Source organism: Microcaecilia unicolor, chromosome 14 (genome assembly GCF_901765095.1).
Source record: "Microcaecilia unicolor chromosome 14, aMicUni1.1, whole genome shotgun sequence".
Classification (NCBI taxonomy): Eukaryota; Metazoa; Chordata; class Amphibia; order Gymnophiona; family Siphonopidae; genus Microcaecilia; species Microcaecilia unicolor.
In genome coordinates this window covers 20,495,522-20,563,965 of record NC_044044.1, presented here as the reverse complement: position 1 = coordinate 20,563,965, position 68,444 = coordinate 20,495,522, and the positions used below count along the sequence as shown (strand labels likewise).

Genomic DNA, 68,444 nt, shown 5'->3' with positions numbered 1-68,444 from the left:
GACAGCACTTCACAGAACCAGGACACTGTATCAGTGATTTCACAGTGAGAATACTGAAAGGTAACTTTAAAACCATACAAGAACGTAAGACCTTTGAAGTCAGAATGATTGAATATTTTAACACCCAACAGAAAGGACTTAACAAGGACCTGGGGTTCCTAGCCCATTATAAACCATAAAACTGTATGTCTCTGTTGATCACCCTCCTCTCACCTACCCACACCCATCCTGTTAGAATATCAATGATATGCTTTGATGTCCCCATGCATACCTCCGACCCACCCCCATCCTCCCACCCTGTCAGACTGTCATAGTAATGCTTGAATGTTTTCACTTATATACACTGTCATCTTCCACATTTGCTTATTTCCGATCTGACGAAGAAGGGCAACCTTCGAAAGCTAATCAAGAAATGTATTAAGTTATGTCCAATAAAAAAGGTATCATCTTATTTTCTTTTCCATGTTTTATTTTGTTTGATTTCTATTGATAACCTTAAGAGTGGATTAACACGGCTACCACACTCCTCTACTTAAAATATTTTTCTAAATTGCTTTTCATATGAAAAATCAAAAAAAGTCCATAAAACATTGAATGTACTTAGAACAATGTCAACGTGGTTAATTGAAGTGCACCAAAACACTTAGCTTTCTGGCATCTGCCACTGTGAACTCCAGAGTGCGTGTAGATTCCGACGGTCCCGTTTCAAAATTCTTCCTCAGGAATACTATAGAATACTAGCGTAAGTCGACATTTACGGGTCAACGTTTAGTCCACACCCGCTTCCGCCGTGTCAATAGCAGACGTAAGTGGGCGCACGTAACGTGCAGCGCTGTAGCAAGTGACTTACAGTATTCTGCTAGTTCCATGAGGAAATGCGGAATCTGCCCATGCTCCTCCCCCTGTGAGCGCCCTCTGGCTTTTACAGAGAGAGAGTGACTGCTTGTAAGTCCTAAGAAGTTTTTGAGAATAGTTGTTTTGAATGTGAGATCGGTTTAAAACTTTTTATTTTTTTAGTTGTCCTCTGAAGAAGCCACTATATAATGGTGAAACTCGGATCCAAGTTGGGTATTTGTGCATTTATTTTATGGTGAATGTGGTCCTGCATCTATCGGTCAGAATACGCTGTGAAGTAAACTATTGTGCAACAGTAATTCAACAGCAGTGGCGAACCAAGAGCGGCACCAGGGGCGTATCTGAGGTTCGGCGGTAGGGGGGGCAGGGGCTAGAGTGAGGGGGCACATTATAGCCCCCCCCTACCGCCGTCACCTACCCCGAGGTCCGCTTCCTCCGGCTTTTTAAAATATTGCTTCAGCTGGCGGGGGACCCCAACCCCCCGCCAGCCTAGCCGCGATCTTTAACTTTTTCATCCTCGTCGTGCAGCGCGCTGTGAAAGCTGCATGCATCTTTAGTTCCAGTTGGATGGAGTCTGACGTCGCCTGGAATCTTGTTACTCTTTAGGATTCCAGAATCTTGCTATTCTTTGGGGTTCTACATGGAATGTTGACGTTACAACGTGCTGCGACGTCAGACTCCATCCAACTGGAACTAAAGATGCATGCAGCTTTCACAGCGCGCTGCACGACGAGGATGAAAAAGTTAAAGATCGTGGCTGGGCTGGCGGGGGGTTGGGGTCCCCCGCCAGCTGAAGCAATATTTTAAAAAGCCGGAGGAAGCGGACCTCGGGGTAGGTGACGGCAGTAGGCGAGGGAGGGAGGGTTAACGGCGGTAGGGGGGTCCGGGGCAAAATCTGCGGGGGCCCAGGCTTCTGTGGCCCCACGCAGATACGCCCCTGGGATGTACACTGCAAGAGGGGGCAGGGAGCAGCCGCGCGGCTGTCGGCTCCGCCAGTTCCCTACACCCTCTGACATTACTTCCTGTTCCAGGGCCGGGTCGCCAAGAGACTGAGTTGGGCCTGGGGCAGGGCCGCCGCTAATGCCGCCTCCCCCCCCCCAGGATCATTGCCGCGACCAGCCCCCCAGGATCACCACCACCGCTGCTCCCCCAGGATTGCCGCTGCCGTCCCCCCTTGTCGCAATTCCACATACCATTTTTGATACAGACGTTCAAATATTTGAAAGGTATTAATCCGCAAACGAACCTTTTCCGGAGACGGGAAGGCGGTAGAACTAGAGGACATGAATTGAGGTTGAAGGGGGGCAGACTCAGGAGTAATGTCAGAAAGTATTTTTTTTTCGCGGAGAGGGTGGTGGATGCTTGGAATGCCCTCCCGTGGGAGGTGGTGGAGATGAAAACGGTAACGGAATTCAAACATGCGTGGGATAAACACAAAGGAATCCAGTTTAGAAGGAATGGTTCCACGGAATCTTAGCGGAGATTGGGTGGCGATGCTGGTAATTGGGAAACAAAACGGGAGCTGGGTAGACTTCTACGGTCTACGCCCTGGTCATGATTGAATAGATAAGGGATGAGCTGGAGTGTAAATTTTAAGGGGCTTTGACGTTAGCTTCATAACTTTAGTACAAGAACAGCGCTGGGCAGACTTCTGTAGTCTGTGCCCTGAGAATGACAAGGACAAATCAAACTTGGGTATAAAGTATCACATACCATGTAAATGAGTTTATCTTGCTGGGCAGACTGGATGGACCGTTCAGGTCTTTACCTACCGTCATTTACTATGTTACTATCCTGCTTATTTTCGAAGGAGAAGGGCGCCCATCTTCCGACACAAATCGGGAGATGGGCGCCCTTCTCCTAAGGGCGGCCAAATCGGCATAATCAAAAGCTGATTTTGGCCGGCTTCAACTGCTTTCCGTCGCAGGGACAGCCAAAGTTCAAGGGAGCATATCGGTTGTGTACCGAAGGAGGGACGGGGGCGTGGTTAAGAGATGGCTGTCCTCGGCCGATAATGGAAAAAAGAAGGGCGTCCCTGTGAGCATTTGGCCGACTTTACTTGGTCCCTTTTTGTTCACGACCAAGCCTTGAAAAGGTGCCCAAACTGACCAGATAACCACCGGATGGAATCGGGGACCACCTCCCCTTACTCCCCCAGTGGTCACCAACCCTCTCCCACCCAAAAAAAAAATTAGAAACATTTTTTGCCAGCCTCTATGCCAGCCTCAAATGTCATCACAGCAGTATGCAGGTCCCTGGAGCAGTTTTTAGTGGGGGGGATGGGCCTGGGTCTGCCTGCCTGAAGTGCACTGCAGTACCCACTAAAAACTGCAGGAGAGATGATGGATTGGGGGAGGAGGAGGAGACATGGGGAAGATAGAAGGAGATATGCTGGACCCCAGGTGAAGAATATAAGGGGAAGATGTAGAGAGGGGAGAAGCTGGACACAGGGAGGGACAAGACACAGAGAAGAGATGCTGGGCAGGGAGGGTGCATAGGAACAGAACACTGAGGGGCAACAATGCTGGATGGGGAGGGAATAGGGATGCAGAGAGGTATTGCTGGAAAAGTGGGGGAAAGGACACAGAAGGGAGATGCTGAATATAGGGTGGGGAGGGGAAGGTCAGGAATGCAGAAGGGAGATGCTGGACAGGATGGATAAAGACACCAAAAGAATATGGATGGTAAAAATGGAGAGAGAAAAAATATCAAATGGACAGGAAACCCTGGAAAGAGAGTTATTTTACCAGCCCCTGAAACAACAATACACTATTTTATGAGAAAACAGAACAAATGAGACCCTGCTACAGATCTGTACACAAAAACGAGGTACTTGCAGAATCCTGCACCATGGTCATGCATGCAAAATACAGACAGACCCTCAATAAATATTGAAACAAGGGACCACAGATCAGTAATAGAGATATGAAGGCACAAAAAACACGAACGGGAAACCTCAAAAAGTTATACTTTGCATGTACAGCAATACTAGAGAAATAGAAACTGATATACAAGATATCAGAGATGCATATTTGCCAAAGCTAACATATTCCAGTTAATAAGATATTTACTTCTATCTTTGTTGCCTGACCGTTTTGATTTTTCCATTCACTTTAGTCCCAGTGTATTTTTTCTACTTTTTTTTTTGTAGTTTTTTCCTAACTCTCTTTCCAGGGTTTCCTTTCCATTTGATATTTTTTCTCTCTCCATTTTTACCATCCATATTCCTTCGGTATCTTTATCCATCCTGTCCAGCATCTCCCTTCTGCATTCCTGACCTTCCCCTCCCCACCCTATATTCAGCATCTCCCTTCTGTGTACTTTCTCCCCCCTTTCCAGCAATACCTCTCTGCATCCCTATTCCCTCCCCATCCAGCATTGTTGACCCTCAGTGTTCTGTTCCTATACACCCTCCCTGCCCAGCATCTCTTCTCTGTGTCTTGTCCCTCCCTGTGTCCAGCTTCTTCCCCCTACATTTTTCACCTGGGGTCCAGCATATCTCCTTCTATCTTCCCCATGTCTCCTCCTCTTCCCCCCAATCCATCATCTCTCCTTTCCTCCCTCTGTGGGCACATTGTCTTTCCCCCTGTCTTCACTTTGATCCAGTATCTTTCTCTCTTTCCTTCTGCCCCCCCCCCCCCCGACTCCAACATTTCTCCCTCTATCCCCCCTTTCTATTCTGCTCTCTCTCTCTCTCTCTCTTACTTTCTTTTTCTCTCTCCGCCTCTCTCTTTCCCTTCCTCCTCCTCTCCCCCATCCCCATGGCCCTCCAAAAGCTTTTGGTTGCCAGGAGTGGCAGCAATGAAGACAGGTAGTCTTAGTTTTGTTTTTTTTTATTTGTACCCCGCACTTTTTCCCACTCATGGCAGGCTCAATGCAGCAGGCAATGGAGGGTTAAGTGACTTGCCCAAAGTCACAAGCAGCTGCCTGGGCCGGGAATCAAACTCAGTTGCTCAGGACCAAAGTCCACCACCCTAACCACTAGGCCACTCCTCCACTCCTAGTTCAGCCCTAGGACCTTCCCTCTGCCCCTCTTGCCCATATGTAAAAAGAAACTTGCATGGGATGAGGTGGAACAAGGCAGAGGAAAGACCCCGGGACTGACTGGAGGCAGGGAGAGGAATGCCTTAGGGAGGGTGTATGTTTACTAGATCTGTACCGAATACAAATTTTACTATTTGGCCAAATACGAATAATGAAAAATATGATTGAGCTTTAACATAAAAAATAATAAAAGAAGCAATGTGAAATCAGAGACCAAGCGTTTATTTCAGTCGGATTTAGCACAGAAGAGCCCTGGATTATTTGTATTTGAATTTAATTCAGTATTCGGCTGAATACGAATAATGTATTTGAGGTCCTATCGAATCAATGGAACGCATTACTGAAAAGCCATAAAGACAACGCAGGGTCACCTCAATTTCCGGAAATCACTAAAGACCGATCTGTTCGAAAAGGCTAACCCTACTGATCCAGCTCAAGCAACTGAACTCAGCAGCATAACGAAGCCATAACCTGCAATGAACAATGTATCACTCTTCTGGTCTTGATCCTCTAATGTTCTGTAACAACATCACTCTGTATTTGTTTCATCAGCGGAAGTGGCTAACACCTCACGGTATTATGTAAGCCACATTGAGCCTGCAAAGAGGTGGGAAAATGTGGGGTACAAATGCAACAAATAAATAAATAAATACGGATATTTAGTACAGCCCCCAGTGATTACCAAGACAGAAAGATTGCTCAAAAGCTCGCGGCTCAGTTGTGTCCATTTGTCTCTGGACGCCACTGAGGTGAAAACCCACACTTCAAGATTCCCAGGTTTCAATTTTACAATCTACTAGTGTCAGGGGCGTAGCCAGAAAACAAATTTTGGGTGGGCCTAGGCAAGAAGTGGGTGGGCACCAAGTGTTCTCCCTCTTCCCAACCACCACCAAAAAAAAATATTTCAGCTGGCGGGAAAATGCTTCTTTCCACCTTGGCAGTATGCAGCAGGCATGCGCTGGAAACTGAGCGTGCGCAGGTGCCAGCATTGTGGAGAGTAGCGTTCTTGTTACCATCAGGGGGATGTCTTCAGCTGGCCGAGCTTGAGATCCCCATCAGCTACCACTAAATGTGTGCTACTGTTGGGTGGGCCTGAGCACTAAATGGGTGGGCCCCGGCCCACCCAGGCCCACCTGTGGCTACGCCACTGAGTCTAGTGTATCAAGCATCAAAGATCATCTGGTCTTGTCCCGGAGGATCGAGGCTATGGGGGACCAGGAACCTGTGTTAGTTTCTTTTTTTTGTAAATGTATGTCTATTCCTATCATGAATGGCTTTTGGGATATTTTGTCTTTTTCTAATGTGAATATTGCCTTAATTAACTGCCATGTCCTACCTGTATCTGTTGCTAGAGAGAATGAACGAGGAAGAGGGTGATGAAAACACTGCCTGGTCTGATCGTACTACATTTCTTGAGACATCACAGGATGTTATTAACACTACAGCTACCCTCCTCGACTCGCTTATCTCTGAACAGGACGAAATGCTTATATTGAAATCTTTTTGTAGGCAGAGAATACAGGTTTTTCTTTATGTCTCAAACCTTATGCTGTCAGGTTGGGCTCGTTGTGGGGCTAACGCAGAAAACCTTGATAACAGCGATCAGATTTTTTTTGTTTTTTTTTTGTTACATTTGTACCCCGCACTTTCCCACTCATGGCAGGCTCAATGCGGCTTACATGGGGCAATGGAGGGTTAAGTGACTTGCCCAGAGTCACAAGGAGCTGCCTGTGCCTGAAGTGGGAATCGAACTCAGTTCCTCAGTTCCCCAGGACCAAAGTCTACCACCCTAACCACTAGGCCACTCCTCCACTGTTGCTACTATTTGAGATTCTACATGGAATGTTGCTATTCCAACATTCCATGTAGAAGTCGGCCCTTGCAGATCACCAATGTGGCCGCGCAGGCTTCTGCTTCTGTGAGTCTGACGTCCTGCACATACGTGCAGGACGTCAGACTCACAGAAGCAGAAGCCTGCGCAGCCTTCTACATGGAATGTTGCTAGTGGAATAGCAACATTCCATGTAGAATCTCCAATAGTAGCAACATTCCATGTAGAATCTCCAATAGTATCTATTTTATTTTTGTTACATTTGTACCCTGTGCTTTCCCACTCATGGCAGGCTCAGTGCGGCTTACATGGGGCAATGGAGGGTTAAGTGACTTGCCCAGAGTCACAAGGAGCTGCCTGTGCCTGAAGTGGGAATCAAACTCAGTTCCTCAGTTCCTCAGGACCAGAGTCCACCACCCTAACCACTAGGCCACTCCTCCACTCCTATATAAGCTATGGAGTAAATACACACAGGAAAGCCAATACATTAGCAATTAACTTTCAAAAAAAAGGAGACTATGATAAAATGAGAAGAACAAAAAAAAAAACTTAGAGAAGCAGCAGCAAAGGTCAAAAATGGATGCTATTCAGAAATACTGTTCTGGAAGTCCATACCAGATATATTCTATGAATTAAAAGAGGAGGAAGGAAGGCCAAATGACCGCCGGCATGGTTTAAAAGTGAGGTGAGAGAAGCTATTAGAGCTAAAAGAAAATCCTTCAGAGAATAAAACAAGGATCCAACCGAAAATAATAGGAAACAGCATAAGGAATGGCGAATCGACACCACCCCCCCCCCCCCCCCACCAGCTCCCGCACCCTACCTTTAAAAAGAATATCGGGAGGCGCAAGTAAAAGAAATGTGGACCGTCGGGTCTTCCCTCGCTCTATCTGTCCCGCCCTCCGCTGATGCAACTTCCTATTTCCGCAAGGGCGGGACAGACAGAGTGAGAGACGGCCCGACGGTCCACATTACTTTTACGTGCAGGGCAGGCGCGAGGCGCTGCGCCTCGCCTCCGAGTCCCGATATTCTTTTTAAAGGTAGGGTGCGGGAGCTGGTCGGGGGGGAGGGGGGTGTCATCGTGCTGCACCTGGGGGGGGGGGGGTGCAACAGCGAACTGCCCCGCCCCGGGTGGCAGCAAAAACATATAGTAAAAAGTCTTTTAGGTATATTAGAAGTCGGTAAAAGACTCAGTTGGACCACTAAATGACCAAGGGGTAAAAGGGGCATTCAGTGAAAACAAGTCCACGGCAGAGAGATTAAATGAATTCTTTGCTTCGGTTTTCACCGAGGAAGAATAAGATGTGAGAGAGATACCAGTGCCAGAAATGGAATTCAATGCTGATGAGCGGGCCGTCCGCCAGCCTGCCCGTTTGTCCAGAAATCTGGACAAACGGGCAGATTGCTAGCCTCCCCTCCCCTTAGTTACTACTGCCCTGGTGGTCTAGTGACCTCTTCCGCCTTCAGGGCAGGAAACAGCCCCCTCTTTCCTGCCCGGAGCGCTGTCCTGCATGCATCCTTCCTGTTTGTGATCTCGGCGCCGATTCAAAATGGCCGCCAAGAGTTGAAGTGACCTCGCGAGACTTCAACTCTCGGCGGCCATTTTGAATCGGCACTGAGATTAGCAACAGGAAGGATGCATGCAGGACAGCGCTCCGGGCAGGAAAGAGGGGGCTCTTTCCTGCCCCGAAGAGGTCACTAGACCACCAGGGCAGTAGTAAGGTAAGGGGAGGGGGGTGACAGGGAGGGGGAGTGACAGGGTATGTGACAGGAGAGAGGGGAAAATGTGACAGGAAACAGAGCGAGGGCGTGAAAGGGGGCGGGGCATGTGTCCTCCTTTTTGGGAGGACAAAATATGGTAACCCTAGTTCTTCTGCCCACCCATCTTGGGTCCAGGCCCACTCAAAGTTGGGTGTCTGGCTACGCCCCTGGAATCAGGGCCTACAAATCCCACACATCTTTTCTATTTTTGTATGTAGCAGAATACAGGAGAAAATGCAGTTCTGTTTCTCTTTACCAGTATTTGCCCTGCTCAATGGCGTAGGAAGGGGGGCGGTCCGCCCCGGGTGCACGCCGCTGGGGGGTGTCGGCTCCGCGCTGGTGCACTGCCCTCTCTGCCCCGGAACAGGTTACTTCCTGTTCCGGGACAGAGAGAGCAGTGAATCAGCGCGGAGCCGACACACCCCAGGCCCTCCCACCCGTCCCTCACCGCAGGTATGCGCTCCAGGGGGGGGGAGGTATGCGCTCCGGGGGGGGGGTGCGCTCCAGCAGGAGGAGGGTGCGCCGTGCTGCACCCGGGGGGGGGGTGCGCAGCGGCGACCCGCCCCCCGGGTGTCAGCTCCCCTCGCTACCGCTCTGGCCCTGCTAATAGAGTCTTGCTTTCTTGGGTGGAGGGGAGGGAGGGTCTCCATTTCAATTTTTGTCTGCACATTATTGTGGTCCCCTATTTTGTATCAAGTGTATGACTGAAGTGAAGGATTCTGCTAGCATGTAGCGTCTGTCCAGCTGGTTCCATTTTCCCAGTAGTAGGTAATCGATAGAAATAAAACACGGGAAAGAAAATAAGATGATCCCTTTTTTTATTGGACTTAACTTAATCCATTTCTTGATTAGCTTTCGAAGGTTGCCCTTCTTCGTCGGATCGGAAATAAGCAAAGGTTGGTAGATGACAGTATATCTGAGTGAAACATCAAAGCATCACCTTCCCCCCTCCCCCCCCCCCATCCTGTTAGACTGTCACTGAAATCCCCAAACCCACCCGGGCCCACCCGTGGCTATGCCACCGGTTTCCTATACAGGTTTTGAGTGTCTTTTTGCAGGTCCTGGGTGCCCAAAATAAAAAAAAGCTCAAGACTAACGGTCTACACATCCTGTAGAGTTACCACACCAACAAAAACCTACCTGCTTTAAAGAAGGCGTCTGGCAGTGGAAGGAGCAGGTGCTATTCCTGAGGTGGTAACCACAATTTGAATGTTGGTTTTGTGTGGTGAGTTGTAAGGAGGGATCACACTGGAGATGCAGGGTTTATGTTGAGATTCTAATCAATCCTGTAGGGAATCCAGAGTCCACTTCCACATAGAAGGATTTGTTGCATGAGGATATCATTTATAACAGTGGTTTTACCTGGAAATTAGCTGGGGAGGGTTTCTTTATGCATAGAAGGCCCTGGTGTCATATTCGTAATTTAAACATGGGAGAAAGATGGGGTATGATGTGCAGAAATGTCAATTTGATCCACCCCCCCCCCCCCCCTCCGATATCTAGCTTGCCCCTCCTCCGTTGCCACCCACAGGTTCTACTAGTGAAGCAGAACAGACAAATGCAAATCTTTCAAAAAAAAGTACAGAGATAAGGGGAAACTCCATGAAGTTACTATGTAGAACATTTAAAATAAATCAGAGAAAATCTTTATTTTTGTTTTTTGGCACTCAAAACATAATTAAGCTCTGTAGCTTTTCGCAGGAGCACGTGGCAAAAGCAATTAATGTAGCTGGGCTTTAAAAAAAAAAGATTTGGATCAATTCCTGGAAGAAAAGTCCACAACCCGCTATGAAGGTAGCGCTGGGGAAAGTCACTGCTTGTTCCTGGAGGTAAGTCTGGGATCCTGCTATCTACTGTGAGCCAGGGGCGTAGCTAGGTGGGGGCCACGGGGGCGTGGGCCCCCTACAGATTTAGTCCTGGCCCCCTCTACTTTCGATCCGCCGCCACTGCAAGGTACCTTTCGTGCAGGACGTCAGGACTCGCAGCACAGATCAGCGAACACGCCGGAGACCGGCACTGAAGAAGACTAAGGCTGGCGGGGGTTGGGGACCCCCCGCCAGCAAAGGTACCTTGCGGCGGCGGCGGCAGGGGAGGGGTCAAAAGTGGCGGGTGGGGGTCGGTGGCTGGGGGAGGTGGACTAAAATATGCCCCCTTCCCCCACGCCTTGGGCTCTGGATCCCCCTCCCGCCGAGGTCTGGCTACGCCCCTGCTGTGAGCTGGATCGGCCGGTGTTGGAAACAGCACAGTGGGCTGTCTGGACCTTAGGTCTGATGCAGTCTGGCAGTTCTTTTGTTCTAGACCAGATCGAAAGGAATTGATCAGATTCAGCGTACACTGCTGCAGCTTGAAGACGGAGCTTGTGAGACCAGCAGGAGATACTTTTTTTAAACACTCCTCTGGGTATTTTAAATATAAGCCCCCCTGACACAGCCCTTGTTAAGGGCCAAACGTGGCCGTGTCAAGCTTTTCAGTATTTTTCTATTTATTGTTTTATTGTGGTGAATAAATTGGACTTTTTTGATCTTCAATTCCCTGTGATCTGCTGGTGGGGGGAGGGGAGATTGCCATCTAGTCTGAATCTTATAGATTGACTGCCTACCTTTTGTTCTTAAATGAGGGACAAAGCCAGAGAGCAGACCAGATGGGTCTTAGCCAGTGGCTTAGCAAGGGCGGGGCGGTGGGGGCGGTCCGCCCCGGGTGTCAACGGGTGGGGGGGGGGGGTGCTCTGCTAGCGAGTCCCTACCAGCTCGATCCACCCGGCAGCTGTGTGGTGCAGCGCCTCGCGTCTGCACTGCTGTAAGAGAAGAAAATCACCTCGTCGGCCCTTCCCTCACTCTGTCCCGCCCTCGAGGAAATAGGATGTTACATCACAGGGCGGGACACAGTGGGGGAAGGACCGACGAGGCGATTTTCTTCTTTTACAATAGCGCAGAGTCCCGGGTGGACAGAGCTGGTAGATAGGTGGGGGCTGGGTCGGGGGGGTGTGTCGTGTTGCCGTGTTACGCTGGGGGGGGGGGGTGCGCACAGCAGCGCTCCACCCTGGGTGGCAGTGAACCACAGAACGCCACTGGTCTTAGCAAATCCCCAGAATTTTTTGCTGTATTCTCAAATTGTACAATTTTATTTGTTGTTACTCTCTACGTTGATGTGCTGAGTGGAATGAGATTATCTTTAAACATGGCAAAGTTACAGACGTTTTAGCGTGACCAGCCAGCAATTTCCGTGCATTCAAAAACGTTTGCGCTGTAAAACTACCATTATATGAGAAAAAAAAAACCCTGAGGTATCAGCTGACTGTTAATGATGTAGACTTTTGTCTGGGGACCAATGTTGGAGGCCGATCACAAGCTCCACCCACAGCCGCAAACAATCGCCAAACTCCAGGAAGCGCTGCAGGCGATCTGCGACAACCTGCCACAGAGAGCAATCGACAAGGTTGGAGACCCCTGCCAGCCAAGATACCTTCGCAGTGGGGGAGGAGAAGCGGCGGTGGGGGGGGGCGGAAGTGGTGGCAGGACAGCGGCAGCGGGGGGGCAGAAGTGGCAGTGGGAGGGCGGCGGTGGGGAGGCGGGCCAAAATATGCCCCCCACCTTGGGCTCTGGCCCCCCTCCCGTCGAGGTCTGGCTATGCCCCTGCCTTGAGTGAATTCCTTCAAAAAGGCGGTAAATAAATCCTAAGAAGAAAGAAAGGATGAAGGTAAACTCGGGGAAGGGTGTTGAGGAAGGAAGGGGGGAGATGCCAGACCGTCACCGGGGGTGGAGGGGAGAGAGTTGGGAGAGAGAGAGAGGGTGTGTGAAGGGAGGGATGTTGGGCTCAGGGAGGGGTGCCCTCTCATCCCTGCCTCAGGCGGCAGATTGCCTTGGGCTGACCCTACTGCGGCGCTATCGGGCAATCCGGGGGTAGAGTCAGACAGGGCCTTTGCAGCTGCCGCAAGACAGGTGAGGTGCGCAAACTGTTCCCCATCCTTTGCCTCCTCTTAGCTGCGGTGCAATGGATGGGGCGGAGGCTGGGGAAGGTTGCACAGGGTGTGATTCTGGCTTCATATGGTCCTGGGCACCTCCACCTATCCAGTTAAGACAGCAGAACGACTATCCAAAATTAACCAGTCCAACCCTGGATACTGGTTGGTACCTGGGTAACTCCTGGCAGACCACTGACTGTCTGAATATTCCATGCTGGTACTGGGATAAGTGCCAAAACTGAATGCCCTGGTAGCATTTAGCCGGCAGGAGCCAGCATTTAAATAAAAACACTAAATATCCCCCCCCAGTGTTTATCTGTCACATCTGCACGAGGCTCTGATGGAGATCTTCTTTTCAGCTATATGTGCTGTATTCATGCATAGCTGAACGATAAAAATCAGCAAAGCTTCACCCCCCCCCCCCTGCTTTACCGGGCTACGAGATGACAAGGGAAGCTGCACCTCGCAGTTTGTATACATTAATATCACCTCATACTCATACTGAGAAATGCGTATGTGTGTGGAGATGGAGGGGGGGGGGGGCAGGCGGCGTGGGGGATACAGCCTTACTAACTGTGTCTTACCCAAAGAATGCACACTGGTTTTTGCGGTCACCTGGGGATGGAACAGCGTGCAAGGTGCCCAGCGTCTGTTACTAATGTTGTGGCTGACCTGTTAACACAACATCTGCCACTTCTGTGAAACAGAAATTGTGTACAAACAGATCAGTATCTTTCCCCCCCCAAGCTCCGTCCCAGGCAGAGCTGCATTTCACAGTTCACCCGCGAGCTGGATGCGCAGTCGGTCAGGTTATGCTGCAAGGAGCACTTTTGGATTCGTCGCGAGCATTGCGGCCGGCGTGTTAGTCCGCTGGATGGTGCAGAAGGGTGCGTGCTCAAGCTACAGGAGAGAGGAGCTCAATATGTGATGGCGGGAATGACAGTCGCAACCACGAATCGCAGAAGCACGGAGCTGGTCAGGTAAAAAGCCTTTTCAGTTTGCCCTTATTTCAACAAGATTCGAGTAGCAAATGTTTGGTAAATTAAATGTCACAGCGAGATTACACGCTACAAATCCACTCGGTGAAAAAAGTAACCGGTATAAATGAAGGAAGGAAGGAAGGAAGGAAGGAAGGGAAAGCCTCAAAGAGCTCAAAATCTCAAAAAGATTTAAAGAGTGGAAAAGATCTCTTACTCTTTCATCACTGGCAAATTGTGTTGCTTCTCAATATTTGCTTTATATGTTATTTCTCATTGTATTGATTTTTAATAGTTTATGTCCACTGGTAAGTAAAGCACCAAAAGAAAAAAAAAACAGCACAGATCTTTAAAGAGCCAATTAGAAACAGAGCCCAGCCGTCACTTTTCAGGCAATGAACACTCCCTCGGGCCAACGATGGTCAGCGTTTCGCTTAACTGCTTCAGGGTCACTGGTTATTTTTCACTGAGTGGGTTTCTAGCGTGTGATTTCGTTGAATCAGTTTTGCTAATCCACACCCGTCTGTTTATTGTTGCAGTAAATTAAATGTCTCTATTCTTCCAGGACATCAGAGCCTGTGTTTCCCTGAGGCTGAATGTAGATAAATGTTTCTGTTTTTAAATTTGACAGCATTTTACTTATAGTTCCTGACACTTAATCTATTATCCTCCAGATGCTGTAAATGGAATGCAAATTTACATGCCCAAAATTGTATACTGTTCTGAAATGCCCACACAACTAAATTGGCAACAATTTGGATTTGCCCATGCATCTTGTTAAGCGCTATTCGATAACGATCCGTGCGCAAATCTTTATTGCATGCAACTCAAAAGGGGAAGTGAACATGGGACGGGCATAGGTAGGTCAGGGATGTTTACTCAAGATTCAGCATAACTGGACACCGGGGATCCACCCCTAACTTGCATGCCGGGATTTACATCAGCTTTCAGTTGGTATAAATCCTCACGCCTAGGGTTACCACGTGTCCGGATTTACCCGGACATGTCCTCTTTTTGAGGGCATGTCCGGGCAACCGGGCGGGTTTGGCCAATCTGCCCGTTTGTCCAGAAATCCGGACAACTACTACTACTACTACTATTTAGTATTTCTATAGCGCTACAAGGCATACGCAGCGCTGCACAAACATAGAAGAAAGACAGTCCCTGCTCAAAGAGCTATGTAATAAAAGTGAGCCAAGTATAGGACAATCAAGCCATTGTGACATCACTGATGAGGTTGGCTCTTATTGGTGGCCTGAGGCATTATGACATCACAATATCACCTCTGATTACAAGAGACTACTACTACTACTACTATTTAGCATTTCTATAGCGCTACAAGGCATACGCAGCGCTGCACAAACATAGAAGAAAGACAGCGGCCATTTTGAATTGGCGCCGAGGATCAGTAACAGGAAGGATGCATGCAGAGCAGCGCTCCGGGCAGGAAAGAGGGGGCTCTTTCCTGCCCCGAAGAGGTCACTAGACCACCAGGGCAATAGTAAGGTAAGGGGAGGGGGGTGACGGGGAGAGGGGGGCGACGGGGTATGTGACAGGGGGCAGGGGAAATGTGACAAGGGACGGACCGAGGGTGTGACAGGGGGCGGAGCGAGGGTGTGAAAGGGGGCGGGGCATGTGTCCTTCTTTTGGGGGGGGGGGACAAAATATGGTAACCCTACTCACGCCCAAAGTTTGGCACAGAAACCGACTCTAAACGCAATTATGCACAACTCAGAGCACCGTTTATAGAACAGCGCTCAACACGGATTTCTCAGCACCCAAATTAGTGCGGCATTTACTGAATTTAGTCCTACATGTCTGGAATTGTATGTAGCAAAAGGAAGGATTATTTGGGCATTTCAGGGACAGTCTGGCCTATATATGTAAACTATATAGATAAGCGAAATTCAGTTGTGACACCTATAGATTTAAATGCCTGACTATGCCTCCTGAAAAGCAGGTATCACTGGACAGCATGGCTAGCTGTGTAATCTATACGTATAGTGAATTATACATAGAGGGGTCGATATCCCTTCTCTCCAGATAACTGACTAGGTCCATACCCAAATTTTCAGTGGTTAGCGTATCTGGGTTTAAAAAAAATGGTTTGGACAAGTTCCTGGAGGAAAAGTCCATAATCTACTATTGAGATAGATATGAGGAAACCACTGCTTGCCCTGGAATTGGTAGCATGGAATGTTGCTACTCTTTGGGATTTCGGAATGTTGCTACTAATTGGGTTTCTGCCAGGTACTTGTGACCTGGACTGGCCACTGCTGGAAGCAAGACACTGGGCTAGATGCACCATTGGTATGACCCAGAATGGCTATTCTTATGTTCTTTACTGAATATCCAGATATACTGCCATGGCACTATCTGAATAGAGCGCAGATAACCCGGGGGCAGAGCCGGGATTTACCACAACAAAACCTGTCCTAACTTCATCCAGAACAAAGAAAACGGATCTGCACCAGCTGAAGCACAAAAGTACAGCAGATCAACAGAGCCACAAAGTTCAGTTTATTAAGTTAGTGTGAGAAATCTAAACAACCGCAGGCTGTACGGCCATGTTTCGCCCATCACACTGCACCAGGGTTAAAAGTACCACAAGGGGATGAGAACCTACAAACTTCTCACACCCATTTGTAATGATCGACTTTGCACTAGCCAGATCAATATGATACCTTTGACTCACGCCCAGATCTCTCCCGGTTTCTTGTTTTGTTGATCTGCTATACCCTTGTGTTAACTTTATCCGGGTAGTTATCTGGGTTCCGGTCTGAAGATCGCTGGTACCTGGTATTCAGATTCGGCTGGTATCCAGAACATAAGAATATCCATACTGGATCAGATCAATGGTCCACTAGCTCAGTATCCTGCTTTCAGCAGTGGCCAATACAGGTCACAAGTACTTGATAGAAACCCAATTTAGTAGCAACATTCCAGAACCCCAAAGAGTAGCAAGATTCCCGAATCCCAAAAAGTAGCAATATTCCAGAACCCCAAAGAGTAACAAGATTCCAGAATTCCACAGAGTAACAAAATTCCAGAACGCCAAAGAGTAACAAGATTCTGGAATCCCAAAGAATAGCAACATTCCATGCTACCAATCCCAGGGCAAGCAGGCTTCCTCATATCTATCTCAATAGTACATTATGGACTTTACCTCCAGGAACTTGTCCAAACCATTTTTTTAAACCTAGATATAGTAACCTCCATTACCACATCCTCCGGCAGCGAGTTCTTTGAGTGAACAAATATTTCCTTCTCTTTGCTTTAAAAGTATTTCCATGTAACTTCATCGAGTGTCCCCTGCTCTTTGCATTGAATATCTGGGTTTCAAAAAAAAAAAAATGCTGAGCGCTGTGGGCCGAATATGAAGGGTGGATTCTATGTATAGGTGGGATGCCGAGAGGGGGGGACAGAGGGGACAAAATTCCCCGGGTCAGGGCCTCCGGGGGGGGGGGGGGGGCCAGCACCGCCGCCGCAGTCCGGCCCGCCCGCCCTCTGTTGTACCCGGAACTGACCTTAAGCACCTCCCTCACCTTCGCAGCAAGTAGTGGCAGGCCACTCCTTCCTTCCGTGTCCCGCCCTCGCCTGACGTAACTTCCACGAGGGCGGGACACGGAAGGAAGGAGAGGACTGCCGGCGCTTGCTGCGAAGGTGAGGGAGGCGCTTAAGGTTAGTGCAGAGGGCCCGGGGGTGGAGAGAGGGCCCGGCCCGGTGGCAGGTGGAGGGGGGGCCCGGCAACCTCAGGTGGGGGGGGCCTTGTCCCGGGCCTGGCCCAGTCTCTCAGCAGCCCTGGTACCAATATCTTCAGTGGCACTAGCCCCCTAATTCCATGGGTTTGCGTGCACAGTACACCATGTTGCACGTCCAAGTTGCAGAATAGAGTCAGTTAGACAGGTAAGTTAATATAATTAGCTGCTGACTGGCATTAACAACCAATTATTGGCCATAATTGTTGTTAATTGGGGCTAATTGGCATTAATTAGTAGTTATAAGCATAACTGTCCTTTGTTGAAATTCTACAAATTGCATGAACAAAATTCAGAGAATGCAACTGCAAGGGGGGGAGGGGGGGAGGAATGGACCTGGGAGGGGCATGGGCGGGTCTAGCTCATATGTGCACAGATTATGCACCTATCTTTGAGCTAGTGTAGGTATTTGCGCCAGGAGTGGACTGATCATTTGGGCAACCGGGCAGTGCGTGAGGGCCCAGAGGCTCTGCCCGCACATTACAGCCCCCCCCCCTCAGACTCAGTGGGCCCTCCCCAGTCCTACCTTGAAGGTTTCCTGGTGGTCTAGTGGCCTCTACAGGGGCAGGAAAGAATCCCACGCTTTCCTGCCCGCTGCCACTACGCTGCCTGGTGGCACCATCATGTTTTCAAAAAGGCTGCCGAGACTGACGAGCTCTGCGAGACTACTGCAGGAAGTCGTGGCAGCCATTTTGAAATCACGGCAATGCCAGGCACAGTAGCAATAGCGGGCAGGAAAAAAAGCCACTAGCACGGGCGTAGCCAGACACCCAATTTTGGGTGGGCCTGGGCCCAAGATAGGTGGGCAGAAGAACTCTGCCTTGTCCCACAAGTGATTTGGTCTCTCCCTCTCTCGCCTGCATGTTATATGGTCTCTCAAACATCCCTCCTCCCCTGCATACCTTTTAAGTAGCAGATTTTCACCGGCAGCGAGCAGCAACTAATACACACGTCTCATGTTGGCCCCACGGCATGTATCAGTCGCTGCTCACTGCAGGCAAAGATCTGCTGTTTACAAGGTATGCAGGAGGGACAGTTGTTGGGAGTTTTTGGCTGGTGGGGCTTGGGGATCTCTGCCAGCTACATCATAGGTGTGCTGCTACTGGGTGGGCCTGGGCCCACCCGGGCCCACCCTTGGTTACGCCACTGGCCACTACCAGGACCCATCAAGGTAGGAGCGAGGAGTGTCCACTTTGGCTCAGGGGTCTGTAGTGTGAGGGAGGGGGCGGCAACTGCGGCGGTGGGGTGGCGGGCAGTGGCTGGGGGGCCCTGAATGCTCGGTGCATAACTGCAGGCTTACGCTGTATTCTATTATACCAATTACACATGTAATTGTTGTGACAGAATTTGCACTTCAGCACGCATTATCCTGTGCTGACTTTAGCTGACATTTTGAGAATTACCCATGACTAGAATCTGTAAATGGCAACCAAATTTGGGCGCCAAAAAATGAATGCGGATCACAATTCTATAAACAGCGTACTGAGTTGGGCGCTGTTTATAGAATAGCGCATAACACTGGGATCCATGCCCAACTTTAGGCATGAAGATTTACAGCAACTGAAACCTGGGGGGAAATTCAATATATGGCGTCTTAAAACCACGCGGTTAGCGTGATTCTATAAACTATGCCTAAAGTTAAGCATAGTTTATAGAATACGTTCACGCACTGTTCTTGTGACTAAAATTTAGGCGCACCCGTTTAGACCACCTAAAACCAGCCTAAATAGCTGCGCCTCAATTAGGCGCAGATCGGATGTATTCTATAATAGTGCGCATTGATTTTGAAAACGCCAACAAACCCACCCATTCCACATCCGTGGGTAACCCCCTTTTCAGCTGGCAATTAGCATTTACACGCACCATTTTATAGAACACGCCTAGAAAGTTGTGCACGCTAATTCTAATTTGAGCCAATTAGCACTGCTAATTGGTTCTTAAGTACCAATTATCGGCGCTGATTGGCTTGTTAATCAATTAAGTTGTGTGCGCAACTTGGCCGTGCGGCCAAGTTAGCGTGTAAACCTTAAGGCGCCATATATAGAATTTGGAGGCTGTTGTAAATTTTTGTATGTAAATTATGCACAAATCCCACAAATTCTACAATACTTGACGCATCTTTAGTGAACGCCCTTGACTCGCCCATGTTCCTCCCATGGCCACGCCCTCTTTTCAGTTTCATGCTAAAAGATTTGTGCACACATATTTACATAATAGTGCTTAGCAAGATGCGTGCGTAAATCCAAATTGTTGCCAATTAACACCAATAATTAATTGTTCACACCCAATTATTAACACTAATTGGCTTGTTACCCCATTAAATGGCATGCCTGCCCAAGTTTGCACACATAATGTTTGAGCACCATACGTAGAATCTTCACGTTTGTGTTTTCTCATCTCTCTTTCCAGGGTCTCCACATTCATGCCATGATGTCTTGTAACGCAAGCACCAGCAGCCCCAATGGTAGCACCTTGGTCCGAGACAGTGTTTTCATCGGCCTGTACTCCCTGATTTTCACTTTGGGCCTCGCCCTGAACCTGGCAGCCCTCTTTGTCTTCTTCCGCTGCCTCCTGATCCGCTCTATCACCATGGTTTACATGAAGAACCTAGCTTTTTCGGATCTTCTGCTGGTGGCCTCGCTGCCTGTCCGAATTTACTACTACAGCAAAAAGACCCAGCTGCACAGCTTGGCCTGTGAACTGGTGGGGCTAGTATTGCTGGTAAACATGTATACCAGCATTTTCCTGTTGACGTGCATTAGCTGGGACCGGTGCATGGCCGTGTGCTTTCCGATGAGGCCATGGATCAAGCGTGTGCGGAAGAAAGCCGGGTTCATCTGCCTGGGAGTCTGGATCCTCAGTATTACCGCCAGTATCCCCGCTTATCTCGTCAAGAAGTTCACCCGCTTCGACAACTGCACCCAGTGCTTTGACTGTACTCCGGAATACGCCACCAGTCCAGTCCCTATCGCAGCCTCCTTAAGTATCGGTTTCACCTTCCCTTTAGTCATCATGGCAGCTTGCTCCTGGGCCCTCGTACGTGCTATTCGGAAAAGTATGGCCGCCCAGATGGAGCTGGTTAACAGCGAAAAAATCCGCCACATGATCTTGGCCAACTTGGCCATCTTCTTGCTGTGTTTCCTGCCCTACCATGCCGTGCTGGCGCTGTACCTCACTGGCACTCTTGAAGTTCGCCTTACACATGACATCTACTACTGCACGCTGCTGGCCACCTGCTTCAATACCGTATTGGACCCGTTGGCATATTACTTTGCCACAGAGACCTTCCAGAAAATGGTAGTGGCAGACAACCTGCGCAAGATCCTGCGATCCAGGACCGACAGCTGCGAGGCCCAGAATCAATCCTAATTACCTTTAAACGATAAGCGACCATTGTGTCCTTCGCTACTCCTGCTTGGCAATCCCTAAATGGAAACGGAAGTCAAACCGAGCTCTGTGGGTTCCGCAGGATTCCGCAGGTCACACCTGTGCACTTTTCCTAATCACAATTCACTTTTTTGCCTCTGTCGATATTCTGGTGCTGGACGCTGGCTGTTGCCTTGAAGTTAAGAGGTCTGCCCATCCCAAAGGTCTCTCTAAAGAACCGCGATTCCATAAACTATGGCATTAAGGCAGGGGCCAGTAATGGCTGTATAACCTGTACCGTGGGAAAGAAATTGTCCTAGGCCTGCCAGAGAGTGGAAAATGACCGTCAGCCCTGAGAACATAAATATCTATATCTAATTTGCTACGTTTCTCATATGAACTTATGCCTGATTGGCTGATAAACAGGAAGAGAAACCTAAATTATAAAAGTATTTGACATTGAAGAGGAAAGGGGGGACATGCACCTAGACCAGGCAGAAACTGGCTCTCTTACTCTGAAAAAAATATTAAATTCCTGATAAGAATATGCACAATTTCACCTCAAGAAAAGGAACGCCAGGCCACTGCTCAGGAAATGTGGCTGCTGAAGCTAAGGCTGTGTTTTCTCTCTGCTCATCACCTCAGCTCACAATGACGTACCTGTGCTGCTTCAGTGAGACACTCCGCATTGAATAAACTCATTAACTTTGCATTTGGGAGGACCTGTCTGAGGGGACACAGTGGTCACTGGATGTAGGGTCATGTTCTCTTGCAGGAATTTGCTATCAGAGGCAGCTTGGTGATGTTGGGTAGTGACAATCCTGCCTCTAAGCTGTGTCAGCACACAGAAAGCTATGAACAGCAAAGCTTGGGTATCTTACACAGTTGCTTGGAGCTCCCCTGAAATGTTGCTTGAGCGCCACCTGGTGGCTAGTGGTACTGTGACGGTCCTGGAGTAAATACTTTCTCGGGGTTGATCCCAGGCTCTCCCTCTCCTGGATATACAAATGTCCTGTCTTTTGTCCGTAAAGCAGAGATGCCAAGTCACCCATTCCAGGAGGGAGATTTTTTGGCCAGTCCTGGATTTCTGCCAACCTCATCATGGTGCATTATGGGACCTGCAGCACTGGTTCCAAGGGATAGAATTATGGACCCTACAAAAGCTACACTGCTTTGAGATGTAAGTTTAAATTAAACCAGGACCAGCCAAAAAGTCTCCCTCACTTTGACAGCTCCCCTGTGTTGGGACTTTTTGGTCAAGTGCATCCTGTTTACTACACGCAAAGATTGTATTGAGAATACCTCCACTGACTTTAAGGAATAAAAAGCCTTTTTAACTTTGGACTTTTTCTTGGTGCCTTCCACTTTTTGATTTGAACTGGGGAGATGCTGGGGAGGGAAAGGAAGATTCAGGAAATAGTTTGTGGGGAGGGTGAGGGGGAAAGAGGTAAGGAAGTGCAGGTGCTGGGAACAGGGCAAAGAGGCAGGGGAAGAAGCTAAGAAGGGATGAAAGAGCTGGTGGCTTGACAAGGGAGGAAGAAGCAGGGGGCAGGAACAGAGGAAGAGACTGAGTGACAGATGGGGTGGAGAGGGATAAAAAGGCGAGTGTAAGAAAAGTGGAGGGATGGGTAGAAAGGCATTACAGGGCTGAGAAAAAGGAAGACAGTGGAAAGGAATGGAAGTGCAAGACAGAGGAAACAGGAGTGAGGGAGAGAAAGGAATGCTGAAAGACATGAGAACAGCTAGGGGAGACGCGAAGGCAGGGCACTGAGGAGATGAGAGATGGATATGGAGAAGAGAAAGATGGAGAGAGCAAGGGGAAAGGAAGGAGAAAGCCAAAGCTCAGTCTACCAGTGATAGCCGTGGTAGGTGGTAGAAAGAGCACTTGCAAACTCCCCTCTCCCACCTCTCATAGCCAAAGTCATGTGGCCAGCCACAAAGTATTAGAGGAAACACTGAGTCAGGGGGAAGGTGCTGCAGGGGTTAGTCTCAGGGATGTGATGTGATGTGATGTGATGTGATGTGGTGTGGTGTGGTGTGGTGTGGTGTGTGTGTGTGTGTGTGTGTGTTGCTTCCCCATAATTGACGAACAGCTTGCATTTTATACATTTAAATGTTTTAATTTCATTTTGCACACAAAAAAAAGAACAGAGATGGCGTCTGGCACAAGAAAATAGGGAACTGCTGATATGAATTTCACACTGCACTTCATTACACGTTAGAATACCGAGACCCTGCCGTTCCTGCTTCCGATTTCTAACTCTTGTGGTGTCGCTCCAGTTTCACAAAGTGAAAGCCCGAGACCCCAGGAACTTGACCTCGGTGCTTCTAAAGGATTGTTTGGGACATAGGGGGTAATTCTGTAACTTGGTGCCCATGTCATGTACCAATGCTAGAACACTGGCATGAGTCGGAATTGGCACATCTGTGTTTGGGCGTGACCATTTATGCCAAGCAATGCACATAACTATTAGTACTCTATAAATTGCGCACGCCACAGGGAGACACGCCCACGGCCTGCCCAGGCTCCAGCACATAGTCACCGCCTTGCAGCGACGTGCTAAAGAACTTGGCTGCCACCTAGTGCACATGCGGTGTAACTACGATGAGCTGAAGCGGCTTGTGAGCCTGGGCACCAATTTACAGAACCGCCTCCAATGTGCTTCCTCTCCTGTCAGGGTGAGGGGATTTCAGATAGACAGATGTGACCTGAAATGGACCACCATAGGCCAGCCAGCAGCACTGGGACAGGACCTCAGGAACTGCAAGTCTGGCTTGGCACAGCACTGCAGGTTTCCCAGAACCAAGGGCTGCCCTGATCTGCTGGAGCCTCCAGCCCACAGGAAGGGGTCCGCAGGCTGCGGGGCCTCCACTTTGATGAACTGGGGTGACATTGGTAGATGATCCTCATGCTCCAGCTCCTCCTCCTCCTCCTCCTCATGGTCTCTGGCTGTGAAAAATGAATCTTGTGGGTTCTGGGGGAGCTCATCTGGATCGGACTTTCTGGTTCTTGGTAGGTGTCTGGCTCTGCGGTTCTGGAACCAAACCTATTCAAAGAGAACAAATGGATTTTAACTGCTCAGATGGACAGATAGAGGATGAATAAATGCAAGGCTGGTCCTAGTATTAGCTGGACTAGGCATCGGCCTAGGGTGTCAGAATTCAGGGTAAGGGGTGGTGGTACCAACAAACCCAGAAGTGGGAAACGAAGGAGGGTCGGAAAAAGGATCAACAGATAAAATGTATTGCTGTGATGTATATGAAACAATGCATGAAAACGAAGCTCAAAACTGTGTCAGCAGCCCCTGAATATCCCCATATGAAGCTTGCATTGGAGAGGGCAGGACCCACTGACCTTTCAGTAGAGGCCTGCGCTCAAGCACTGCCAGATATCTGATATACCGCCTTTCTGTGGTTACAATCAAAGCAGTTTACATATTATATACAAGTACTTATTTTGTACCTGGGGCAACGGAGGGTTAAGTGACTTGCTCAGAGAGTCACAAGGAAATGCAGTGGGAATTGAATCCAGGCCAATGCACTAACCATTAAACCACTCCTCCCTGCCAAGAAATGCATTCGGGGAATGACAGACATGGCGGTACTTGAGTGTGGGCCTCTACTGAAAGGTCCTGCACAGGTGCTGATTACTTTTTAGAGGGATGGCATGGGGAAGGGAAGGGAGAAGTTGGACATGGAGCCGGTGTAGGAAAGGAGAGATAAGGTGCAGCACCAGGGAGGGGGGATATGGAGGGAAATGAGAGATGCTGGACTTAGGGGGTGATTAGGAAAGATGCTGGCCCACCTGGGGTCAGGCAGAGAAGGGAAAGGGGGTTGCTGGCCACCTGGAGGGAAAGGTTAGAAGCTGGATCCTGTGAAGGAAATGGGGAAGGAGGGAGGGAAAGGGGATATGATGTCCATCTGGGCAGTTATAGAGGGGAAGGGGGAGCTGGCCATCTGGGGGAGGGGGAATGCTGGACTACAAGGGGTGGGGAAGGGACTTGAGCTACCCCGGGAGTGGGGCACATAGCTAAAGGTTTGAATATACTTCTGGGGCCACATGGCAGCAGGGGAAGGGAAGAGGGAGAATGCTGGGCAGGAAAGAAGGTATGCTGGATACATGGAGGAGGGAAAGAAAGGGAAAGGAATTGAAGGGGCGATGCTGGACATTTGGGAGGGCAGAGAATAGAAAGAGAGATGCTGGACACTTAGGGGGAAGGGAAAGGGAAATATTGGGCACCCCAGAGGCTAAGAAGTGGAAGGGAAGATGCTGGACATGGGAGGGGGAGCTGTACATAGAGGGTAGAAAAGGGGAAGGGGATATGTGGGGCATGGTAGAGGGTAGGGGATGTAAGGGGAGATGCTTAACTATGGTGGGGGGTGGGTATAGGGATGGAGAGGTGCTGGATAATGGGGGTAGGAAAGGTGAGACCCTGGACAGGGGGTAAACAAAGGGAGATGCTGGATTGGAGGGGGTAGGCAAAATAAGGAAAGATACTAGATAAGGAGGTAGGGAAAGGGAGATGCTGGACCTGGGGGGGGGGGGGGTTAGCACCTTGAGCCATCCCTGGGTTTGGCTAGGCTAGGATATCAGATACCCTAGGGCCAACCCTGAATAAATGGACAGATCTGACAGATAAATCAGTCTTTCCTCTCCTTCTCTTCCCCAAGCTCCCATCTCAATTGTTTCATCCTGGACTGGGATGCACCCCCTGGTCCACAAAGAGGGGTCACAGAGATGAACTTTCCTCTTCTGGTGATGAAAAACTCCGTTCAGGGTGGAATGAAACTGGTTAAAACCTTGAAACGATCATCTGTTGAGACACTTGAGTCCTTGCCTGCAGGGGGGAAAGGGAAAGGGAATGGGACTTGATATACTGCCTTTCTGTGGCTTTTGAAATTACATTCAATGCGGTTTACATAATACATGCAGGTACTTATTTGTACCTAGGGCAAAGGAGGGTTGGGTGACTTTGCCCAGGGTCGCAGGGAGCTGCAGTGGGAATCGAACCCTTGGTTGAAAATTACTAAACACCATATTTATCTCACTGAGCCTTTGGTCGACCTCCCTGCCCCCCTCCCCACACAAATGCAGTCCATAATAATAGGAACCACAAAGAATGCAAACTGTGGGCATCATGCCAGGGACAAAATGGTCGGTAGCCAAGCCTACCTGTACCCTGGATTCGGGGATTCCAGTGAGCTGAGAAATGCAGGCTCTCCCCAGGTAGTCCGGGTAGGGGTTCAGCTCAAAACTTCTCAGCAGAAAGCGGATCTGCTCCCGAGAGAAGCTACTTCTCTTCCTGGTTCGACCACCAGCTCGAAATTCTGCAAGGTCCGAGCTGCTCTGGGCTCCTGCGGCGGTGTCCGGCTCTGATGCATCCCCTACAAAGAAGATAGGTAGGTGGTACCTGTTAGAAAGCCAGCTTCTTAGATCTTTCATCCCTGGGGTGGAAGCCAGAAAAAAAATGTGAACACTTGCCTTTAAGTCTTTCTGCTCGGTCTGGCTTGTTTGGATGGACCTGTCCAGGACTTTGCAAGTCGAGATCTTCGTCTTTCTTTAAAGTTTCCTGCAAGTCGAGATCTTCGTCTTTCTTTAACTTTTTCTGCAAAGATGGGTAATCCGTCTCCAGGGACAGGACTGTGCAAATGATCTTTTCCATTTCAGAGTCTGCTTGCTCCATCCTGGGATGGTGATTCTCTCTGACCTTGGTGGGGGAGAGGCTTTATAGAGCAATTTTCTTTTGGAAGAGGAGGTTGAGGTACAATGTGTATTCTCAGGTCACTCTTTGATGTTGAATGAATGGGGAGAGAGAGAGAGAGCCCATGACTGACTGGCCTCTTTGATCGTCTAAAACCAGTGGTCAGCCTCGTCAGCTCATTAGCACCTTTTAGCAGAAATAACAGAGAATAAAAAGGACGAAGGGAACCTTTAGGTTTTCCATAATGGCAACGAACCAGAGTTTCTGGGAGGAGGAAGAGGGCAGCAGTTTGACGTCGGAAACAAAATGCCTTGCGGGGAAATTTCTTCTGCAAAGGAAGGAGGAAAAATCGACAGTCTAGAGGAGAGATCTTGGTCAACGAAACGGAAATATTAAAATAGTTCGAAGATCTTGCCAGAAACTCTCTCTCTCTCTCAAATAGATCTCTCTGTGATAAGAAACAAAATAGCCCCATTTTCCGATACGTTTCCTGTTAAGCTTCTAAAATTTATTTTCAACGAAACTCAGTGCAAGAGCCGGTTCCGTGCAAGCAACTGTGGGGTGGGTTGTGCCTTTGGACCTGACCCCCCCCCCCCTTTTGGCATACGCACCTCCCTTGTGTGTGTGTGTGTGTGTGTGGTGGGGGGGGGGGGGGGGGGGGGGGGGGGGGGGGGGGGGGGGGGGCTCAGCCACACGCCTCGGCTGTTCTTATGCTGTTAAAAATATAATTGAAGTGTCTGTAGTCAGATATTCTCATCGCTTTGGTGTGTTGATGCTTCTGGTTATTTGGGAATCATTACAGCTTTACCACTTGCTCAACACGTCCAGAAGTTACCCTGCAGAGAAAGTCGGGGTTTAGCAACAGCCCTGGGCGGCTGATATCAAAGGGAGCAGGCAAAAACCTTAACTTTATTAGCACCTCTGATTAACGAGATGGGGACCAACTTTACACGCCCTGAACGAATGCTGTGCGTTTACAGAGGTCCGCTTGTGTATTCGTGTGTATATTATTGGAGGGGTACCTACCCCTCCCCCATCAACAGATGAATTTCGTTATTGAACAAGCAGAAAATATTTAAAAAAAAAAAAGGGTACAAGCACTGCATTAAAAAAAAAATTAAATCTGACAGTGAAAATTTTGTTTTAATAAAATGAATAGGAAGCTGGAAATAATCCTCAACCTCCTATAAACTTGATTTAGCAAGAAATGTGTGACGTTTGTATTTTAGAATGCTTAATACGTTCATGAAAATGTGGATTAATATTTAAATGTATGTACTTTGTGGCTGGCTAGTGTTCCCTTGTTATTAAAAACTAATATCGAATTATATACGTATTCATTTTTTTAAAGAAAATGTTTATCTGTTAATGATTTTGTCTCCTCCCCCCACCCCCACTCCCATTCAGAAAATAGCAACCTTGCATTTATACAGAAAGGTCCAGCTCTGGTGGTGTTATAAATCCAATCAGAACCGATGTTGGAATTCATTGCCAGAGAATATGGTAAAATCATTTAGCTTAACAGGGTTTAAATAAAAGGTTTAATATAATTTCCTAAAAGAAAAGTCCATAAGCCATTATTAAGATCCACTGATTATTTCTGGGATAAGCAGCATAAAATCTGTTTTACTGTTCTGGGATCTTGCCAGGCACTTGTGACCTGGACTGGCCAGTGTTGGAAACAAGATACTGGACTTGATGTATCTTCAGTCTGTCCCAGTATGGCAACACTTATGTTCTTATTTTGAAATATATTGGAGTTTTGCTTCACATTTGGTCCACGTGTTCTGATGATAACCGCTCTCAGGACAAATCACTCCTTTCTGTACCCTTCTCCACCACCGCTAACTCCAGACTCCGCCCCTTCTGCCTCGCATCACCTTATGCCTGGAACAGACTTCCCGAGCCCATACGCCATGCGCCCTCCCTGCCCATCTTCAAGTCCTTACTCAAGCCCATCTCTTCTCCCTTGCTTTTGGCGCCTAACCACCTTCCCCATTCATGATACCTACACTGACTTCAGAGTTTGCAACCTCTACCTGTTGCACGCCACTCATTATTTTATAGATCTCTATCATATCTCCCCTCAGTCTTCTTTTCTCCAAGCTGAAGAGCCCTAGACGTTTCAGCCTTTCCTCATAGGGAAGTCATCCCATTCCCCTTTATCATTTTCGTCAACCTTCTCTGTACCTTTTAACTGTGTTCATTTGCTAGTCCTGTAAACTGCCATAATGCTGGTTGGTGTATGACAGTATAACAAATGCCATCAATAACACAGTAGGTGACGGCAGAAAAAGACCTGTACGGTCCATCCAGTCTGCCCAACAAGATAAACTCATATGTGCTAATTTATATGTATACCTGACCTTAATTTGTATCTACCATTTATTTGATCATTTTAATTTGTAAACTGCTTTGGTCAACTCTGTTGTTGTAGCGGTATGTTTGTGCAGCGCTGCGTACGCCTTGTAGCGCTATAGAAATGCTAAATAGTAGTAGTAGTAGTAGTATTATCAAAGTTTTAATAAACTATAAGACAGAGTTCAGTTGTGCTCTCTATCTCCACCTGCTGGTACATAATCATAAAACATCAGTTTCTGGATTCATATGCTCCTGAGGACCAAAAAAAAATACATATTTTTTTTTTTGGGGGGGGGGGGGGTTACAATCTGGAATATTTGATTAATTCAGTAAATTTAATTATACAGTTTTATAACACCTTACGTCTTCTGAGGATAATACATTAGTGGCTACATTTTCTATACATTTCCAAACACAGGAGTAATTATTTCTAAACTTTCTCAAAACTGATACTCACTTCCTCTTAAGGCAGAGGCAGAACGTGAAATTACGAGCCTCCTCCTCCCCTCCCCCCTCAAGAGAGGGGAAAGTCCACCTCAGAAGATCCAGAAGCATCTACAGTGGATCATCTGCTTCCTTGGATTCTCCAGTACAAGGGGTCACTCGGGCAGAATTTACACCACTGTCTTTGGGGGGGGGGGGGGGGGTTTCCTCATGTGTTTTTGCTCAGGAATTCTTACTAAGCAGCATATTTATTGCAGGATATGCTAAGCTCCTCTGCCCACTGCTACCTCCCAGGTCACTGGGGACAACTCGGGTGACAGACAAAGGTTACTTCCCAGCTAATAAGCAACCTTTAATAGGGTGTGAAGACCGATCCCTCAGAACCATCCCAAGGTGTGAGTATCAAGGAGGGTCAAACAGCACAGGTGTATTAAAAAGGGGCCCGGGGAATCCCTCAACATACCATGCAATGCCCTGTGGGTAATCAAGACATTACATGGATAGAGACAGCAAGGATCAGACTTCCAGCCAGATTAAAACTCCACACCAGGAGAAGGGAATGAGAAAACTGGGGATCACAGTGAGACAGCACCACACTAAAAACACCACAAAACTATTTATGGCCTCAGCTTTCGAACCCATGGAAATAGAGGCTGGGATCACATATGGACTACCCAGTCTGCCCCTTGTTGCCTGTCACAAGCCTTACATAAAACCTGAGGCCTTCTCTCCCTTTTGCTCTGCCTCTAAAGTCTGTTGCCCCAATGCCCTGTGGTGAGAGCGTATTCTAAAATAGGGAAAGAGGATGGGACTTGATGTACCGCCTTTCTGTGCTTACAATCAAAGCGGTTTACATATTATATACAGGTACTTATTTTGTAGCTGAGGCAATGGAGGGTTAAGTGACTTGCCCAGAGCCATAAAGAGCTGCAGGGGGATCAAACCCAGTTTACCAGACTCAAAGCCCGCTGCACTAGCCACTAGGCTACTCCATCTGGAGTCTTTTATGGAATCCTAGTGCAACCTGGTGTCGTATTTGCTACGGTAGTGGGAGGGGAGCAGCAGAGCGGCAAGGGGGAGGCGGCGGCGGACTAAAATGTGCCCCCCACCTCAGGCTCTGGCCCCCTCGCTGCGCCCCTGCCCCAACCCCACCTTTGCCCCTCCCATGGCAACACCCCCTTTGCAGATCTGCACAAAATCACTTAGGCCAGCGGTTCCCAGACCTGGTCCTGGAGGCACCTCAGCCAGTCGGGTTTTCAGGATATCCACAATGAGAGAGATTTGCATGCAGTGGAGGCAGCGCATGACTGCTGACTGGGGTCCCTCCAGGACCAGGTTTGGGTACCGCTGACTTGGGTGTTATTCTCTAAATGGGAATGTGTGTTTTGGCGTGGATCTGCTGTTTCTGCCCCGTTTCCGTGCCTTGCACCATCAGAACGCTTTTCCATGCTGAAATTTCAGTGTGGAAGTAGAAATCAGTGGCGTAAGAAAGGGGGGGGGGGGCGGGAGGGGTGGTCCGCCCCGCGTGCATTCGCTCGGGGGGTGCCGGCCCCGCTGGTTCCCTGCTCCCTCTGCTCCGGAACAGGTTACTTCCTGTTCCGGGGCAGAGAGAGCAGGGAACCAGCGGGGTCGACGCAGCTCCGAGTGACGTGCACTCGGGGCGGATCGGCCCTCCTGCAGGTAAGAATGCGGTCCGTGGGGGGGGGGGGGGGTTGAGCTCCGGGCGGGGGGGTGCGCCGCAGAGGGGGGGGTCGCGCCATGCTGCACCCGGGGGGGTGCGCAGTGGCGACCCGCCCCGGGTGCCATTAGCCCTCGCTACGGCACTGGTAGAACCTACCTTTTGGCGTTCACATATTTAATCACCTCTCAGACCTCATGTGCAACTTTCTTTAAATGTGTCCCCTTATTTCCTAACTCCTTTTACTCTCTTATCTATAAGTTTCATCTTTGCTTATACCCTATGCCAGCTATTAAAATGTTTTACTGCATACTAGTAAACAAGGCCCGTTTCTCAGAGCAATGAAACGGGCGCTAGCTTGTTTTTTTGGGGGGGGCGGGAGGTGACTCACATACGCAGAGCAGGAGCACGGCCATCCAAATGGATTTCTTCTGTCAGCGCTGTTCGTGTTGTCGGTGCTGCAGTGTAAGTGAGCGGCTATGTCTTCCTTGCTGCTGGCGCTCCGTTTCGTGCAGTGTCAGTGCTCCGCCCTCATCGTCATCACGTAGTGACGCGAGGGCGGGTCACACACTGACGGGGAAAGCGGCTATCTCGACACCTCAACGTCCGGTGGTGGCTTCATTTAGAACGTTGGAGTTGTGAATTATATAGATTGTGTTGACATTGTAAGTAGTATACTATGCCGTATTTTATATTGTTGTTTGAATATTTTTACCGCTGTAATTGTCTATTGCTTAGGTTTGGCTTATTCTTGCTGTACCCCGCCTCGAGTGAATTCCTTCAAAAAGGCGGTAAGTAAATCTTTAAAAATATTATTAAATCAATATATGTAAATGGCAAGTGTCGTACTCACTCGCAAATGCGCAGTAGAGACCCTCTCTGCCCCACCCCCGCGTAAATACATGATGACGGAGGTGGAACAGAGAGGGTCTCTACTGCGCATTTGCGAGGGACACAGCCGTCGCTAACGCTCCCCCCACCCGGAGTCGCCGCCGCCACCCACCTTCCACCCGGTCGGGCCCTCGCTCCGCTATTGAAACAACGAGGGCACGCAGCACACAGCTCTGCTGAGCTGCCGTCGGCCTTCCTTCTTCTTCTCTGCCTGTGTCCCGCCCTCGACGACGTTACGTCACACGAGGGCGGGACACAGGCAAAGAAGAAGAAGGAAGGCCACGGCAGCTCAGCAGTAGAGCTGTGTGCCCTCACTGTTTCAATAGCGGAGCGAGGGCCCGACTGGGTGGAAGGTGGGTGGCGACGGCTCCGAGGGGGGGCGAACTCGGAGGGGGAGCGGCAGCGGCCTTTCAAGCCCCCCCCCCTTCCTATACTAGCCCATTTTTACGGGCTGAACGGCTAGTAAATATATATAGAGAGAGAGAACGCTCCTGTTGGTGTGTGCTAATTCCATTTAGTAACAGCCCCCCCCCCCACCCCCCCGAGTGCTATAGTTCAGACGTTTATCATATTCACACAACTTCACATCCATTACATTCCATTCGTTTGGCATTTCACTGGTTTATTTCACAGCTTCTGAATAGTGAACATTCTTTTAATTCTGGAGATCACAAAATAAATTCCTCACCTAAATTCAGTTGTCCCCCCCCTCCTCCCCCGATATTCAAGGAGCCAAGAACAGCACTTGGGTGATTTAAAGGCACTTAGCCAGCTATCCGAATATCCTTTTGTTTAGGGTTGTAACTACCATTCCATGCAGGTTTTCCTCCCCCTATGCCTCTGTTTAGGGATATAACTGCTACTCTGTGCAGGTCAGCACCCCACCCCCATTCTTTTCTTTAGGGTCGCATCCACACAGGTCACCCCCATCGTGTTTCTGTTTAGGATTGTAGCTGCCGCTCCCTGTAGGTCCCCCCCCCCCCATGCCTTTTAGGTTTACTGCTATTCCACACATCACTGTGTTTGCCCCTACCTCCTCCTCTGAGGGGTCATTCCACACATCCACCACCCTTCCTGTGAAATACAATTTCCTGATGTTACCCCCTTTAGTAACTGCTCTTTTATATTTGATGAGGCATATCACTCTTTTATGAAACCCTCTGGCTACTACTGATGTGAAAATGTTTACGGATATTGGTTTGTGCAATCCAGAGTAAGTTCACATCCCGTTCCAGGATTAGGCAACGACCATCCGCCTGAGTTTGTTCAGTCCAAGTATGCCAACTTTTATCTGTTACTTCCAAGCATTTTTGCATTGATTGATTAGGTTTACAGATCTTTTAAGAAATTCAGCTCAATTGCCATCAGGACCTGGTGATTTGGCCAGTTTTTATAATCAATGACTTTAAAAAAAAAAAAATTCTTCTTGATTTATAGATTGATTAAGGATTTGTAGCTTATTCCTATTTGGGGGAGGCTGGATTCAGAAAACAATTCATCCTTGATTTTTCAATCAGTCTCTGTGCAAATAAATTCTTATCATATGGAAGAAATAACTCTGTCGTTTCTTTTGATCTAGAGCTTCCTCTCAACCCAGTCCTCAGGCCACACCCAGCCAATCAGGTTTCCGGGACACCCACAATGAGTATGTATGAGAGAGATGCGCAAACAATGGAAGTAATCTCACGCATATTCATTGTCGGTATCCTGAAACTGCACTGGCAAGTGTGTATCATAGGCCTATTGTGAGCCAAGTTTTATTATTCCATACCCTGCCATTTCTTTGTTACAGCAAAAAAAGAAAAGGGGTCCTGTTATTTTGAAACACAGCAGGTATCCGTTTTGACTTGGTTAGCACTGCTTGTCGCCGGTCCTCTATCCTCTAGGAGGGCCTCAGGCTGAAGGACTGCGCGCTGTCCTGTCCCTTTTTCCAGTCTGCACTCTTCTGGACCCAGTATGAACACATTAATCTTCTTGTACCCTATGATGTCCTGCACTCGACTCGCTTTCACCATCTCATAGATCTTCTGAATCACTGGAAGCAGCTGAGGAAATCCTCCAGCTGTGGCCAGATCACGACTGTAGCTCCACTGCAGTGAATCCATGCGGTGGAAGTGCTTGGGTCTTCCCCCGGAACCCAGGAAGCACCGGTACTCCGCCTCCACCTCGGCCTCCATGCGCGTAGTCGGCGGCAGCGGACAGGAGCCTGCCAGGACGGCCAGAGCGAAGCGCGCCTGCCGGTCGAAGAATGGAAAAGGTACAATGGTCTTGCAGACGCCAATGAAGAAGAGGGTAGGGAACCGGGCATGGACAAGATGCTTGTACAGCGGGTACAAAAGGTCCTTGTCTGCCCGCAGTCCCACGTCGCCCCCCAGGAACGGGAAGCGGTAGTTGTAACCTGTGCAGAAGATGAAAGCGTCAACTCGATGCTCGGAGCCATCCTCAAAAGTGACAGAGTGACGGGAGAGGCGGAGCACAACTGGAGCCTGGAACAGGTTCCCTGGCAGCTGGCAGCTCAGAGGCGACTTCCCGTGGCTCAGGATCACCCGCTCCGCCACCGCTGACAGCTCCAGAGCGATGTCAATCCCAGAGGGGCCGGCGCCCAGCAGCACCACGGTCTGTCCTGAAAAAGGCTCCGGGGAGCGGTAAGAATGGCTATGCAACAGACACCCTGAAACAAGACAAGTAGGAGTGAATGAGAGAGAGGGGAGAAAGGAAGGTGAACAAAGGCAGAGGGAGAGAGAGGAGAGAGGAGGGGCTGTGTGGCATAGAAAAGTGAATGAGGATGTGAGAAGATGGAAGACAGCAAAGGAGGGGCCAGAGAGAAGAAAGCAGGACAAGGGGAAGGTGACAGAAGAAAGGATGGGTGGCATTCCTGGTGCTGGTTAATGCAGGAAGTGTTTCACAGCAAACCCTGGTTAAAGCAAAGATGTGAGCAGCAGACAACAGAGGTTAACGCATTAATTTTCATAACAGCAACAGACAGGGGAGGGAGTAATGCAGCACTCTCACCTTCAAACTCCTCCATGCCTGGGATGGGAGGGATGTAGGGGTCGGAGTAATGTCTGTAATGGGAGGGAGAGGAGAGAGAGGAGGGTGGGTGAGTGTTTTCCAGGGGATGGGAACGGACGGTAATGCAGACACCAGAAAAAGACTTGGCTCCCTTCCCTTCCTGTAAACCCAGGAAAAAACTTTTACTGTACAAACAGCACGGTGTGGGTTACATGGAGGATAGAAACATTATTCATGGGTAAGACGCTTCTCTAACCGTGCTTGAAGTACAGAGGTCAGAAAGGATTTGCACATGTAGGAATTGTGCAGAGAAAGGACACTCATGCGGACAAATCTGCTCAGATTGTCCAAATGGGCTATTTGTAGCAGACAAAAAAAAGACAGTTAAGCAAAGATTTAATTACACTATATAAATATATCAAAGGACCCCTCTAGGGGTCAGGCAGGCTATGCATTCCTCATATTGATCTGGTCCTGCAGCAGGTGAGGGATCATTTCATAAAACAAGAGAGATCTAGGAAGCCAGATGCTGATTCATTGCTATTACTGAAGACACAGAACTTCGGCTGGCAGGGATTGGGGACCAGCACAGGTACTCGACAGCGATGGCGACAGGGGAAGGTTGGCGACGCCGGGGGAGGGGTCCAGGGCCAAATCTGAGGGGGCCCAGCCCCCCCATAGCTACACCACTGGTTTACGGAAACGGTGGTGAATTCATGGTACAACCTCCTGGTGAGATAGGATCTCTAAGGGAGAGAAAGGGAGAGTAGAGATTAGTGGTTGTTGTGGATGGGCAGATGGGTCATACAGTCTTTATTTGCCATCATTTTCAATGTTTCCATTACTCTTCTGTGCTTCTCTCGCTCCCTCTTTGCCCCATCCCTTTACCGGCCTACTCCCATACTATAAGTCCTAAAGCCTACCCATTTCTGAGCCAAATATGGGATTAAGTGTGAGATATATCCTTTTTAATGACTGAATTCTGAAGGGGTAGGAAAGATGGGTGAGTGGATAGTAAACAGGGTTGAAGCCGCAAAGACTAGCCATACAGCTGGCAAGTTTCAAACCTGTGCTAATTCCATGTGCCAATCTGTGTCCATTCCCAGGTGGCCAACGCACACGCACGTATTACGCTCTGGAATATTTTCGCAGCTGCAGGAGTCATGGCTACAACGTTAAATTCATTCAAAAGTAAATTGGACACTATTTATAAATTCAGAAGCACTATGAGATGTTGGTACAGAGACAGTTTCTGCTTCACGGATCTCGCAATATAGTGAAGACACACAGAGAGACCAACTAGCAGGATTCAGGACATTATTTATTAAAGCAAACAGGGTTAAAATGAAAAAGAGCCAGGTTTAAGATAGAAAATCAAATCTTAAAAGAAAGGCCAGAGAGGGAGCAAGACACACTGCTGATGCAGCGATTCAGGGCCAAATGTTAGATAAGGGGCCGGGAAGGAATCTTTTTCCTCTGTTTCAGACCTAGCTAGGGATATATGGAAAATGAGGGATATATATATACCGGAGAGAGAGGGACCCTTAAATCACTTACCCAGAGCACACCATGACAGCGTGGAACCTCTCAGTTACCCTCTCTGGAGAGTTCCTGGCATGACGTACCGTGATATCCCATGTGACCCTTTCATGTTCGATGGTACTTAACACAGGCTTCACGCTCTCCACCAGACAGTGAAACTAATACAGGGGGAGAAGAGGCCATGAGTCAAAATCAACTTCGACCCCTTTATCCACTGCTCCCTGGGAGGGGGGGCTATCTCTGTGGGATTGGAATATGTTGTTGAGGCAACCAAGGCACCCATAATTTAGCATCTCCCCTTTACTTCCCCTCTCCTCACGAGGTGCAGTGTCCAACATCTCCCCATTTTCCCCTCCCCCAAGGTGTCCAGCATCTCCCAGTTTCTTCCTCCTTCCCCTCCACCAAGGTGTCCAGCATCCCCTCGTTTCTTCTCCCTTCCCCCCCTCACCAAGGTGTCCAGCATCTCCCTTTTCTTCCCCCTGCCAAGGTAGCCTGCATCTCTCTCCTTCCCTAATCCCCAAAGTATCCACCAACTCTCCCTTTTTCCTTCCTTTTGTCATCACTGAAGCTATCGCCCCTCTACCTCTGTCCTCTACCCAGAGCGTGGCACAGGGCCTCCGAGTACTCATACGTGCTCAAGGCTAACCGTCCCATCTGCTCCAACCAAAACTTCCTGTGCTGAAAGGTCTGCCATTGCTCTGCCACTGCCCCCTTCCCTCAAACTCTAATGCCCTAGGCAGACACCTAATCTGCCTAGAGGGATGGCCAGTTCTGGAGGCGATGCTCTCTCACCTTCACATACTCCAGGATCCCAAAGCGTTCTGCGTAGCTCTGCAGGTATCTCAGGACATCCTGATGGTGGATGAAGGATGGAAGAGATGAGGAGAAGGCATGGTCAGGGAAGGCCATTATCTCCTTGGGAAGGTTTGTCCTGAGAGAGACAAAGGAGGGGAAACCCAGCCACAGAATGGTTATCAAAACCAGAAGCAGCAATACCAGTACTAGTTAAAGCTATACCACTGGTTAACAGTACCAGTTAATGTAATTACCCTACTAGTTCCAGGTAGGGTTACCATATTTTGTCCTCAGAAAAAGAGGACACATCTCGCGCCCCCCTGCCCCGCCCACACCATGCCCCTTTCACATTCTCGCCCTGCCCTTTCTCGCTCTCACCCCGTCCCCTGTCACATATTCCCCTCCCCTCCCCTTACTTACTATCTACTGCCCTGGTGGTCTCGTGACCTCTTCGGGGCAGGAAAAAGCCCCCTCTTTCCTGCCTGGAGCGCTGCCCTTGCCCTGCATCCTGTTGCTGTGACGGGCTTGGGATTCAAAATGGCCGCCGAGAGTCGAAGTCTCGCGAGGCCTAGGGTTACCATATGGCTCCAGAAAAAGGAGGACGGATTGAGCCAGCCGGGTTTTACTTCCATTGTTTTCCATTGAAAGCAATGGAAGTAAAACCCGGCTGGCGCAATTGCTTTCCATTGAAAGCAATGGAAGTAAAACCCGGCTGGCTCAATCCGTCCTCCTTTTTCTGGAGCCATATGGTAACCCTAGCGAGGCCGCGTCAACTCTCGGCGGCCATTTTGAATCCCGAGAGCGTCACACAGCAACAGGATGCAGGGCAAGGGCAGCGCTCCGGGCAGGAAAGAGGGGGCGCTTTCCTGCCCCGGAGAGATCACTAGACCACCAGGGCAGTAGATAGTAAGGAAAGGGAGGGGAGACTAGGATAGGTCCGCCACCCGCTTGTCCAGAAATCCGGACAAACGGGCGGACCGGCAAAACCCGCCCGGGCGCCCGAACAATAGTGAAAGCAGTAATTTTATTTACGGTGCTAGTTAAAGCAGGACCACGCATGGGGAGGTTAGCTAAAATGTTTGAGCACATACAGCTCGGCTTAGTAAACAGGGCCCGTAATTTTGTATGGTTTTTTTTTCATATTTTGTTTATAGCTGTGCTTGCATTTTGTAAATCGCTTCGGTATAGGTGGTATAAAGTTTGAAAATTAAATAATAACTAAATAATAAATTCGGAGACTTTTCGCTCTGTTTTGCTGGATGGTGTCCTCAACAGTGGGCCAAACTGAATCTAATTATGACAGTTAAGCAGTTGCTCCAGTGCGCAGACTCCTCATTTCCAGTCCTGGCTTGTTTGGGGTTTTTTTTTTTCTTTACCTGAGATCCCGGTACATGCTGGAGGAGACGGGAAACTCATCCTCAGTCACGCTAGGCCCCTCCCGGTACACCCAGGTACCACCGATCTGCTCAGCCGACTCGAACACCGCTGGCGGGGCAAACAAGTCCTGCTTGGCTAGGATGTGGCGAGCAGCGCAAAGCCCAGCCGCACCGGCACCGATCACGGCCACTCGCAGCCTCTCATCAGCCATGGCTCGCACACATGCAGCCTTGAGAAGGGAGAAAAGACACGTCAGCTGGAAACTACTAAACCAAGGCACCAGTTTCATGAAATTTCCTTTATATTTGACTGTCTCTGGCATCCAAAATGTGACAGTGGCTGATTTTTCATGTCATGGGTCCATAAGCAGTCTGAAAAAGTTGCACGTTTAAAAGTCTGTAACTTTTTTTTTTTATTGTTTTACATAAAAGAATGGGATTTGGACTGTTATTACATATTGTTTACGCAAACAGAATTCGTTAAAACCTCATTTTTTGTTTACCATTTCCCCAAAGACGGTCATATGTAGAAAATCTGATCCACCTGTCAAGAAAAATGCAGTATTCAGTCCAGCTAAAGGAGGTGTCTGAGAAAGATAAAGGGGACGGGACAACTTCCCAATGGGAAAAAGCTAAAGCGACTAGAGTAGGCTCTTCAGCTTGGAGAAGAGAAGGCTGAGGGGAGATATGATCGAGGTCTATAAAATAATGAGTGGAGTAGAACGGGTTGACGGTGAAGCGTCTGTTTACTCTTTCCAAAAATACTAGGACTAGGGGGCACGCAATGAAGCTACTAAGTAGTGCATTTACAACAAACCGGAGATTTCTTCACTAAATGTGTAATTAAAGTCTGGAATTTGTTGCCAAAGAATGTGGTAAAAGCAGTTAGCTTAGCAGGGTTTAAAAAAAAAGGTTTGGGTAATTTCCTAAAAGAAAAGTCCATACAATTATTTCTAGGATAAGCAGCATAAAATCTGTTTTACTGTTCTGGGATCTTGCCAGGTACTCGTGACCTGGATTGCCCACTATTGGAACCAGGATACTGGGCTCGGAAAAAAAACAACAACCCAGAAATAAAATAACAATATGTTGAAAGAAACAAACAATCACAGCTTTCGTCTCTATTTTAAGGTCTCTGACCCCCACTGGTTCTTGAATACAATTATCCCAGAGCACAAAGGAAATAAACAGAAATGTGCAGGAAAAATACAGAGACACACAGAAAAGGTAGAAACGCCTTAATTCTGGACGTCCTAGATCTGAGCTCTCTCCAGTGTGCACACAGACACAAAGCATATTTAGTTACACCCCCAAGGAATTATGCACCAAAAAAAATCTAAATGTTTATTTTCCCCACAACATATTCAATAACGACTGTAAAACTGTAAAACTCATTCTCGGAGACTTCAACATACACGTTGATGACCTGTCCAACTCTCACGCTTCTCAGTTCCTCACTCTAACATCATCCTTCAACCTCCAGCTTTGTTCCACCACCCCTACTCACCGTGATGGCCATTGCCTTGACCTCGTCCTCTCCTCTTCCGGCTCACCCTCCAATTTCCACACCTCAGCTCTTCCTGTCTCTGATCATCACCTGATCACCTTCACACTTCTTCACCCTCCCCCTCAGCCCCGCCCAACATTAACCACTACTTCCAGGAATCTCCAGATTATTGACCCTCCCACCTTATCATCTAGTATTTTTAATCTCCCTCCCCTCCATCATGTCCTCCGAGTCTGTTGACGAGGCTGTCTCCGCTTACAATGCCACTCTCTCCTCTGCTCTGGACACCCTTGCACCATCCACCTCCCGTCCCACAAGGCGTACTAATCCCCAGCCCTGGCTGACCCCTTGCATCCGTTACCTTCGCTCCTGCGCCCGATCTGCTGAACGCCTCTGGAGGAAATCTCGCACCCATTCAGATTTCCTTCACTACAAATTCATGCTATCCTCCTTCCAGTCCTCACTATTCCTTGCCAAACAGGACTATTACACCCAATTGACTAATTCTCTCAGCTCTAACCCTCGTCGTCTCTTCGCCACCCTTAACTCCCTCCTCAAAGTGCCCTCCGCTCCCACCCCCCCGTCACTCTCTCCTCAATCACTGGCTGACTACTTCCGCGACAAGGTGCAAAAGATCAACCTTGAGTTCACTACCAAGGTAATGACCTGTTCCTTGCCAAATCCAGAGGCCACTACTCCATCCTCATCCTCCTGGATCTATCCGCTGCTTTTGACACTGTCAATCATGACTTACTTCTTGCCACACTGTCCTCATTTGGGTTCCAGGGCTCTGTCCTCTCCTGGTTCTCCTCCTATCTCTCCCACCGCACCTTCAAAGTTCACTCTCATGGATCTTCCTCCACCCCCATCCCCTTATCTGTTGGTGTTCCCCAGGGATCGGTCCTTGGACCCCTTCTCTTCTCAATCTACACCTCTTCCCTGGGCTCCCTGATCTCATCTCATGGTTTCCAGTATCATCTCTATGCTGATGACACCCAACTGTATCTCTCCACACCAGACATCACCGCGGAGACCCAGGCAAAGGTATCGGCCTGCTTATCCGACATTGCTGCCTGGATGTCCAACCGCCACCTGAAACTGAACATGTCCAAGACCGAGCTTATCGTCTTTCCACCAAAACCCACTTCTCCTCTTCCTCCACTTTCTATCTCAGTTGATAACACCCTCATCCTCCCCGTCTCATCTGCCCGCAACCTCGGAGTCATCTTTGACTCCTCTCTTTCCTTCTCTGCGCATATCCAGCAGATAGCCAAGACCTGTCGCTTCTTCCTCTTTAACATCAGCAAAATTCGCCCTTTCCTCTCTGAACACACCACCCGAACTCTCGTCCACGCTCTCATTACCTCTCGCCTGGACTACTGCAACTTACTCCTCACCGGCCTCCCACTTAGCCATCTATCCCCCCTTCAGTCTGTTCAGAACTCTGCTGCACGTCTCATATTCCGCCAGAACCGATATACTCATATCACCCCTCTCCTCAGGTCACTTCACTGGCTTCCGATCAGATACCGCATTCAATTCAAGCTTCTCCTTCTTACCTACAAATGCACTCAGTCTGCTGCCCCTCACTACCTCTCTACCCTCATCTCCCCTTACGTTCCCGCCCGTAACCTCCGTTCACAGGATAAATCCCTCCTCTCAGTACCCTTCTCCACCACCGCCAACTCCAGGCTCCGCTCATTCTGCCTCGCCTCACCCTATGCTTGGAACAACCTTCCTGAACCCTTACGCCAAGCCCCCTCCCTGCCCATCTTCAAGTCTTTGCTTAAAGCCCACCTCTTCAATGCTGCGTTCGGCACCTAACCCTTACCGTTCAGTGAATCCAGACTGCCCCAATTTGACTGCCCCGATCGGACCGACCGTTCACTTGTCTATTAGATTGTAAGCTCTTTGAGCAGGGACTGTCTCTCTTTGTTAAATTGTACAGCGCTGCGTAACCCTAGTAGCGCTCTAGAAATGTTAAGTAGTAGTAGTAGTAGTAAAACGGTTACAAAATCTGTCACCCCTGAGGGACTGATGCAGAGAGACTCATGGTTGGGGCATGTGCTGATGCCTGAGCATGTGGCTCTTAACACCATGCAAATTTTATATGTGTGGAAATCTTGCAGCTAAAGGGGGGAGGGGAGAGTTTGCCGGACACATGTGCACAGCGGTTTCATGGTAAGCGTAGCTTCTGTGCACATGTCCAAACAAAAACTGAGTGGCAGCTCACATCAGTACCTGTCACTCTGCACCTAAATATCAGCCTCATAGAAATTAAATTTTTCGCACGGCTCATTTTTAGGCGCAGAACAGGCGTCGCTGATGTGCGCTTTCACCTTCAGTTTTGTTCAGACACACACATATATCTGTTATCTCTCATCTGCATTTGAACCTTGCAGAGAGCCTTGCAAAAGGAGACGAAACTGAAAAACTGGCATGAAATCCTCTCCGTGAACCCCTCGTGCACCGCCCCCGACCTAGCGGAAAAATGCTCACAGCAATTGCGCATCTGAAGCCTCTATTTACCTCGCTAAGACACAATGGCCTCATCAGCATTCATTTTAAAATGCAACTTGCGGACGTGGATTCTGCACGACTTAACTAACACCCGTGCTCAATCCCTCTCTACATTGCATGGCAAGTAAAACCTGCAGTAACCACACGCTTAGGCCCCGGGTAGCTTTCTGCATAGGCCCCTGACCATCCGGGCCTGCGGGCAGGAAAAGACAGAGAGATGCTGAACCTGCAGAGCCCCAGGCTGAGGTTGTACAAACATGATGGGGCCATAACGCCCATGAATTACCTCCTCCCAAGGCAGTGCAGTCCAAGTCAGCATCGTCCCGATCCCCTCGCCTGTTTCCAGGCACACAGAGTGATGGGCTAACTGAAATCACTCTAGCAAACTACTCCCACACTGCCCGTCATACTTTTAAACTTTCTGCACGGTGCCTTGGAGAATTGTACATACATATAATGGCATAACTCCCTGGGGATATACACAGAACAGTCTGTGATACATACCGAGATCTCAGAGTCCCTCTTCTATGTTCACCTAATGCGTCCCTGTGAACTTTGGCCATCACGAGTTAAGACACACTGCAGCCAACATCACACGCGATGCAAGTCTTAGGAAGCCAGACAGACACTATGCAGGCATGGTTTGTGTTAGTTACCTCTAGGAAATAAGAAAACAAATCTGAAATAATACATAGCCATGTCTTTCCCATCCCTCCAGGGAAGGCACTGTGTATGCACACACAGACACACACAAACAAAACAGATAAATATATGTGCATGCACACACACACACGTGTAGATAACCAGCACACGTGCAGATATGCAAGCAGCAGTTATGCAGATCACACACGTGGAGAGAGATGCCGAAAATACCCAGTTCCAGAAGGGAGATTTAAGGTCCGTCCTGGAATTTTCACAACCCTTTCAGGTGCTCTATGGCACCAGCAGTAGTGGGTAGAATCAAGGACTACAATTACCACATTGCTTTGGGATGCAAACCGGAACGAGTCAAAAAGTCTCCTTCCAGGAACTGAGCAACTTGGCAGATGAACGTCCACACGCATGATTTATTCCAAGTGCACGAAACAGCCTCTAGCAGGCAGCTTTACCCCAGTCTGGGTGTGCATGGATTATAGGACTTGTAATGCAGCTTGCTCCCAGGGAATGTAGATTTTATGACTCATCCCCACCCTCTCTAGTTGAGTCTCTATGGAGTCAGCCCAGAATAGATCACCTCCCCCTCCCTCTGTCCGTCCTCCACCCACTCACCAGCTCCACCACTCTCTCCTTCTCCTCCTCCCGAGGGCGCATGCGCAGGGAGGCTCGGGGCAGGGGAACGTCGGGAACTGTAGTTCGGAAGAGGCTCCGCCACGTGGTCACACTCCCTTCCTCTTCCCCCGATCTCTGAGTCCCCGCGGAATCGGTTCAGAACTCCAGATCTGATGGTAGAAGCGAGGTTTCTTCCTGATCTGCAAGAGGAAGGTGGTTGGGGCGCCCTGCTAACTTCCACACCCATGAAAAAGTAGCAGCTGCATTAAAGTAATCAGGAAACTCTATCTCAGTGTTTTTTTCCTACCTCTTTGGTTGCAGGGAAAACGGTGTGCTGATGCCTACTCGGGATCTCTAGGAATGCAGATGGAGTTTTCTAGCTAACTAGCTTTCTGTTTTGTTTTAAGCTAGGTGAGCAGCACAGCCCAGCACCACTGAATTCTTGTTTACAGTCAGATATTACCTTGCCTGCTGTACTGGTGCCTCTATTGTCCTGGCTTAATGGGTGACATCGGTGAGGGACCCCCCCCCCCCCCCAACTTGTGATTTCAAGAGATTTCCCTTGGCTGAATGGAAGGGGGAGTGGCCTAGTGGTTACAGTGGTGGACTTTGGTCCTGGGGAACTGGGTTCAATTCCCACTGCAGGCACAGGCAGCTCCCTGTGACCCTGGGCAAGTCACCTAACCCTCCCTTGCCCCAGGTACAAATAAGTACCTGTATATAATATGTAAGCCACATTGAACCTGCTATGAGTGGGAAAGCACAGGGTACACATGTAAGAAAAAAAATGATAATTACATCACTGGCAAGAGCAGGGATTTTTGTCCTTTCAAATGCACTGCAAAGAATGTTTGGAGGAGTTGTGAGGCAGGAGAGAATTTTCTTTTTATCAAGGGCCTACCATAAAACAGAGTTCACAGCATGGCAAAAATATTTTTGCCATTTTTTTTGTGATTTTATCCTGTCCCCCACTCTTATCTTTTTGAGATGCTGTGACCAGAATTGCACCATGAAGTGATATTCTGATATCCTTTCATTTATTCTCTATTCACGTTGATTTTTTTTGGTTGCCGCTACATAATACGCAGATTTTTAACTTTGTCCGTGACTCCTAATGGGGGACCTAGAATCTTGTAGTTATAGTTTGGATTCTTCTTCCCAACGTGCATCACTTTGCACTGTCTGTTACATTTCATAACATCCTCCTGCACGCTCTTGGAAGTTTTGAATAATTTGGTGTTATCTACAAATTCGATTACCTCCCTCTTCATTCCCATTTCCAGATGAAGCCTTACCGTACTGGGACAGACTGAAGGTCCATCAAGCCTAGTATTCTGTTTCCAGCATTGATCAACCCAAGTCAGGAGATTGGAACTGGACCAGTCTGTACAATCATCTAGAATTCCGGAAAAAAAAAACCCTAAAAACTCACCTGTTCGAGAAGGCACAGCCCACAGTATCTGACATAAATAACGAAATATGGCATTTTAATCAGGAAACAGTTTCCAACCCCAACGCATGATCACACCCTTTGTCTGAATCACCCCACTGTATTTGTCACTGTAATAGTACCCCTATACTGTATTTGTTCACAGCGGAGTCTGTAACCACCTCTCCGGAACTATGTAAGCCACTTTGAGCCTACTAATAAGTGGGAAAAGGAGGGATACAAATGTAACAAATTTATAAATATGTTAAAAAAACCACTGGTCTCAGTACAGATCCCTGTGGTATTCCACTATTCACCTTCCTCTACTGAGAATTGCCTATTTAACTCTACTGTCCATTTTGTATCTTACAACCAGTTCCCAACTCAAAACAGAACATTGCCTCATAAGAACATATAAGTATTGATAGTGAGACAGAGCAAAGGTCCATCAAGCCCAGGATCCTGTTTTCAGCCATGGCCAAGCCAGGTTACAAGTACCTGGCAAGATCCCAAAACAGTACAATATATTTTATGCTGCTTACCTTAGAAATAAGAAGCGGATTTTCCCCAAGATCATTTTAATAATGGCTTATGGACTTTTCTTTTAGGAAGCTAGCCAAATCTTTTTTAAACCCCGCTAAGCTAACTGCTTTTACTACATTCTCTGACAACAAATTCCAGTTTAATTACACGTTGAATGAAGACATATTTTCTCCAATACGTTTTCAATTTACTGCTTTGTAGCTTCACTGCATGTCCCCAGTCCTAGCATTTTTGGAGAGTAAACAAGCGATTCATGTCTACCTGTTCCACTCCACTCATTTTATAGACCTCTATCATATCTCCCCTCAGCCAGCTTTTCTCCAAGCTGAAGAGCCCTAGCCGCTTTAGCCTTTCATCATATCTTACAGCTTTTAAAATTTCCTGAGAAGTCTCTCACGAGGGATTTTTTCAAAAGTTTTTTGAAAATCCAGATACAATATATAAACTGGTTCACCTTCAACCATTCATCACACCTCAAAAAAAATATCTAGCAGACTGGCGAGACAAGACTTACCTTGGCAAAACCCATGTTGACTTTGTCCCATTAGCGTTTTTTGGGTTTTCATTTGGTGGACTAGAAAAAGTCTTTTACGTATAAACATTCTATCCTCTCACCAAAAATGCCTCATAGCCATAGAGATAACTAAACTCTCATTCAATTTTGTACATGAATCCTGATTATTTAAGATAGGTGGAAATATAGACCATATTGGAGGACAGCAGAGATCAGACCTTCTTTATTTACACTTGATATACCACACAAAATAGCCAGGAAACATATTAACTGAATTAGGTAAAAAGGCAATTCTTTCAAGACAAGCTGCATTCTCCGTTCAGAGCAGCCTGTAAAATATAGAAGTCTCTGAAACGGATTAATAAACTCCCCATAGTGCACTGCTCCTCCCTTCCAGAAAGATATCTCAGGATACAAGTTATGCCAGAAGCTCAACAGAGCTATGGGGTGGCAGTGGAGATCAAAAATAGAAGCTGTGTGTAACAAAACAATTTCTTTTTTAAGCATAGATGACAGAAAAAAAAAAAGTGTCCGATATACAAAGCAAATGTATAATATCCATTTTCAAAAATTAAGTTGTGCAAGTGTTTGATTGAGGTGGGGTGGGGGGGGGTGAGTGTTCTTCCAGGAGTCACCTAATACTCTTGCGCTGAAACCTGCCCAACTCTGGGACTATGTGAGGCCAACCCCCAAAATGTGATTTGAATCCCAGTCTCTCTTCCAGAAGGCAGTTTGGAAATGCAACTTTGCATACAGTTGGGCAGAACTAAATGACCCACCATGGGCAGGGAACTGGGCGTCACACTGAAAAAGTAGAAGTCACTTGTCTCCCTCAAACCTTTTATTTAACTTTACACAAAAGTCCTGCTTTAAAATAGAGCTCCATTAGTGTGGAACGCGAGGGAGAAAATGAATGCAAAATGGAAGAGGTACAATAGTTAAATTTTGTAAGCTTCATTTTTCACTGTTTGAGACAAGAGTTTTATAGGAATAAGAAAGGAGTTCAGAGGACAGACACCAAGCTCCTTCCACTGTGAGCCCTTGTTCTGAATTCTTGTGCTTTCTGTGCAAATCTGGTTTGCTGACAGGCTGATGGGTGCTCTGTTTTGTTTCTCCCCTTCAGAGGTGCAGTCCCTTCCTTGCTCATTGCTTTTAATCTGGTCTTCAGCGATGATGTCTGGGTTCCCACCAGGGTATGAATCCCGAGGAGAGTCTACAGGTGGGATTGTACTAGCAGATTCTTCTTGTCCCGGGCCTGTTTCAGGCCCTTCCTGCCTAGGCCACGGTGCGTTCAGCTGGTTGAAGGACTGGTACATATGGGTCCTGAGGCTGGCACAATCCAGTTGGATCAGTTCATCAGGGAGAGACATGAGCAGATCCAATATGACTGCGGACTCTGGTATGGGAAGAAAGGAGAGAGGAAGAAAGGAAAATAATGTATTCCACCAACATAATAAAAATGTACTTTGTACTTGGGACTGAGCGCTGTCCAAGGTGTAATCACCATTCTTAACCATATATCACAACCCTCTAGCTCATTCGTAGATTAACATAACACTCCTAATCATACCTAAAGCAGCTTTGTATCTATCTGCAGCTCATCCATCCACTATCTATGAAAGGAATTATCTAATCTTCATCAAGTCACTTGACCATCTTTCATTTCACTAGCAGACTACCCTTCCGACCATCTCACTACTGATCTACAAATAATGGGGGGGTGGGGGGGGCTCTGTGTAGACCGCATGAGAATGCAGCCACCATTACCTGCATCCCCCCATTTGTGGGCAGAGGAAGCAGAGTTATTTACCTGTAACGGGGGTTCTCTGTAGACAGCAGAATAATGCAGCCATACTATGTGGTGTGTCTGCATGTCCCCTACCAGTTGTCGGAGAACACCCAACCTTTATACGTAACACCCGATCTCTAACCCCACTTCTTCACATCAACCCACCTACTCATTCTGACATCCACTTAAAAATCTTTCCTTGATCTATGTAACTACCCAGCATAAATCTGCTGAATGTTGATCCGACACCCTTCACACTGAGAGGCTCCTTGGTTTCCAATCTTCCAACTTACCACAGCTGGAAAGCTCTGGCATTTTCCCCCCTCGGGTCAACGCTGACAAATATTTATAGATTTTCTCAAAGTCCACATTAAATTCCTCCGATCCTGGACTTGTTATCTCCTCCTCCGCAGTGGCTGAAACAGCTTCCTGGGACTGAGAGGTACCAGACACCCCGGCATCTTTGGCCTCATGGGAGCTTGTGGTAGGCTCTGGAATGTTACGAGATAAAGGCGATGAAGAATCACCTGGACAGCGCGCAGCAGAACTGTTAATAATCTTCTTTCCTGTGGTCCTTGTCGGCTTGCTTGGCACAGAGTGAAGTAAGCTGATAGGCTCGGTGGCTGCTATGGTTAGAATCTTGGAACGAAAAGAAAAGGCAGTTTTTGTGCATGATCTCTACACATCTAATGCTATGCTGTGAGAGAATACAAGTGTTCTTGCATAAGGCAAGAAAAAAAAGAGTGAAATCTAATCTTTTGTAGTTTAGAATTTGAATCAAGAGGAATGAGACAATATTTCCTGTGAACTGAGCTTGCAAATTCCAACCGATAAGAAATTGGTTGTCAGATCTACTTTTGTACATGCTACCAAGTTAACAGACTACAAAATAGATACAAGCGGCCATAGCTTTTCTGAAGTTCACAGCGTGCCCTCGCTGCCCAACGTCAGTTAAGGTCCCTTTTGCCCAGTCTTTCTGTTTCTTTGACTCTCACAGAACACACTTTAATCTGCTGGCCAAGTCAGGGGATTGGAACTGGGCTAGTCAGTATGCTATTGAATTGAAAGATGACCGACAGCAACATGAACCCCTGTATAACAATCTTGGCTCAGACAGAGCTCTTGAGGAAGACTGCCATTTGCTTACCTGAGAAAATGCTGCTGTTATTGCATCTTCAAGGTTAAAGGACACTTTTTCAGCCAGTTCGGTCCACACCTGAAAAAGATGTCCCAGGTCAAGGTATTAGGGAAGCAAACCAACACAAATTAACAATACAGACCTTGTGGTGGAGTGTGAGGAGAGGAACAGTAGGAAAGGACAGATCATTAGAGAGACCCCAATGGTGATGGACTGCAGCACATTCCCATGCCACATGAAGTAGCATACAAAACTCCTAGCCCCCCTAACCCCACACTTAATTTAAGAGTACCTCGATAGGTGCCAGGACCTGGGTCTCTTTGAATCTCTTCTCTTGCTGGCATCGGTAATCTTTCTGCACAGCTTCCCGTGCAACCCGGCCCTTCAGCAGGTGAATGAAACCCACAATCTGAAAAACAGAGCACACACATACTGCTAAAACTGCTATTCCCGATTTCCAGGGACTATTCCTGGATGCTCTTTGACAGGTAGCCATCAGCCTGGAGATGGGTAATTCTCTCCTTCCCTACCCCAGGACGTGAAAGGGATGCTCAAACTCTCATCCCAGCTCCCAGGTTCACTTGAAAGGAAATGATTGGCACGGATTGCTAAGCACGAGGTGGGCTCCTCATTCTTAAATATGCAGAACACAAAACATCTACACCACATGGTTCTTATTGCACTGGTGGCACCAAAGCTGAACATAATAGCCAGGATGTAGAAGCACCTTCCCTCATAAACAGATCATCTGGGAAACAGAGACAAAAACTGAGATGATCCAGGGGAAGGAGAGTAAGGAAGAGGTCGAGGAGGGGGGATGAGGAGATGAAGAAGAGTAGAGATCGATCTAACTAACTAGGGAAGAATGAAAGCAAAGACCAATTTTGTTGTGGGTGGAAACGACTGCTCAAGTTCAAGGGCTGTGCTATCTAAAGGTAAGATTAAGGTGGGCAGGGCGGAAGAATAAAGAAGGAACAAGCGAATAAGAGAGATTTGCTTTACTCGCCGCCTGTCTTTACTTGGAAAGGCAAGATATCAAAACTCTTATCAAATCTGAGCTATCTTTAGCCCTCAAAGTTCGAAATTCCTTATATATTGTTAACGTGTGGCTGCCTTTAACAACCTATCTTTCTTTAAACAAGAGTTTTTCATCGTACTTGAGTGTAAATTGCAGGTTTTGCTTTGAATGCATTCACAAATTGTTTCCCCCCCTACCCCCCTCCCTCTGTTATCGGTCTACTGATATTCTTTGGTGTGATTACTACTACTTAACATTTCTAAAGCACTACTAGGGTTACGCAGTGCTGTACAGTTTAACAAATAAGGTCACTTGTAATTTGTATTTCCTACCCCTGTTAGTAAAATTTAATAAAACATTTCTAAAAATTAAAAACTCTGATCAAATAAACACACGCCAGGCTGTCAAGCGGTGGGTGGGGTGGGGTGGGGTGGGGTGGGGTGGGGTGGGTCCCCCCCCCCCCCACTGAAAGATAAGGGGGTCCTCCTCCCCCCCACTGAAAGATAAGGGGTTCCCTCCTCCTCCCCCCCCCCCCACTGAAAGATAAGGGTGTCTCTCTCCCCCTCCCTCCCCCCACTGAAAGATAAGGGTGTCTCTCTCCCCCTCCCCCTCCCCACTGAAGGATAAGGGTGTCTCTCTCCCCCTCCCCCACTGAAGGATAAGGGTGTCCCCCTCCCCCTCTGAAAGATAAGGGTGTCCCCCTCCCCCTCTGAAAGATAAGGGTGTCCCCCTCCCCCCACTGAAAGATAAGGGTGTCCCCCTCCCCCTCTGAAAGATAAGGGTGTCCCCCTCCCCCTCTGAAAGATAAGGGTGTCCCCCTCCCCCACTGAAAGATAAGGGTGTCCCCCTCCCCCACTGAAAGATAAGGGGGGGGGGCTCCCGCAGAGCGGCCAGGCCACAAACAGAGCGCCACAGACCTGGGCCTGGCTCTTGTGCGGCAGCAGCGCCTGAAGGGCCTGGACGTCGGGCTCCTTCCGCTGCCTCTGTTCCTTCAGGGCCCTGAGCAGGAGCAGCTTCTCCCTGGGCCTCCAGGGAGACACCCGGGCCCGGCAGCCGCTCTCCTCCTCGTAACGCAGCGGCGCGGAACGGGTCCTGGCGGGGGGCTTCATCCTCCTCCTCCTCCTGACCCTGGAGGCTAAAGCTTCCGCTTCCGTTCGGTGACGTCACGGGAAAGGACGGAAGCCGGCGCGCGGACGTTCCAGAACGAGGGAAAGGCGGAGCCTGGGAGGGGGCGGGGCGAGAGAGAGAAAGAAGCCGACGGAATAATGATAATATAGAGCGTCTCTAGTCTTTCCCCCCCCCCCCCTCTAAATAAGATATCATCTTCTATTACCCTGTCATTCCATCCTTTTGCATTATGTTTTTTAACCACACACAAAAAAACAGCAAAACACGGAGGCGCGCACCCCAAACCCCACCTTTACCTGTCTGTAAACGTTTGAACTTTTGCGGAAGATCTAATGCGCGCATAAGTGAGAAAAGAGAGTAGGGAGCTCTGTTAATCCTGAGTCTGCGGAAGTAGGACTATAAGCAAGAGAGAATGCTCTTAGAAATTTCTGCAGAGGTTTCTTTCAAGTTGGCTCGTTGGTCTAGGGGTATGATTCTCGCTTTGGGTGCGAGAGGTCCCGGGTTCAAATCCCGGACGAGCCCGTTGGATTTTTGTTTTTCCTCCCTCTTCAGATTAATTTCAAATTCTTTTTTTTTTTTTTTCTAAGCATAATAAATCTGAGCTCTGTAAACGCAAATATGTACAACACATCATTTTACTGAGGAGGAGTCAAGATGACAGCAGTGTGTGAGCGGTATTGCTGGTGATTCTAACAAGCTCCACTGGCCGTCTTCAAATCCGGGCTAAAGGCCCACCTGTTTGATGTTACTTTTCACTTGTTCGTAACCTTTATCTTGTCTTCCTCTCTTCAATAGACCCTTATCCCTATGTGTCCTATTTGTCTGTCCTACCCTTACTTCTCCTGTCTGTCTGTCCTAAATTAGATTGAAAGCTCTCTTGAGCAGGGACTGTCTCTTCTTCATGTTCAATTGTGAAGCACTGGGTACTACTGGTAGTGCTATAGAAATGTGTGCACCCGGGGGGGGGGGGGGGGGGGGGTGCATCGGCGATCCGCCCCAGGTGCCATCCACGCTAGGAACGCCACTGTGTGGATGTCTTCAATTTAAGTCTCCGGCCATTTCTTCTGACTGTGAAGGTGACCTGTATATTACACCAATGTAAATACATTTTTCCTTCCCTCTTACCAGTTTATCCCACAGCACTTCTTCCTTACCCCATACGTCCTGCAGTTCTGTCACTTTAATATTATTTTTAACACATAATGCTACTCCTCTGCCCTTTTTTCCTATCCTGTCCTTTCTGAATAGATTATAGCCAGATATAACTATATCCCAGTCATAACTCTCCGTGAACCTCATCTCCGTGACCAACACTGAATCCAAGTTGGCTTCTATCATTGCATCCTCTAGATCTAGAAATTTCTTTCCCATACTACAAGCATTGGTATACAAGGCTCTCCAGATCAGTGGCGTACCAAGGGGGGAGCGGTGGGGTGGGGTGCTCCCTCTGCCCCGGAACAGGTTACTTCCCGTTCCAGGGCAGAGGGAGCATGGAACAAGCAAAGCCAACAGGTAAAAATGCACCCAGGGGGTGTCCTTTCGCCAGGGGGGTCATGCTGCACCCTGGGGGGGGGCACATCGGCAGTCCGTCCCAGGTGTCAGCCACCCTAGGAATGCCACTGCTCCAGATGTTACTCTCGTTTCCCTTTTCTATAAGGGTATTTGATGTCTTACCTTCCTGAGGGTTATTAGTCACTTTGGGGCTTTTCTCACCCATCCCCCAGCAAATTTAGTTTAAAGCCCTCTTTAGTACTTTAGCTAGTCTGTTACTGAAAGTACTTCATCCCTTCCTTGAAAGATGGACCCCATCACCACCCAGTAGCTCTTGGAAAATCATCCCATGGTCTAGGAAACCAAAGCACTCATGTTGGCACCATCCACAAAGCCACACATTCAGCTCCATGATGCAAGCTTCCCTGGGTCGGCCTTTACATTCAACAGGATCAATGAGAACACTGCCTGTGCACCTGAGTGCTTTACCCTCTGACCCAGAGCCATGAAGTCATGTTTGATATGTGCCAACATAGGTGAGCGGCATAGGACATTAATCAAAGGTACTATAGTACTCTATATCACCATCTAAAAAATGTCAGCAGTTAATAAGTCTACATGGCAAGTGCAGGATCCAACATAACACCTAATTTTCTACACGGTTGGTATGTCAGCATCAGCAATTAAGCAGGACTTAGTGAAATCATAACCTGTGTTGTTGGACAGACTGACCATACAGGTCTTTATCTGCCGTCATTTACTATGTTACTATGTGTTGTCTTCATATTCAGTTTTATCCAATTGACCTTCATCCATTGACTAATCATATTCAAACATCTGTGACTTTGGTTGGCCACTGTTGTAAGCAGGATACTGGGCTAGATGGACCATTGGTCTGACCCAGTATGGCTATTCTTATGTTCCATATAGATGTTTAGCACCTGAGGATAAATGGAATTCTATAGTAATCTGTGTGTGTGTTAAGAGAAGGTTGGATTTCAAGGATCACAGACCCAGTAGCCATTGCATAAGAAAACAATTTGTTTATTAGTCCATTAATTTCGCAGCACATTTGTAAAATCAGATACGAGTTTAAAAAAGGCAATGCTCCAGGTGAGGCTCGAACTCACAACCTCGGCATGACTTTCGGCAAGTACTGCTATATAAGTACCGCGCGCTAACCGATTGCGCCACTGGAGCACCGTTAGAAAAAGATCCTTGCGCCTGACTATTCCTAAGATAGGTCTTAAATCTTGCATGACTGCTTCTAATTGTTTTGGATGCTGTTGTCTTGTGCACGCGCTTTGATGACCACTTCTTCCAACAAAAGGCAAAATCATGCTATTAGGCGGAAAGTAAAATTACCCACAAAAAATATAACAACCTCTATAGAAAAAAAAGTGTAACTAATTTTAAAAATTACTTAATTTGTTATAATTGTACTCATAAATATTAAGATGGAATAGGTACATCAGGGTGCATATAAGTTATTCTTCTGTTTATATTATGATAATTGCACACAAAAAAAGTGTACCTGTCAGTGCAAGAAGTCTGTTGCAGCCTGATTGCAATCTACAATTTGTGGCTGTGTTTTTGTTTGTCTAAAGAAAAAAAATATTGAGTGCAATCAGTGTTTTCTTGGCTGAATTTATCAAATCAAAACTTGTATACTGCTAGTATCCCCTTTCCAGAGTTCAGTGTGGTTTACATTCTAGGTCAGGCAAAAGCCGATAATGTTAGTGTGAGGTAGGAGAACAATTGGAGACCATTGGTTTAAATGGACATAGATTAATATTTGATCAATTAAATTAATATTATTATACTTGTTTACCATCTATATAAAATAGCAGTACAGTGGCTCAAGATATTGTGTGGATAGACACAGTGAACTGTCCTGACAATTGAGATGATGGGTAAGAGGGACCTCTGCCATTTCCACCATACAACCCTGTGACAGGGGGGGGGGGGGGGGCAGTTTCTAACAGTGGTGGTTTCTCGTCTCTGCACGGGGATTTAAACGACATTGTTCTGAAGATGTTGCCATCATTGGCCAAAGACGAGGCAATTCACACGATCACTAATTTTAGTGGTAACTTCAATGCAGAAGGAAATTTGAGTTTAACCATGACCCCCATAGAAGTCACTCCAAACATTTTGAAAGCCCTCTGCTGTTATGGGTTAATTTGCACTGCCCTTCCTTTTTTTTTAAATTAGTATTCGTTTATTTCCAATAATGCTGTGTGTTTGTTCTATCTCACTTTTTAAAGTTCCTAAACTATTTTTTGTCCCTACCACTGGAGTAATGCAAGTTTCTTATCTTTTGAGAATCTATTTTCATTTTTTTTTTTACTAGGTCAGCTTTTGAACAATGTGTTTTTATATGTGTTTTTCATCTGCACACCATGTTTCCCTATTGATATTTAAATTTCCTAAGAGTGTCTTTAACGAGCATCATAGCCGCTACATTCTGCTGTGAATGAAAGATTTGCATTTGAGATTTGTACTTTTTTTTTGGTAATAAGGAATGGTTATGAGAGGTGAATGAAAACCGTTTAATAAATGGAAACCACATTTCACATAGAAGGCTCTAATAGAATGAATTTTCCAAGAGCACTCGACAGGCGTTGGTGGTATAGTGGTGAGCATAGCTGCCTTCCAAGCAGTTGACCCGGGTTCGATTCCCGGCCAACGCAGAATTTATTATTTATTTTTTGCATTATAAAATCCTTATTTAATATATGCAAAATTGTGAGGTATTTAGACATAAATAATGAAGTTCCATTTACTAGTGCATAAGGAATATATTTTTAAGTAATTTTCTTTAATGAAAAAAAAAAGTTTTCACAGAAAGATGATAAAAGCAACTATTTGGCAGCGGTGGGATTCGAACCCACGCCCCCGAAGAGACTGGAGCCTTAATCCAGCGCCTTAGACCGCTCGGCCACGCTACCTTAGTATTAGTATTGGAGATAGCACGTTTACAATGAGCTAATTAAAAAAAAGACCTCAGTGATGTCACATGCAATAAATGCAATAACTTATTAACTCTATATGGAGTCACTTCTCTACCATTAGTCTACTAAAAACTAAACCCTTCCCATTTCCAGTTGCACATTTTTAATAAAATGCTTTAAAAAGAAAAAAAAAACTTAAAATATGAGCACCTGGATATAGTTTTTTTTTTTTAATTGACCAGTGGTAGAGAACTGATCCATAATGGAGGTAAGTTATTGTTTTTGTTCCTTCTGAGCTCTCTGAGGTATTTTTCTGCCTACCTTTAATTCTTGTTACTGTTTTGTTTAAATTAACATGTGCTAAAAAAAAATCTACCTGTCAAGGACATTAATAAATTTCCATTAATAATGCCAGCAAAAATTCTCTTAGACTTTGTGAGAGTGAAAGTGAGTAAACCACAGATACATTCCAGTTATTACCATATGACAACCTAGTGAAAAAGATTCTTAGAAACTCGCCTACTCAGGTATTTATACATAAACAATGTCTGCTCTACTTATAAATGTATCATCATTAATATGTTTTAAAAGAAAGATTAAAAAAAAAAAGATTTTAGGTAAGAAAAAGGTGGGAGTTTGGCAGCGGTGGGATTCGAACCCACGCCCCCGAAGAGACTGGAGCCTTAATCCAGCGCCTTAGACCGCTCGGCCACGCTACCAGTTCCCATTTATCGTTTACGTGTATTCTTTAGAGCTGATAAATATACGTGATCTAACACTTCTGTTTGCTATTATTAATACTGTGTTTAATGTAAGTACTTCCTTTAAAGAATCACAAGCAGATTAACTGAACCTCTCAAGAACATCAATATCGAACCAGCGCTCGGTTTGTCTCTGCCCTATACACAGGAATTGCAAAGTTACCCGTTTACTTTAAGTGCCTGACGGAAGCCATATAGTATTCACTATTCTGCTTCAGCTTTACATTTTGATCGATTTAGGTGGTTTAAAAACTGATGCATAATATCGCATTGTGGATTAAGTTTCCGATCATTTTTAAGTAGAGATTTGGACTCTGTACGTTACCGAGAGATTTGCATTTTGGTTTGGTTACTCATTTTCTGGAATTTATGTATAGTTGGCCGGTTAGCTCAGTTGGTTAGAGCGTGGTGCTAATAACGCCAAGGTCGCGGGTTCGATCCCCGTACGGGCCATGTTACTTTTAGCTTTTCTATATATATATTTTGGTTTTTTTCATTGTCTTGCATTAAGGTATCTACCTGTTCAAATGCAGTCTTTTTTTATTCCCTGCGGTTCCCTTTTCTTTGCTCTTGGTTGCATACTGTATCTTACTTTCTTATGGAATACTTTCGTTTTTATGTAAGTGTACTAATTATGTATATTAGGACAAGGAGCAGGACCATTATTAATTATTCTCCAGTTACACAGTGAATGGCCACATAAATTAATTTGTGCAAGATGTTTCTTTTAGGCGACTGGTGAAATCATTGCTGTTAACTCTCTCTCCCCCAAGAGATTTCCCATCACTTTACTAGAATGTGCTAGGCAAGACCCTATAGCCACCTATTCCACTTTCCACTGAAAGTCTTCCCCCCTTTTTAACCTTGACTCTCACTCTTCCTTTTATTTGCATTAACCCCTTTTCCTCTGAATCGCTCAATGGTTCAACCTTGAGAGTCAGTTCTGGTCACCCTATCTCAGAAAAGATATAGTGGAATTAGAAAAGGTAAAGAAAAGCATCCAAAATGATAACGAGGATGGACCTCCTCCCATATGAGGAATGGCTAAAGAGATTAGGGCTCTTCAGCTTGGAGAAGAGACAACTGAGGGGGAATATGATTGAGGTCTATAAAATCCTGAGTGGTGTAGAATGAGCAGAAGTGAATCAATTTTTCACTCTTTCAGAAAGTAGAAAGACCAGGGAACACTCAATGAAGTTACATGGTACTATTTTTAAGATGTATTTATATTTATTTATTATCAGTGGCGTTCCTTGCCTCGACGGCACCCAGGGCGGATCGCCAATGCGCCCCCCCCCCGGGTGCAGTGCGTCAACCCCCCGCAAAATGACACCCCCCCCGGGTGCACGCCGCTGGGGGGGGTGCCGCAGCGCACGCCTGTCTGCTCCCAGTTCGCAGCTCCCTCCCTCTGCCCCAGAACAGGAAGTAACCTGTTCCGGGGCAGAAGGAGGGAGCTGCTGCAGCGAACGAGAGAATTTAGCGAGCGTAGCGAACTGGGAGCAGACAGGTGCGCGCTGCGGCACTCCCCCAGCAGCGTGCACCCGGGGCGGACCGCCCACATCGCCTCCCCTTGGTACCCACTGTTTATTATTACATTTGTACCCCGCACTTTCCCACTCAAAGCAGGTTCAATGCGGCTTACATAATATTGGTAGAGTAAATAAAAGTTAAGTATAACAGACAGACTAAAAAGAGATAGGTAGTAGAGATGGGCAAGGGAGTAGTTGAAGAAGAGGAAATATCTTTTTCACCCAAATAATAGTTAAGCTGTAGAACTCACTGCAGGAGGATGTGGTATCAGTGAGGAAACTATCTAGCTTTTAAACAGGGTTTGGACAAATTCATGGAGGGAATGTCCATTGTCTGTTATTGAGAGAGATATGGGGGAAGCCACTGCTTGCCCTGGGATTGGTAGCATGGAATGCTGCTACTAACTGGATTTCTCTCAGGTACTTGTGACCTGGATTGGCCACTGTTGGAAGCAAGATACTGGGCTAGATGCACTATTGGTCTGACCCAGTATGGCTATAAAGCCCACTTGATGGGATGTTACCAAGCGGGGAACAATATCCAATAACCTAATGGCTAATATTGTAGCATATAGTTTGATATCAACATTAAAGAAGTGATATGGGCCTACAGGAACTGGTTAAATGAGGGTCTCAGCTGGGTTTTAAAACATGGATGAAACTTGCTCCCCTCATTGTATTAGGAAATGTGCCTTTCTGTAATGCTTCTTTATGACCCTGAATTTGTTTTTCTAATTCCAATGGTAGACCATCGGGGCTCAGAGTTTTTAAATGGGCTGTGCTCTGAATAGTATTCTGTACTTTTCTGAGATTATAATGGGGTATTCGGGATCTCTAAGTCTTCCTCCATCACCCCTGGTAAAGGTGCATCAGCTCAGAGGAGGTCTGGGCTGTATACAAAGTTTTATAAAAATTGTGGTACATCTGATTAGTTTATTGTTAGCAAGATTCTGTCCTGCTGGGGGTCTAGGTGGAGGGGCCTCTCCTCCCACCCACCCCGAAGAACCCCTCTTTGCCTATCGTTAATGTCCTGGCAGTCTGGTGGTGCCACCCTACCTTGCTCTGCCTAGACCTCTCTTTTTAATCTCTTGGTGGTTAAGCAATCCCCAGTCAATCCGTCCTTACCACTTCCTCAGCCAAATGGCTGCTGGGACTTCCTGGCTGACATTTTGGGATTGGAGCTACCATAACCAAGAAGGTCTGGAAAGTGCTGCACTCTGGCCATTTACCTTTGGTGACTAGTTTAAAGGTGTTTCCAACCTGAGACGAGGTGGCCGAGTGGTTAAGGCGATGGACTGCTAATCCATTGTGCTCTGCACGCGTGGGTTCGAATCCCATCCTCGTCGAGCTTTGTTTTACACTCTTGAATCAGGCTCTGTTCAATAAGATGTTAATCACATTGACTGAGGAAATCCTTGTTATGCTGTGTCTCTCTTTAGCTGTTCCTTCCAGACCAGGATGTTTGTGGAGGAGTAAAATGTAATGCTTCTTATAAGCAAATAGGCATCTGGAATTAGATCTCTGTGACAATGTGAATAAACAAATTACACAGGATTTCATATGGCATAGATAGCTATAAGTGAATCTCTAACTAGGAAGAAGAGGGAACTAAACTCAGCCAAAGAAAGGAAGAGTAATCTAACAGAGTAGAGGGGTGCCTACAATCCAAGGTTTTAAAACTCCACTGATACTCCTTGGGCAAGTCATTTAACCCTCTATGGTCTCAGGTAAGGAATAAAATTATAAACCTTCCAAAGGTATTCAAAGAACTCAAGCATGAAATTGATCTGCTGTTAGTAATACCTGTCATTAAAGTCGTCCCTAGTACCTGGAGGGTGGCCAATGTGACGTTCATTTTTAAAAAGGGTTCTAGGGGTGATCCAGGAAACTAAAGACTGGTAAGCCTGACATTGGTGCTGAACAAAATAGTGGAAACTATTATAAAGAATAAAATTACAGAACAGGTAGACCTGGTTTAATGGGAACAGAGTCAGCATGGGTTCAGATGAGGGATGTCTTGCCTCACCAATTTGCTTCTTTTCTTTGAAGGCATGAATAAACATGTGGATAAAGATGAGCCAGTTGATGTAGTGTATCTAGATTTTCAAAAAAGCTTTTGATAAAGTTCCTCATGAGAGACTCCTGAGAAAATTAGAGTCATGGGGATTGGAGGCAAGGTTCTGCTGTGGATTACCAATTGGTTATTGTACATAAAACAGAGGGTAGGGTTCAATGGTCATTTCTCTCAATGGAGGAGGGTGAACGGTGGAGTGGGGCAGGGATCTGTACTGGGACTGTTGCTATTTAGCATATTTATAAATAGAGACCCAGTGTGAGGCAGCGGCCAAAAGAGCAAACAGGATGCTAGGAATTATTAGGAAAGGGATGGTGAATAAGACTGAAATGCCTTTGTATCACTCCATTGTGCGTCCACTCCTTTAAGTATTGCATTCAGTTCTGGTCACCGTATCTCAAAAAAGATATAGTGGAATTAGAAAAGGTTCAAAGAAGAGTGACCAAAGTGATAAACGAGATGGAGCTCCTCTCATATGAGGAAAGGCTAAAGAGGTTAAGGCTCTTCAGTTTGGAAAAGAGATGAATGAGGGGAGATATGATTGAGGTTTACCAACTCCTGAGTGGAGTAGAAGTAAATTGATTTCTTTATTTGAGGAAGTTACATGGAAATACTTTTAAAACAAATAGGAGGAAATATTTTTTCACTCAACAAATAGTTAAGCTCTGGAACTCTTTGCCGGAGGATGTGGTATCTGGGTTTTAAAAAGCTTTGGACAAATTCCTGGAGGAAAAGTCCATAGTCTGCTATTGAGACAGACATGGGAAGCAACTGCTTGCCCTGGGATTTGTAGTATGGAGTGTTGCCACAATTTGGGTTTCTGCCAGGTACGTGTGACCTGGCTTGGCCACTGTTAGAAAAACAGGATACTGGGCTAGATGGACCATAGTAACATAGTAGATAACAGACAGAAAAAGACCTGCATGGTCCACCCAGTCTGCCCAACAAGATAAACTCACATGTGCCATTTTTTGTGTATACCTTACCTTGATTTGTACCTGTCTTTTTCAGGGCACAGACCGTATAAGTCTGCCCAGCACTATCCCCACCCCGCCTCCCACCACTGGCTCTGGCACAGACCTATAAGTCTGCCCAGCACTATCCCCACCTCCCAACCACCAGCCCTGTTCTTATATTCTAAACAGGTGAGTGTATCTCACCTTGAGCCCCTACACAAAGGTAAGCTAAATCCAGCGATCATGCATTGTAGGTGCTGTGGTAACACTTAATAAATTTGTCTTTTCTTAATTAACCCCTTCTTGTATTTTGCATTATAGACAATTAAAAATTCCATGATTTTTACTTAGAAGATTCTGAATTTATCAAGAACTAGAAAGGACCATGGAATAAAATAAAACGACTTTTATTTCATTTTCAATTAAAAAAGAAGTCTTTCTGCAATTTTCAAGGGAAACAGCTCCTGTGATTAAAAAATCAAGTTTCTATGAACCAGATCAAAAATGAAGGAAATGTGATGGTGTCAGGGTGACGTTAATGAAAAATGGAATCAGTATTAACTCAGATATTCCTGTTTAAGCTGTCATTAATAGCAAATTGATTTTTTGTACCTGTTTTACGCTTTATGAACTGAGAAAACTAATTCTTTTTCTATCTCCTCTTGTGCCTTCTCTTCTTCCCTTTAAAAGGAGAAAGAGGGTGAGGAAGAGAAGAAACAGAAAAGGAAGGGAAGGCATCTGGTGAAAAGTAAGATATATCTCTGTATGGTATTACCTGACACATTCTAGCTATGCTATGCAGTACTATTGGCGTGGTGACAGGGATCCACTCAGGGGAACTTTAACAGCAATGATGGGAACCTAAGAGAGCACCAGAAGGAATGGATGACCAACATCTGATGGCCAGGGTTTGGCTGGATGCAGAGAGCCCAGTTCTGCAGTGGTTTAGGACAAACCAAGAAGTACAGCTTCCAGGATGCAGTGTGATGGACCTGGAAAAGCCCCTTAGCTGATGCACTGAGGCCATCAGGCATTAGACACCCCTAGGTTTCCTGTCTCCCCCCACCCCCTTCCTATAGCCCCTGGCTTGCTGAGCGTTTGATTCATCTGGCCCAGGAATAACACACCAGGGCAGCTCCACCAGCTGGAACTGTCAGAAAGTCCTCTAGAGCAGGGCACCCCTCACCTCCACCATCAAATGGAGATGCAAAGCCAGAGCTCAGCTCTCCTAGAACCTAAGGACGGAGCAGCCTGGAAACCTGGATCTATGCAATTGGATAGTATATAGAGGAACAGTTAAAAAGTGACTTTATACAAAACATACATGGATACCCCTATATTTGTGAGTGTGTACATATGCATGGTGGTGTACTCGGAGTTCGTTTGGTTTTTCTGGCTCATGCTCTTTTCTGAAGCCTCTCAGACATGATCTGGCTCCCCCTCCCCCCCCCCCCCCCCCCCCCCCCGTAACAAAATAATGGTAAAAAAAAATCCAACTTATTAGCATAGTTTTGGGAAATAGCGTGGATATTTGACATACATTTCACTACCTTACCTGCAAATCAACTCCTCCTTCCCCTCAGCTCCGTATACACTTGACATAGTAACATACATACATAGTAGATGACGGCAGGTAAAGACCTGTGTGGTCCATCCAGCATGCCCAACAAGATGAACTCATAGCATAAGCTATGATGTGATACTGTCTATGCATACTCAATATTTCAAGTTCCCTAAGTACTTTTGAGATATGTTTGTGATTTCAGCAGAACTGTATGGGACCATTTTATTGACCACATAAATAAAAAAAAATAAATCTAATTCAAAGTATTGAATAGGACCAACTCTTAAAAGTTCCGGTACACTTTTATCCTAATCGTATGGCAATTTTTTGTTCTCAACTTTACATTATTAATGGTTTAATTTAAGCTCTTTTTTATTGGAGAGTTCTTTGTTGATCCCATAGCAAGCATAACCGAGTTGGTTCATTCTCGTCATGTGCCAAACTCACCCTTTTGGAGAAATTATCCCTACAGGGCTGTGGTCACACCATAAGAAGGTTCTGGTTAGAATCCATTTATTGAATAGTCGGAAAAATAGTACACACTTCTGACCTGGAAATCAATTAAGATGGAGAAAAGTAGCTGCCAAAGTAAAAGGAACGAAAATGGGGGAGGGGAGAGAGTAAAGTGCTTAAAGAAAAGGTGATATTTACACACACGTTGAAATATGCAGCAATGTCCTTCATCTCATCTTAATTTTTATTTATTTCGGATTTAGGTCATGCCTTTTAGAAGAAAGTTACTGATAACATACCCCTGTGCAAAAGCGTGGGGTTTTTAATACAGATCTGGAGAGCAAGATGGATATTTTTAGTCCTTCTTAATCTTTTACCGGTAGTGGTGATGGCTGGATGGTTAAAGGGTATGCAGTGCTTGGGAAGGTTATTGGGATGTCTCCACCCAGATTCAGATTGCAAGGTTCTGTTTCATATACTCCTTGGCACTGGTCCTCCTTCTTTCTATTTCTTATCCTTTGCCCCTCTCTCTCTCTCTCTCTCTCTCTCTCTCTCTCTCTCTCTCTCTCTCTCTCTCTCTCTCTCTCTCTCTCTCTCTTTCTTCGCTTAGGGCTACATGTCCCCTCTGTCCTACTTAATGTCATCACTTATTTTTTTAGTAATTAAATTTCTTCTTCCCCCTTTTAAAGAACCGCATATCAGTCTCTGTGGCGCAATCGGTTAGCGCGTTCGGCTGTTAACCGAAAGGTTGGTGGTTCGAGCCCACCCAGGGACGTACATAGCTTTTTCTTCCGTTTAGTTGAACATTATTTGCGTTGGATTACTTTATTTTTCCTTAGATTTCTACCAATGATGTTTTTTTTTTCTTTTTAATCATTCAGTAATTTCTTTCCACATCAGCAATCTTATTCCCTTTATAGACATTCCATTATCTTTCTTAAATATGTAAAATTTGTAAGTCATGCTCTGGAAGGACCATTCTCAAATAATCCCTGATGAACTCTCCTTCAAATTTTATTTATAGCCTTATGAATCCTCTCACTACTTGTAGTACTTGAAGACTTGGCTGCTGCATGGACAGGATGCTGGGCTGATGGACCCTTGGTCTTTTCCAGGTGTGGCATTACTTATGTACTGAAGGATGGCCAATGTAATCCTTAAAGGAATCCAGGGGTGATCAGGGAAATTACATTTTTTTGAAGGCATGAAAAAACATGTGGATAAAGGTGACCCAGTGGATGTAGGGTATCTAGATTTTCAGAAAGAGTTTGACAAAGTCACTCACTCCTAAGAAAATTAAAAACCCATGGGATAGGAGGCAATGTTCTGTTTGGACTAGGAATTGGTTGATGGACAAAAAAACAGAGGATAGAATTAAATGACCAATTAATGATCTTCAAATGGGAAGGACAAGTGAGGTGATTGAATTTGCAGATGACACAAAACTTTTCACAGTTGTTAGAACACATATGGATTGTGAAAAATTGCAGGAAGACCGGGCATCCAAATGGCAGATGAAATTTAATGTGGATACATTTCAAAGTGATGCACATGACAGTGAGGAGCATGTGCCCAGGTGCAGGCAGGCCTGAGCCGTGCTGGGACAGACCCTTTAGGAGACCACAGGGTTAACCCCCAGGTGGGTGTTGGGTGTTTTGTGACACCTGCAGACTCTTCCTCACTAACCCACCTATTACTCCATTTATTCAGGTCACACCTTGACACTGGTGATGCTGCTTTTATCCACTCAGTCACATAGACAACCTAACCAAACATTTTGAATCAAACATACTTCTGTGCAATGTTTAGAACATGTACTTTTTAATTTCTTCTTCTTTTGTATATGAGTACAAAAGTAGTTTACTTAAAATTTGATTTTCTGCTTTATATCAAAAGGTTTAGCAGGTTCCTCCTATGTTCTTTCTCGCTTCTTTTCATACACCAAATCAAAAGACGAGGTGGCCGAGTGGTTAAGGCGATGGACTGCTAATCCATTGTGCTCTGCACGCGTGGGTTCGAATCCCATCCTCGTCGAAGGTTTTTGGCTTTTTTTCCCTACTTTAATCAGGTTCTGTTACCTTAATCATACTGTCTGAAGAAATGCTTTCAGTCTCCTACCTTTCCCTAGCCCATAAGTGAATCTTTAGCTATATGGGAGAAGCAAAAGGGAGAGAGTGCAGTAGAAGAAGATACGAAAATTAGAGGGAAAGAGTGCAAAACATAACATTATCCAGACAGTGGTAATAGAGATTTATTAATCTGTTTGGGAGATAGTAGTTTAATATTTTGTTTTATTGATACGAGCGGCTCTTCCCATTTCAAGATGTGTCAAGGGTCAAGTATGTGACACAGAGAAAACTAGGGAGGAATATTTTTTGATCATTAGAATTTCACAGAAATTGTTTGTCCTTAATTAAATAATTATTTTTAAATTTGTTTTTATTCAAAGGTTTATTTACCCTTCTATTAATATAATAAACATATACGGTCCCATGTCACTTTAAAAACGCTAAATAGTAGTCTTTGCCAGATTAACACCTCTTGTATTTAACATTAGAACCCATTAAAAATCTTCTATGATTGTACTTACAAGATGCTGAATTTATGAAGACTTGGAAGGACAGAGGGACATAGTAAAACAACTTCTATTTCATTGTCATCAAAACAGAATGCTTTCTAATGTTAGCAGTGATAAAATCTCGACAGTGCAAAGCTTAAATTATCCTTTGATCCTGATATGACCATCCTCCTCTTGCTATTTAGATTTCCAAACTTTAAAAAATCTTTTTCGGCTGTCCAGTATAACTAATCCTGACAAAGTACATTTATCACCCAGTGACACTCAGCCAAGCAAGGAATCTTTTTTTTGAATCTACAAAGAGAGAGCCTAACAAATGCATTTGTTTGTGCTGCCCGTGGAAAATACTGCTGGACTATGATTAAATCCTTTAGTTGAGAATCACTTGGTGTGGAAAGAAAAGTGTCTTGACCCCGACGTGATTTGAACACGCAGCCTTCTGATCTGGAGTCAGACGCGCTACCGTTGCGCCACGAGGTCTTGAGTTGTATAGTTTGGTGTTGAGTTTATGAGGGATGGACTTCAAGTTAGTAATGAAATTGTATGTAGTGTTACAGACTAATGATCCATCTCTTAATAAAGTTTAAAGCAGAGTAACAAAAAGAATTACTGGTACAATAGCTAGGAATGACAGCATAATATAGTTATTAGTAAAACAAATAGAAAAACCTATTATAAACATTTAGGAAATAAATGTGATTTTTTTTTTCACCAATTTTCAAAAATGAAAATAACATATAGAAGAGCAGATCTCATTAGATAAATCGTTCAAGAGTTCCATTGATAAGTGCATAAATGAATTTGTTACTAATGATTTCTAGTTGACATTTTAAACAGAGGTCTGTGTGTTTGTAGATCTGGATTCTTAAACTTGAAAACACAGAGCAGAATTCTATCAATGCATAAGTATATACGTATTGTCACACCGGGATAGACCAAAGGTCCATCAAGCCCACCATTCTGTTTCCAACATTGGCCAATCCAGGTCACAAATACCTGGCAAGATCCCAAAAAAGTACAAAACATTCTATACTGCTTATCCCAGAAATAGTGGGAAGCCGTCCAAAACTTCTTTAAACTCTGCTAAGCTAACTGCCCCTACCACATTCTCTGGCATAGAAAAATCAATATAAAGCATAAACAAAAAAATTAAGCCCTTTGGCCAAGAAATGCTGCCACAGAAGAAAAATGTTAATGAAAGCAGCAGAGTTGCAATACCTTTTAATAAATATACTCTTTAAAGGATATGAACAAAAAGTTTATTTCTTAATTCGCATTTTGGAAATAAAAACGAGCTGGCCCGTACGGGGATCGAACCCGCGACCTTGACGTTATTAGCACCACGCTCTAACCAACTGAGCTAACCGGCAATTGGTGCTCCAAAATTGTGCAAATAAATTATTATTTCTTGTGTACTCTAATTACTTAGATAAGAGTTAGTGTAACAGTTTATGATGTTTTGAAACTTGAACCTCTTTTCCTCACTCTCTTCTCTTCTTTTTTTTCCCCTTTCCACCACTGAAACCACTGTGTACCCACTGTGTTTTCTGATTTTCATTTGTTGGTTCTTAGCAAACTGAGCTTCAAAATGTGCATTAACATTGGCACTTATTCTAGAGCACACGATTGTAGGTCTCCTGATCGCCCTCTCTCGTGCCATTTCTTCACACAGACATAAAATTGCTCTGGAGCTCCATCCTAACTTACAACCACATCTATTTTCCTTACTTGTTATGATAGCTTTGCGCATGGGAAGCTTGATTCACTTGCTCTTCAGTCATTCTCTCTTTCTCATCCATGTATCTTATATTCTGCTGCTCCTGTATTCATGTTTTTAACATGCAAATGGTATGTAATAAGGGAGTTGGTTGGGGGTTATATGTAAATCACGCTAGAACTCACAGAGGAGCAGCTGGGTTCTACCACTCTGGCACAGCAGTAGACACTAGTAAAGCGACTTCACTTTTAATCGATCTCTAATCCAGGAATTTAAAAAAAAAATGGTTATTAAGCACTTTGACAAGTCACTTAACTCTCCATTGACTGCAAGACCTCAGGGGACAGGAAAAGACCTATTGTACCTGAATGTAATTCACCTTTTGAGCTAAATCCAAAAACTCATCCCATCCCAATTTGAAATGCAATGTACCTCCCTGCATTGGGGAACAGTAGGACTTCTCATTAACATGGGTTTTGCATGGAAACGCGCTAATCTTAACTTTTATTCACTTTTTAGCACAACATTTCCAAGCATTTGAATTCTTATTAAATAGTGAGTAAAGTTACTGCTCAGGATGTGCATGTTAAAACACCTTATGCTGTAAGATTACCATGCTTAACTGCATTAGGCATTCTATTGCATTATTTAAATTGACTGAAGAGGGATGATTAATTATATTCTGGGGTGTCCATGATTTGATCAGTGGATCATTCGCAGCGCTGATCAGTGAAAACCCACAAGAGTGGGGCACAGCAGCAATGAAAACATACAAAGCACAACAGATCAGGATTTAGATATAAGGACAGCCTGCACTGTACAGGAGTAAAAGAACACAAGCAGTTTTCTGGAAAAACGTCCTACTTGGCAGCAGTGGGATTCGAACCCACGCCCCCGAAGAGACTGGAGCCTTAATCCAGCGCCTTAGACCGCTCGGCCATGCTACCACGCTTTGTTTTAACATGTTCATGGTTGTTCAGGTTTCAAGTGTATCATGTATGACCGTGTCCCATTTCTGGCATTGCTTGGTTTTGCTTCCTTACAGGCAGATGATCAAAAGCCCAGCGCAGTTCCAAACAGTGCTCTAAACTAGTACTGGAACAGCGCGGGGCACTATTAGACCTATGATCAGAGATAATGCATGCAAATTTAAGCAGT

At 46.5% G+C, this 68,444-nt stretch overlaps 4 protein-coding genes and 12 non-coding genes across 23 annotated transcripts; 7 read left to right on the top strand and 9 right to left on the bottom strand.

Moving 5' to 3' along the window:
- Positions 1-10,266: 10,266 nt before the first annotated feature.
- LOC115457510 (lysophosphatidic acid receptor 4-like) lies at positions 10,267-21,866 on the top strand. Of its 4 annotated transcripts, XM_030186949.1 has the most exons (3): positions 13,263-13,427; positions 15,786-15,916; positions 19,597-21,866. In XM_030186949.1, the coding sequence occupies exon 3, from the start codon at positions 19,615-19,617 to the stop codon at positions 20,554-20,556; it is 942 nt and encodes a 313-aa protein (XP_030042809.1). In that variant the 5' UTR covers positions 13,263-13,427; positions 15,786-15,916; positions 19,597-19,614; the 3' UTR covers positions 20,557-21,866. The 4 variants fall into 4 exon arrangements, with proteins under 4 accessions (XP_030042811.1, XP_030042809.1, XP_030042807.1 ...); XM_030186951.1 differs by lacking the exons at positions 13,263-13,427; positions 15,786-15,916 and adding an exon at positions 10,267-10,320; XM_030186947.1 differs by lacking the exon at positions 15,786-15,916.
- Positions 21,867-23,243: 1,377 nt separating this feature from the next.
- Positions 23,244-26,415, bottom strand: LOC115457011 (homeobox protein siamois-like). Its single transcript, XM_030186437.1, has 2 exons — positions 25,727-26,415; positions 23,244-23,600 (listed from the first exon to the last, which is right to left on the bottom strand). The coding sequence occupies exons 1-2, from the start codon at positions 25,994-25,996 to the stop codon at positions 23,244-23,246; spliced, it is 627 nt and encodes a 208-aa protein (XP_030042297.1). The 5' UTR covers positions 25,997-26,415.
- Positions 26,416-33,289: 6,874 nt separating this feature from the next.
- On the bottom strand, positions 33,290-43,695 carry LOC115457508 (senecionine N-oxygenase-like). 5 transcript variants are annotated; one of them, XM_030186943.1, is made up of 8 exons: positions 43,651-43,695; positions 42,886-43,039; positions 38,858-38,898; positions 38,355-38,584; positions 36,976-37,114; positions 36,199-36,341; positions 34,642-34,694; positions 33,290-34,300 (listed from the first exon to the last, which is right to left on the bottom strand). In XM_030186943.1, exons 3-8 carry the CDS (start codon positions 38,876-38,878, stop codon positions 33,444-33,446), a joined length of 1,443 nt encoding a protein of 480 aa, XP_030042803.1. In that variant the 5' UTR covers positions 38,879-38,898; positions 42,886-43,039; positions 43,651-43,695; the 3' UTR covers positions 33,290-33,443. The 5 variants fall into 5 exon arrangements, with proteins under 5 accessions (XP_030042803.1, XP_030042804.1, XP_030042801.1 ...); XM_030186944.1 differs by lacking the exon at positions 43,651-43,695 and adding an exon at positions 43,491-43,567 and having other exon boundaries at positions 42,886-43,037; XM_030186941.1 differs by lacking the exon at positions 43,651-43,695 and adding an exon at positions 43,359-43,462.
- A 2,647-nt stretch (positions 43,696-46,342) lies between these two features.
- On the bottom strand, positions 46,343-51,235 carry SNAPC2 (small nuclear RNA activating complex polypeptide 2). Its single transcript, XM_030186946.1, has 5 exons — positions 50,999-51,235; positions 49,356-49,472; positions 49,073-49,141; positions 48,219-48,564; positions 46,343-47,532 (listed from the first exon to the last, which is right to left on the bottom strand). Exons 1-5 carry the CDS (start codon positions 51,188-51,190, stop codon positions 47,075-47,077), a joined length of 1,182 nt encoding a protein of 393 aa, XP_030042806.1. The 5' UTR covers positions 51,191-51,235; the 3' UTR covers positions 46,343-47,074.
- A 424-nt stretch (positions 51,236-51,659) lies between these two features.
- TRNAP-UGG lies at positions 51,660-51,731 on the top strand. Its single transcript has one exon. It is a non-coding gene; the product is annotated as a tRNA-Pro (tRNA).
- A 2,074-nt stretch (positions 51,732-53,805) lies between these two features.
- On the bottom strand, positions 53,806-53,900 carry TRNAI-UAU. The gene is made up of 2 exons: positions 53,863-53,900; positions 53,806-53,841 (listed from the first exon to the last, which is right to left on the bottom strand). It is a non-coding gene; the product is annotated as a tRNA-Ile (tRNA).
- A 1,421-nt stretch (positions 53,901-55,321) lies between these two features.
- On the top strand, positions 55,322-55,393 carry TRNAG-UCC. Its single transcript has one exon. It is a non-coding gene; the product is annotated as a tRNA-Gly (tRNA).
- A 176-nt stretch (positions 55,394-55,569) lies between these two features.
- TRNAL-AAG lies at positions 55,570-55,651 on the bottom strand. Its single transcript has one exon. It is a non-coding gene; the product is annotated as a tRNA-Leu (tRNA).
- Positions 55,652-56,291: 640 nt separating this feature from the next.
- On the bottom strand, positions 56,292-56,373 carry TRNAL-AAG. The gene has a single exon. It is a non-coding gene; the product is annotated as a tRNA-Leu (tRNA).
- A 421-nt stretch (positions 56,374-56,794) lies between these two features.
- TRNAI-AAU lies at positions 56,795-56,868 on the top strand. Its single transcript has one exon. It is a non-coding gene; the product is annotated as a tRNA-Ile (tRNA).
- Positions 56,869-59,208: 2,340 nt separating this feature from the next.
- TRNAS-GCU lies at positions 59,209-59,290 on the top strand. The gene has a single exon. It is a non-coding gene; the product is annotated as a tRNA-Ser (tRNA).
- A 4,402-nt stretch (positions 59,291-63,692) lies between these two features.
- On the top strand, positions 63,693-63,766 carry TRNAN-GUU. Its single transcript has one exon. It is a non-coding gene; the product is annotated as a tRNA-Asn (tRNA).
- A 1,177-nt stretch (positions 63,767-64,943) lies between these two features.
- TRNAS-GCU lies at positions 64,944-65,025 on the top strand. Its single transcript has one exon. It is a non-coding gene; the product is annotated as a tRNA-Ser (tRNA).
- A 952-nt stretch (positions 65,026-65,977) lies between these two features.
- TRNAW-CCA lies at positions 65,978-66,049 on the bottom strand. The gene has a single exon. It is a non-coding gene; the product is annotated as a tRNA-Trp (tRNA).
- Positions 66,050-66,865: 816 nt separating this feature from the next.
- Positions 66,866-66,939, bottom strand: TRNAI-AAU. The gene has a single exon. It is a non-coding gene; the product is annotated as a tRNA-Ile (tRNA).
- A 1,212-nt stretch (positions 66,940-68,151) lies between these two features.
- TRNAL-AAG lies at positions 68,152-68,233 on the bottom strand. The gene has a single exon. It is a non-coding gene; the product is annotated as a tRNA-Leu (tRNA).
- Positions 68,234-68,444: the final 211 nt, after the last annotated feature.

Excerpts from the sequence above, each read along its gene's own strand:
- LOC115457011 (XM_030186437.1), bottom strand. The coding sequence starts at position 25,996 with ATGAAAGATCTAAGAAGCTGGCTTTCTAACAGGTACCACCTACCTATC. Across the intron at positions 23,601-25,726 it reads TCCCCGAATCCAGGGTACAG|GTTTGGTTCCAGAACCGCAG; the intron begins GTAGGCTTGGCT and ends CTCTTTGAATAG.
- LOC115457508 (XM_030186943.1), bottom strand. The coding sequence starts at position 38,878 with ATGACCGTCTTTGGGGAAATG. Across the intron at positions 36,342-36,975 it reads GGATCCTGGAGTATGTGAAG|TTTCACTGTCTGGTGGAGAG; the intron begins GTGAGAGAGCAT and ends CCCCTGTATTAG. Across the intron at positions 34,301-34,641 it reads AGGCATGGAGGAGTTTGAAG|GGTGTCTGTTGCATAGCCAT; the intron begins GTGAGAGTGCTG and ends GTCTTGTTTCAG.
- LOC115457510 (XM_030186947.1), top strand. The coding sequence starts at position 13,380 with ATGGCGGGAATGACAGTCGCAACCACGAATCGCAGAAGCACGGAGCTG. Across the intron at positions 13,428-19,596 it reads ATCGCAGAAGCACGGAGCTG|GGTCTCCACATTCATGCCAT; the intron begins GTCAGGTAAAAA and ends CTCTCTTTCCAG.
- SNAPC2 (XM_030186946.1), bottom strand. The coding sequence starts at position 51,190 with ATGAAGCCCCCCGCCAGGACCCGTTCCGCGCCGCTGCGTTACGAGGAG. Across the intron at positions 49,142-49,355 it reads AGGTCCTGGCACCTATCGAG|GTGTGGACCGAACTGGCTGA; the intron begins GTACTCTTAAAT and ends CATCTTTTTCAG. Across the intron at positions 48,565-49,072 it reads TAACAGCAGCATTTTCTCAG|ATTCTAACCATAGCAGCCAC; the intron begins GTAAGCAAATGG and ends TTTCGTTCCAAG.